Here is a 72,089-nt window from a genome sequence, read left to right as displayed (position 1 = left end):
GAGTGGGTTGTCATTTACTACGTTAATAAATGAAACAGAGATACAGCTAGTAAGGCAAGAAAGAAAATAAATAAATGTAATTATAAAACATTCAGTAATAAATAGAAAGCAGAAAAAGAAAAAACAGATTAAAAAAATAGGAAACAATAAGTATGACAGATGACAGATTTAAATGCAAGCATATTGATAATCACATTAAGTGTAATTGAAGAAAGAATACAAAAAAAATCCTCAACTTTCACTTTAAAGAACTAGGAAATAAGAACAAATTGAAACTCAATAATAACAGAAGAAAAGGAAATAACAAAATATCAAATTTCAGTAGAAGTGAAATCAATAAAATAGAAAACAAAAATTTTTTTTTAAACTATGAAACCAAAAGCATGTTCTCTGGGACTATCAATAAAATTAATAAACCTCTTACCCAGAATGATTGGGGGGAGGGAGACACAATTACCAATATGAAGTATGAAAGAAGTGATATCATTACAGACACTACAGATAATTTTAAAAAAATAATAAAGAATTACTAAAATTCATGCCAATAAATTCAACAATTTATGGAATGAGAAAGTTTCTTGAATTACACATACTATCTAAAGTTTGTTCAAGAAGATTCTGAATAGTCTTTAATCTGTTAAAGAAATCGAATTTGAAGTTAAAAAAAAGTCACAAAGAATTCCAGGAATTGATGGTTTCACTGGTGAATTCTACCATTTAGTTAAAAATACCAGTGCTACACAAACTCTTCTAGAAAACTGAAGCAGATTTAATACTTCTGAATTCATCCTTTAAGGTCAGCACTACTCTGACAACAGAAACAGAACGGTATAAGAAAACAAAAAAGACCAATATTCCTCATGAACATAGATGCAAAAAACCTTAAAATTTTAGTAAATTAAATCCCACAACGCACAAAAAGAACTACATATCTTGACCAATGGGGGTTTATTACAGGAGTGAAAGATGGATTTACAGTTTAAAATCAACATAATTCACCATACTAACTGCCTAAAAAGAGAATAAACTATATGGTCAACTCAAAAGAAGCAGAAAAATTCAACATTCATTTATAATTAAAACTTGCAGTAAACTAAGAATAAAAGACACAATCACAAACTGAAAAACAGTTTCCAAAACATTAAACTCCAGCTCTACTTTTCTCTATCAGGAAAAAGGCAAAACGCTAACTCTGGCCACTACAATTCCATACTGTCCTGGGGGTTCTGGTCAGTGCAATAAGGGAAAAAAAGAAAGCACTTATTATAGAGAAGTAAAACTGTCCTTATCCAGAGATAAGAAGACCCATGTTCATGTATAGGATATGTGTTGGAATCTACCCTCAAAAAGTTATTAAAACTAATTGGTGGATTTAGTAAGGTTGGAAGTTAAATAATAGAGAAATTATATCTCTACATAACAGCATTAAATCCTCAAATTGAAATAAAAATACAATCTGCAATAGTATAAAAAATATGAACTATAGAGGGATTAAATTTTAAGATGAACTTAGGCCAGGACTCCATTCATCAGCTGGCTCATGTGTGGCTCCATTCCAACAGAGGGTCCATGATGATATTTTGTGTCTGCTGATATCAGTGTTATCCTGGCCCCTTCTACCCAATAATCCTTGAAAAATCTGAAAGTTTCCGTTTCCCCAGTACACAGTTATTCTGGTAAATAACTAGAGTGCCATTTGGAAAGGAACTGGGGGAATCGTTACTGAAGATCAATACAAAGCCTCAATTTATGAGTGTCGTGACATTGGCTGTCCTTCTTCAGTGGGCAGTTCTCTTTTTAGTTCCGTGATCTCTTCTGATTCTCCGTACCAGCACATATCTGGAAACTGGACAAAGAATTTTGATTTTAAAAAGTGGAGGCAAATTGCTACTTATCCCTGTGTGTTAGGGCCCCTTCGAAAAATGGCTGAATCCAGAAATGCGACTGGAAAGTTTAATAAGATTAACCTCGATATTTTGTGCTAAAAAGTAAGGAAATGTTCAAAGAATGACAGGGACATATCAAAAGGACAGAGAAATGTGGTTGTATAAAATGCTCATATGATGGGAAGCTGGGTAAAGGGTTCACAGTAACTCTCTTCACTATGACTCTTCTGTAGGTATGGGCTTCCCAGATGGCTTAGTGGTAAAGAATCCACCTGCCAATGCAGAAGGCCCAGGTTCGATCCCTGGGTTGGGAAGATTCCCGGGAGGAGGGCAAGGCAACCCACTCCACTATTCTTGCCTGGAGAATCCCATGAACAGAGGAAACTGGTGGACTCTAGTTCATGGGGTTGCAAAGGAGTCGGACATGAATTCGAGACTAAACAACAGCGACACAAATAGTATTACAACTCTTCTGTAAGTTTGAAATCATGACAAAACCAAAACGTTTTGAAACAACTTCTGGGGATTTCCCTGGTGGTCCAATGGTTAAGAATCCACCTTGCTGTGCAGGGCACATGGGTTTGATCCCTGGTTGGGGAACTACGATCCCTCATGCCTCGGGGCAATTGCAATCAGCTAAAAAATACTTTAAAAAATAACAAAAAGCAAAAAAGTCTGGCATCTAAAAGAACACTAACTGCTTTTAGAAAGGTCTCAGGCCTGACTAAGTTTTCTCAGCCTTAAAGATGATTTCAAGGAGATAGACTTCTTATTCAATATAAAAACAAGTGCCCCCCCCTTCCCTCCACTCTGATACTCAAAGACTAAAGGAAGTACAGATATCAATTACCTTACATATGTCCCACTGGTTTTCCTTTCTGGGCAGAAGAGCAAAGTTGTCTAATTGCTTCACTGGAATATGTATTCCCATAGGCTTCAGTGAAGATAGTAAAATATTTTTGGATCTCCAATCTGAGAAGTTCAGGAACATTTTAAAGTATAAACGGTCTTTATTACTTTAGAATAGTCCTTTAAGAGTCTGAAGGTCTGATTTCAGACTCCTGGTGTGCAATAGGCTGAAGCCTACCATGGGCTTCACAAATGGAAAATGTACCAGCTTAACAAGAATCCTGGAACCCACCACAAGTCGAGGGTCAAAGTGACTCAGGCCCAGGTTGTAAGTTTAAACCATATACTTGTTTAGTGAGTGTTTGCTCTCTCACACTGGCCTCCTTGTAGAAATTATCTGTGCAAGTTCAGAAGCAAGTTTCAAGGTAAAGTGACAGAAGGGCAAATATCCTCAAGAACAGAGACCACAAATCAGCTTCCAAGGATTAAAACCAATTTTCAGAAGAAAGGAAAAATTAGTGAGAGAAGAAGAATTACAACAGAAGTAAATCCTGATGATATTTCCTCATGGATATTTTAAGAGAAGGCAAGTTCTATTTTAATAATTTAATTATTTTTTGACAATAACTTTTTTCTTATGCTAGTCTACTTGTTTCCTAACCATAAAAACATAACTGGCAGTCATATTCAATGGTATTAATGGAATATAATGACTATAGTTTTCTTCGACGTATCTAGGAAAAAAGAGGGCAGTAGGGACAATTGCATAAGAAAGCAACTACTAGACTGGAACATAGCTTTTAACGTAACTGATAATATATAATCATAGATGTAGAATTCATGTAAACAAATGAAGTACTAAAAAAAAAATCCAGGCTAATGAAATTCCAGATAAATTTCAGATTCCTGGATTCCAACACAGAATTTTTACCCAACTTAAAGAATTCTATACATTCATAAATAGTAATTACTGACTGTTGCTAATTATGATGTCAGAAATGTATAGTTATACTAAAAATCATCAGGTTTTTGATTGTTTAGATAATGTTAATATTCTATTTGCCAAAGATCCATGTGTGCTGATACAGCATATAGGTAAAATATATTTCAAAATGTTTTTAGGTTAGAATATTTTAAGGAAACTTGATATAAACAGACAAAATCTTTCAGACTTTTGAAAAACCATCAGTTATAACTGATTTATCCCACTGGATAAAATTTCTTTCAGTTTAAGATTTCACTAATTCAAGCTAAAGTGGAATGAGGTTCTTATTTTGATACTGGTAGTCTATTAATTTTATTGTATATTACTATTCTTATCTCTAAGCATGGACTGGTGACTTGTTTTTTCACATCAGATTCAGTTTTGAGAACAAATCAACAATCTTAAACTTCTTAAACAGATTGATAATTCATGTACCTTGTGTGATCAGCAACTCTAATCATAAGCAAATGCAAAATAAAAATAAACCATGTAGTAAAACAATTTCCCAAATCTTTAAAACATTCTATGGATCGTGTTGCCTTAATTTGTGTCTGAATGGATGTCTCTTTAATTTTTTAAAAAAATTGAAAAGTCTCTAAAAATTCTTTTTGTTTTCCAGATAAACAAATATATTATGTACATATACATAATATATATGAACAAAAGTGATTTTGTAAGTTGGAAAGGATGCAGCTGTCCATCTGCCTTTGGGCCTTTTCACTACAAGTTTCTGTAGAAACTTTACAGTTACTTGGCCCCCAAATTAAATTGGTTATTTCCATGAATTCAAAGGTATTCCTTTCCTTCTGTGTTCCTAATTTATTAAGCATCTGTGCAGCTCACCAGACAAACTTGAAGATCTTGCTTCACCACTATGTCATCTCCCATCTGATAAATCTCCCAGTGCTGTGGATTTTCTCTCCATCACTTGTCCAGCTGTATACTTCTTTTTTCGGAGTTGGGTGCCGTAGAGTTGATTTACAATGTTGTATTAGTCTCAGGTGATTAGCAAAGTGAATCAGTTATACATATACACATATCCTCTTGTTTTTAGGTTATTTTCCCATATAGGTCATTACAGAGTATTGAGTAAAGTTCCCTGTGCTATACTTAGGTCCTTATTAGTTATCTATTTTGTATATAGTGGCGTGTACACTTCTTTTTCTTGTAACTTTCACAGAATAACAGGTCTCTAGTATTTTTTCACCTAGATAACTGTAGCCATCCCATGATTGTCTCCTACTTTCCAATATTGCTCTTTTCTAATTCATTGCAGCCAGAATAAGTTCTAAAATCCAAATTCAGTCATGTAACTATGAAGAGGAAAAGTTAAAACTTTACATAACATCCTGCTCCTTCTGCCTCTGTAACTCAGCTTGCTCCTTGCAAAGTCTGGCTCACGTAGGTCACGTAGTCTCAGAAAGTGGGGACTTACAATACTAGGAACTGGAGTTGATCTCACTCACCCTTGTTCTGCTCTTTGCAGAATAAGAAACAATGCATTAATTACCTTTTTTATCTTTACTCCAGAGTGAGGGATATTGTTACTATGGTTTTCATCTCAATGGACAGTTAAGGACACTCATGTGAATATAACTTGCCTAAGGTTACACAGCTACAAACCAGGGCTGAGCCTTACTTTAAATCAAGGTTGATCTGACCAAAGTGGCCTTACTCATTATTCTTTGCTGCTTTTGCAAAAAGTGAGAACATGGAGACATACCAAGAGTAGGAAAGCATCAAGTCAGCGTCATTCATCAGCACATTACATACCATGTTCCCAAATTTCAGAACCTATTTCACATCCAGATTTTCATAGTAGTTCTTTAAAATTTGTCTGCTCTTCTGAGCCTAACAATTTCCCATAGCCTCAACAATCTCTGTGAACACTGAAGCCTGGTTGTCCCTCTGTTTGGGATGTATCTGGGCTTGTCTAGACTCAGTTTGCCTAATAAACTCAAGTCCTGGTAAATAATTCAACAAACAAATTAAAAGTATGTGTGTGTGTGTGTGTGTGTGTGTGTGTGTTTCAACAAACAAATTAAAAGTATGTGTGTGTGTGTGTGTGTGTGTGTGTATGGGCTTCCCTGGTGGCTCAGAGGTTAAAGCGTCTGCCTGTAATGCGGAAGACCTGGGTTCGATCCCTGGGTTGGGCAGATCCCCTGGAGAAGGAAATGGCAACCCATATATATATAGGCTTCCCTGATAGCTCAGAATCTGCCTAAAAGGCAGGAGACCCCGGTTCGATTCCTGGGTTGGGAAAGAGAAGGGATAAGCTATCCACTACAGTATTCTTGGGCTTCCCTTGTGGCTCAGCTGGTAAAGAATCCACCTGCAATGTGGGAGACCCCGATTTGATCCCTGGATTGGGAAGATCCCCTGGAGAAGGGAAAGGCTACCAACTCTAGTCTTCTGGCCTGGAGAATTCCAGGACTGTATAGTCCATGGGGTCACAAAGACTTGGACATGACTGAGCTACTCACTTTCAAGCATGTCAAATATTAACTTATTTAACTCTTTAAACAACTCTCTGAAGAACTATTATTATGCCCATTTTACAGATTATAAAGTTGGGTACAGAGTGTTTAAGTAACTTGTCCAAATTCTCCTAGCTATTCAGTGGCTCCTCCATCCATGCGATTTTCCAGGCAAGAATACTGGAGTGGGTTGTCATTTCCTTCTCCAGGGGATCTTCCTGACCCAGGGATTGAACTTAGGTCTCCCGACCTGTGGGCAGATCTTTACCGTCTGAGCCACCAGGGAATCCCTTAGCTATTCAATAGCATTGCTGGAATCTGAAACCATGCTCCAGTGTCTGGGCTCATTATCAGAATGCTATCTATTTCTCAACTGTTAGTGACTCAAGTAAAAATATTCAGAAAAAAGTAGAATATGCAGGTCTATATTTTGGAATAAAAATCTAAGATTTGGTAACCATCAGCATATGAATGGTATTTGAGTCAAGTATAAAGAATATATCACTCATAATAATATATGAAGTCAATCGGATCCAAAATACGAGAAGTGTCAATACTAGCACTCAAGATTTGTGCTTGGCAATATGAGCTGTTCTTGATTTTGTTATTTTCTTTGTGCGACATACTGACAGCATTTGATATTTTTGTCCATACCAATTTTGAAAAGTTCTCTTGGGTTCCATTTCACAATGGAATAGAAAAGACTTAACAATGGAATAAAAAAGAAAGATAATAAGTTAATGAAAACAATAATTAGACTAAAACAATAAGTAGTCTTTGTTACATTGCTATGACACAGTTCAAAATGCTATCCAATATAACTACATATATAATTTCACATCCTAAAGTTCCATAAGATATGTACTTTACCTTTCCTATCTCACAGAAAAGGAAACTGAAAACAGAGCAGTTATGTATCTTGATCAAGGTCATAAGACTGGTAAGGGGTAGAGCCATGGTTTGAATGATTGTTCTAATATACTATTTTGAGCTATATATTTTACATTTATATTTTTCTAAAGAACTAGATTATAAGTTTTGCTTTAAAACATGTATTTTAATCAAAATAACATACACAAAATTAATGCAATAAGAAGTAGGAAAAAAGTCAATAACAGGAAAAAAAAAGTATACAGTATCTTCCAACACCAAATTGCACATTCCAAAGATGGAATTTTTAACTCTTTCTTGTTTGGCTCAATTTATTAATTGTAAACCTGTACTTATACCTTGATTCCTTGATCTACCAATTTTAATATCTATTGATGGTGCTTTAACCAATACTGTCAGCTAGTTTCATTATTATTGTCATTCTTCCATTGATTGTGTAACTTTTATGATATACTTGTTTCTATACTTTGATCCACCACATTTAAAACTACTTTCTGTCTTGCTTTCCTTCCACTTCTCCTCCCATCCTACACCTCCTACCTCTTGTCAGCAATTAACTCATGCCTTGTCAACATTGACCTTAGATTTCGAACATCTAAATCCATCACAAATGAAGGCAAATCAGATTAGCAAGATTGTTTAAGAGAAAAACCAGAGTTCTCCCCATATGTCTGAACACATTTCCACCCACCTGATGTCTAATGAAAATTAATGTTCAATAAGTAAGAAATAAATTAGATTTAAAAAAATTTAAAAACAGGAGCAACCAATAGTATCCATGTGTGTGTGTGTGTGCCACATAATATATATTCTGGTTATAATTATTGACTTAAAATATTAAAATGAATCTAGATTTTTTGCATATTTTATCTATTTTTACTGGAAAACAAGTTATGTCATATCATTTTTGTAATAATTGAGATTATTTTATTTTGTTATTGTTTAAATTATTAATTAATTTATTATTTAAATTATTTTAGTAATAATTGAAATCTTTTCAATAATTGTTCTCGGTTGTACTTGCAATATCTAGTTTTCCAAAAAAGTATTTCTAGCAATTTATCTTGGTCTATATATAACACTGGACTTCCCTGATGGCTCAGCAGTGAAGAATCCACTTGCAATGTGGGAGACTCAAGTTCAATCCCTGGGTCAGGAAGATCCCCGGGAGGAGGAAATAGCAACCCTCTACAGTATTCTTGCCTGGAAAATTCCATGGACAGAGGAGCCTGGTGGTCTACAGTCCGTGGGGTCTCAAGAGTCCCGCATGACTTAGCAACTAAACCGCCACCACCTTATATGACATTATGTTTGAATTTATTACTTTTCTACTTAAAATCCAGCAAACTTTGAGCTAATGAATAACTATGCTTTTAAAATTTGTTTGAGAAGACTGAGTTTTCTTCTCAGAAAGAAAGATGGCATTTCCTTAACTTGGTTTATCTTGAATAGACTTTGACATTCTTCTTTGATTAGGACTAAATCATGATTAACGGACTCAGAGCACTCAATTCATCTTAAGTGAATCCAATGGGTGATATTTGGGAACTGAGTAAATACATTATCTTTCTGTTTTAGCCCCATGGTGTTTAGAAACTTGGCTTGAGAGTCAGTCAAACCTGGATCTGAATTCCACATCCACAACTTCCTGGCTGTGTACCCTTGGTAAGTTACTTAATGCCTAAATCCTTCAAATTCAGGTATGAGTATTAAATAAAGCAGCCCAAGAAAATAGCACAGTGCTAGTGTAAGGGCTTAGAATCACTGATAATCATTATACATTTAATTGTGTGAGTTTTTGATGAATGTCTGTTTTCCCACTAGACTATAAATCAGTGAAGTAAATTGCTATCTATTTTAGTAATCTTTTATCTCTAACATACAGTACAGTGTCTGGCAGACAACAAGGGTTCAGTAAATATTTGCTGAATATGTATTTATTTATCAATATAATTATTTTCAGTAATTCTTATTTCAAAGATCATAATCTGAACTTCCTGATGGGAGGCTATATCAATCTATGTATTAGTAGAAGTCTTTTAAAATCACTTGGACTATAACTTTCAGTCAAAAGTTTTCTTCTCAGGAGACTTCCCTGGTGGTCCAGTGGTTGAGAATCTGCCTTGCAATCCAGGGGGCATAGGTTTGATCCCTGGTCCAGAAAGATTCCACATTCTGTGGGACAACTAAGCCCTTGTGCCTCAACTACTAAAGCCCTAATGCCTAGAGCTCAGGTTCCACAAGAAGAGAAGCTACTGCAATGACAAACCCAAGCACCCCAACTAGAGAGTAGCCCCCACTCACCACAACAAGAGAAAGCCCATACACAGCAACAAAGATGCAATGTAGCCAGAAATAAATAGGCAAATAAGTTTTTAAAATTTTTAAGTTTTCTTCTTAGGCCATCTCTACAGCTTTAATTAATATGAACTGACTAAAACTGTTTAGTAATAACACTGCTATTATTTATACCAAAAATAGCATGGGAAAGATTCTCTTTTTTGATCATGTGTAACACAGACCTGTCTTTTTCTGTTTGTAATCATAATAACAAACAACTAACATGGTTTATGATGTGCAATGCATTTCACAAACATGTGTAATGGTGTGTAAAACATCAACGTGTATGAGATAGTGGTGTAGAAGTGGAGATGGAGATGTGATTCCTTCGCTCTTTCTTATCCTTCCCGGATCTTGTTTTATACTTGTTTGGCCAGAGAACATAGCTAGTTATAGTAGGAACTAGTTACAGTAACAATTTGAAGTGGTATCTGGTAGAGTCACCTGAGGGAGAGGTGGCACTGAAAGCTGTAATTTCACATCAACCTTATGAGGTAATAAAATTATTTCATAGCCAATGCAGAGTATTGAGACAGTCTTTTGACTCAAACACCATATTCTGGACATAGAGTACAGGAAACATCATTATTAATTTACTAATTTATGGTGCTTAGAAATGTCTTGTTATATGTCAGATCATAAAATCACCTTTGAGCATTTTAAACTCTGATTTTGGAAGTGTTTCTGACACATTCAAATAAACATAAAACTTTTACTTCTTTAATTACTAATACAATCAAGGGGATTTTTAGCTCTAGGAAGAATTGAAAGAATTTTGAGATTTTTCTTGAAAAGTTTTTATAAAACACATGCTTATGACTTTTGAATTGATCCACAGGTTTTAAATATGAAAAAGTGATTTATCTGGCTTTTTAAAATCTGACAATTAGTCTTTTCTTGGGAATAAAAAAGCATATTTGTTAAAGCAACATGATAGAATTAAAATTTATATATAATGTTCTAAATTATATAAATGAAATCATATCATTCTATTTTATATCATTTGTAATTTTCATATCATTTTATATTTATATCTCTATTGATATAAAATGATAACTATCTTATAATTTATGTAATTTAAAGAACTATAAGTCTGCCTCACAGTTATGTCCAGCTAAAAATATATTTATGTACTTCATTCATAAAGGAAAGACATTTTTAAAATACAATATTCATTGAAAACTACATAATTTCATAAAACTGAACTTTTATGAAATACACAAGAATATATTTGTAAATAGAGAAAATAAGAATTCCAAAATAAAGTATTTGAAATAAGAATCCCATCACTTACAAGAGAATTTGTGTGTTGTTATGGATTAAATTTTTGAACAAAAATTGAAAGATTGTGTCTTGAATTCCAATGAGTTAAAAAAAAAACAAGAACAACTTTTACTCTTATTTTCAATGTTAAGTAAAACGTCACTTTCAAGTTTTAGTGATAGAATTTTCTATGATATGTGACACACTAGCTCAGTAACAAACATTTTCCCAAATTTAGAAGGCTAATAAGCATCAAAAATTAATCAACCTCATAGCTAATATCACCCAATTTAAACAATATGAGATTAGGGGTTGCGGGCAGGGACCAAACATAAAGAATCCACCTGCCAATGAAAGAGACGCACCTGGGTCAGGAAGATCCCCTGGAGAAGGAAATGGCACCCCATTCCAGTGTTCTTGCCTGGAAAATTCCATGGACAGAGGAGCCTGGCTGGCTACAGTCCATGGGGTCAGAAAGCGTCAGATGTGACTAAGCATGAACACATGCACACCAAACAACTGCCAAAGATTTAAGGAAAAATAAGCTGTTTTTAGAGTTCAGTAAAACAGGTACTTCTATAATCTCTCTATCAAGACCTTTAAAATATTGGAAATATTGTTAACAATTAACTATAGAGCAATAATTGGAGAAATGATGACACAGCTACAGGAAAATTATACAGACATTAATGATTATTTTTGTAGAACTTTAAAACCAAAGCAAATTTTCACAGTGTAAAATTATGAAAGAAGGTAGAATATAAAATTTATAAACACTATTATTTAGATTTTGTTAAATTATATATACTCATAAGAAAAGAATGAAAAGAAATAAATCAATATTTCAGTGTGGTTGTTTCTGGGATGTGGGTAATCTTTTCCTATGTTTCATGTATGTCTGTGTTTTCCTAATATTCCACAGTAATTGTAATTGGGGGGATCCAAAAGAAAGAGAATAAAAAAAGATAGTATTCCTAAAATGCATAATCTATATCTACATGGAATATTAAAATTTTAAGTAATTATTTTTCATAATTACTTGATATGACCCACCTCTCTCTGTGAATCCCTCAGCCTGCTTCATGAAGAATATAATGTGTTGCCATTTGCTTCCCTGCAGGTGTGTACTAATTATCCTCTGCCATGACCAACCAGAGTTGCCAGGAAGGCTTCATCTTGTTGGGTTTCTCAGACAGACCCAAGCTAGAGCAGATCCTCTTCGTGTTTGTCCTCCTCTTCTACCTTGTGACTTTGCTGGGCAATGTTGTCATTATCCTGGTTGCCCGCTTAGACCCCAGCCTTCACACGCCCATGTACTTCTTCCTCACTAACTTGTCCTTCCTAGATCTCTGCTTTACCACCAGTTCTATCCCCCAGCTGCTTTTCAACTTAGGTGGCCCAGACAAGACCATCAGTTATGTGGGCTGTGCCATCCAGCTCTTCATGTTCCTGGGACTGGGTGGCACAGAATGTGTTCTCTTGGCTGTCATGGCTTATGACCGCTTCACGGCAATCTGCAAGCCCCTCCACTATTCTGTCCTCATGCACCCTCAGCTCTGCTGGAAGTTGGTGTCTGTGGCCTGGGGAGTCGGGCTTCTCAACTCCATGGTTATGTCTCCAGTGACTATGAAACTGCCACGATGTGGGAGATGCAGGGTGAAACATTTTCTATGTGAGATGCCGGCTCTGATAAAAATTGCCTGTGTGGACACAGTGGCTGTAGAGAGCACTGTTTTCATCTTATCAGTGATCATCGTTCTGGTGCCCCTGTCGCTCATCCTCATCTCTTATAACTACATTGCCCTTGCAGTGCTGAGGATGAAGTCAGCGGCAGGAAGAAGGAAGGCTTTCAACACATGTGGGTCCCATCTCACTGTAGTCTCTTTGTTTTATGGGAATATCGTCTACATGTATATGCAACCAGGAAATAATTCATCTCAGGACCAAGGGAAATTCCTTACCCTCTTCTACAACTTGGTGACTCCCATGTTGAACCCTGTCATCTATACACTAAGAAATAAGGATGTAAAGGGTGCACTCAGGAGACTTGTGTCCAGAAAGTAAGGTGACAGTGACTAGTTTTATGGTTGCTTCTTTTACTCAGTTAATAGAAATAAATAAGTCTTAAATTGAAAACTTTTTAATTTATTTAAACATTTCTACTAACCCAATAAAAACCTCCAGGGATGGAATTTGGAAATATGTACTATAAAGGCCAAATATGATCCCGATTAGATAATAGGTAAATTTAGGTAAAACTTAATTTTCAAAATATCTTATGTTTGACACTTCAAATCATCTTTTCTTTTTCTTTTCAGTGGTCCACATCTAACTGAAATCCAATAAAACAATCAGTTCATTCGCTCAGTCATGTCTGACTCTTTGCAACCCCATGAATCATTAAAACCATGAATCAATATATATATAAAGATTTGTATCCAGAATATATCAAGAATGTGTACAAATAATAAAAAGGCAAACAACTGAGTGAAAAGTGGGCAAAAAGCTAAAACCAGACTTTTCACAAAGTAAGATGTATGCATGACAAAAAACACATGAAAAGGTGCCTGTTATTTTCATCTTCATGAAAATGAAAATTAAAACCACAAGACACCACTTTATAATCATTAAAATAGCTAAATTAAAACATAAAATACCAAATATTAGTAAATGCAGAGCAACTGGTACCCTCATATGTTGCTCTTGAAATTTAATTTATTATTATTTTTTTAATTATTACTATTATTAATTAATTTAATTATTCTGGGAAAGTGTTTGGCTATCTTTTTCATAAAATTAAGCACATATCCTCTGTGATTGAGTATTTACACTCCTGTGTATTTCCCTCAGAGAAATAAAAACAAATGTCCATAAAAAAGATTTGTGTGAGAGAAGTCTCACAGAGGTTTTGTTCATTACAGCATAAAACCAAAAACAATGCAAAAATCTACAATGAAAAAATAGATAAAATGTGATAAGCCACCAAATGTAGTTCCATTCATCAATGAAAATGAACAATCTATTGATCCATGCAACAATATGGATGGACCTCAAAAACTTGCTGTTGCATGGGAGGTCAAAAACAAAAGCATGGATACCATATGATTCTAATTATATGAACTTCCAGGTAGTCAAAAGACTAAGATAAGATAATGGAAAGCCGAGCAATGATTTTCTTTGGGGATTTTGACAAGGTGGGAACATGAAGGTATTTTTTCAAGTGATAAAAACACTATACATCTTGATCTAAGTGACTGTTACACAGATGTATACTTTGTCCAAAAAAAACTATGGATTAATATCCCTTATAAACACTGATGCAAAAATTCAAAGTAAAGTTTTAACAAATAGATCCAAAAATTGATATATAAATGAAAATATAATCAGATGGGACTTATCCCAGGAACGCAGTTAAACAGTTGAAAATCAGTCAGAGTAGTCTATGTCTATACCAATCTGAATGTGCCTTATCTGACCTGAAAATCAATCAGTGTATTTCACCGTATTAACAAACTAAAAAAAGAAAAACCATGTGATCATCTGAATAGATGCAGTAAAAACATTTGATAATATTCAACATCTGATCCTGACAAAAATTCTCAGCAAACTAGTCATACAAATGACTTTCCTCAATGTTTTAAATGACACTGATGGAAACATACACATATATCAAAACATTAAATTGTATTCTTTAAATATGTGAGATTACTGTACATCAACTATACCTCAATAAAAGTGAAAAGAAAAAATGGAAGAAGGAAGAGAAGGAGGGGGGGAGGAAAGGAGGAAGGAAGAAAGGAAGTAGAAAAGAAGAATGTAAAGGAGACAGGAAAGGAAAAAAATCATGCCACTGCTGATACTGCCATCTTTCCAAGATATGTGGTAATACGTTAAATTTCTTCAATTTGTACATTTTTTCTGCTCATTATATTGCTCAATTCAGGACCTGAAAGAATGGCACTTCAAAATTTCAAAAAATTTATGTATATTTACTATGACAATAAGGGGTATAATTTGTTCCACTATGGATGGTGACTGAACCACAAAATTAAAATATGCTTGCTCCTTGGAAGAAAAGCTACGACAAACCCAGACAGCAGACTAAAGAGCATAGACATCACTTTGACAACAAAGTATACATATAGCCTTCGACTGTGTGGATCACAATAAACTGTGGAAAATTCTGAAAGAGATGGGAATACCAGACCACCTGACCTGCCTCTTGAGAAACCTATATGCAGGTCAGGAAGCAACAGTTAGACCTGGACATGGAACAACAGACTGGTTCCAAATAGGAAAAGGAGTATGTCAAGGCTGTATATTGTTACCCTGCTTATTTAACTTCTATGCAGAGTACATCATGAGAAATGCTGGGTTGGAGGAAGCAGAAGCTGGAATCAAGATTGCCGGGAGAAATATCAATAACCTCAGATATGCAGATGACACCACCCTAATGGCAGAAAGTGAAGAGGAACTAAAAAGCCTCTTGATGAAAGTGAAAGAGGAGAGTGAAAAAGTTGGCTTAAAGCTTAACATTCAGAAAACTAAGATCATGGCATCTGGTCCCATCACTTCATGGGAAATAGATGGGGAAACAGTGGAAACAGTGGCTGACTTTATTTTTCTGGGCTCCAAAATCACTGCAGATGGTGATTGCAGCCATGAAATTAAAAGATGCTTACTCCTTGGAAGGAAAGTTATGACCACCTAGACAGCATATTTAAAAGCAGAGACATTACGTTGCCAACAAAGGTCCAAAGGTCAAGTCTATGGTTTTTCCAGTGCTCATATATGGATGTGAGAGTTAGACTGTGAAGAAAGCTGAGTGCTGAAGAATTGATGCTTTTGAACTGTGGTGTTGTAGAAGACTCTTGAGAGTCCCTTGGACTGCAAGGAGATCCAACCAGTCCATCCTAAAGGAGATCAGTCCTGGGTGTTCATTGGAAGGACTGATGCTGAAACTGAAACTCCAGTACTTTGGCCACCTCATGCGAAGAGTTGACTCATTGGAAAAGACCCTGATGCTGGGAGGGATTGGGGGCAGGAAGAGACGGGGATGACAGAGGATGAGATGGTTGGATGGCATCACCGACTCGATGGGCATGAGTTTGAGTAAACTTCGGGAGCTAGTGATGGACAGGGAGGCCTGGCGTGCTGCAATTCATGGGGTCACAAAGAGTCAGACACGACTAAGCAACTGAACTGAACTGATGGTATTTCCAGTATTCATGTACAGATGTGAGAGTTAGACCACAAAGAAGATAGAAGAAGGCTGAGGAGCCGAAGAACTGATACTTTCGAATTGTGGTGCTGGAGAAGACTCTTGAGAGTTCCTTGGACAGCAAGGAGATCAAACCAGTCACTCCTAGAGGAAATCAACCCTGAATATTCATTGGAAGGACTGATACTGAAGCTCCAATACTTTGGCCACGTGATGTGAAGAGCTGACTCATTGGAAAAGACTCTGATGCTGGGAAAGATTGAAGGCAGGAGGAGAAGGGAGTGACAGAGGATGAGATGGTTGGACGACATCACTGACTCATTGGACGTGAGTTTCAGCAAACTCCAGCAGATAGTGAAGGACAGCGAAACCTGGCATGCTGCAGTCCATGGGGTCACAAAGAGTCAGACATGACTTAAGAGACCGAATAACAACTTGCTCCATGGAGAACTTTAGTGTTGTAAGATTCTAACAAAAGCATACACCTATCACCTCCACGTTAACTGTTTTTTCTTTTCAGTGTGACTTGCAGGAATAAACTGTGACCCAATATTCACTTGTGTGTATTTTGTACTTATTTCAGAAATCATAGAAATTGCATTAAATGTAAAGGTATAACTTCTAAGTAATATAGAGATAAAGGAAACATATTCTTCTACTAATCATCTTCAGAAAGAGTTAAGAGATTGACCTACAAGAGACTGCATGTGGAATGCATGCTTTGCAAATGTGTATATATTTATTTATGTATGTGCAATAACATTAACATATAATATATTATTTATGTTATTAAATCCAAGTACAAGTCAAAATGTAGCATATTGTAGTGTACACTACAAACAGATCTTGATCAGGGATCTAAGGGCTAGAATGTCAAATTAAATTTTTCTAAGATATTTATATTTATTATTCAGATTTCAGAACTGTAAGAATTTATTTCATAGGGAGATGGTTGTTTGTGAAGCTTAGGTGAATACAATCTTCACAACCCTATGGACTGTAACCCTCTAGGCTTCTCTGCCTGAGGAATTCTCCGTAATACTGGAGTGGGTAGCCATTCCCTTCTCCAAGGGATCTTCTCAACCCAGGGATCAAACCTGGATCTCCTGCGTTACAGATTCTTTACCATCTGAGCCACCAGGGAAGTCCATAATATATTTTTTATGTTATCAAATCCAAGTATAAGTCAAAATATAGCATGTTGTAGTACACACTATAAACTGAGCTTGATCAGGGATCTATGGGTTAGAATGTCAGATTGAAATTTTCTAAGATGTTTATATTTATTATTCATAATTCAGAATTGTAAGAGTTTATTTTGTAAGGAGATGGCTGCTTGTAAAGCTTAGTTGAATAGAATCTTTCAAAATTAATATGTATGTTATTTATTTAAATTTTTTCCAGGTAAATTTATTTGAGTAAGCATCTGTAGAACATGGGGTTTCATGGAAATAAGGGACTATTTTTCACATTTTTAGAATACATATGGGGCCTTTGCTAGATGTGAGATACAAAGGCCCTGACCAATTGATGCTTGAATCAAAGAATTTGTAAAATGGTATAAGGACAGTAATCTAAATACATTTTACCCTTTGAAATTTTGCTGAATTACTGTCAGTGAAATGTGTAGAATATGAAATAGAACTTAGGTCACGTGCTACTCAGACATGATAATGTTCTTAAAGGTCATTTTTAGAAGAGAAGAAGGTTAAAATGACAAATTCCCATGCCTCACATCAGCATTTTTCAGGCTATACGCAAAACTATAGGTAAGTACTACCTGGTGTTATTACAGCTAGTGGCTGCCGCTGTCACTGGCAGCAGTGAATCACACCCTTCACTCAGTGTTCCTGTCTAGAGCCTTCGCCAAAATAGATGCTACATAATATGACTGCCACACTAGTGAAATCACAACTGGGCCTAATTTCTAAATGGCTTTATCAGGATTGGTATCAGAAAGTTTTTCTTTGAGCCTAAACATTTTTTCACAGCTGCTCCCACCTATTTCTCTGAAAAAGCTAATGCATTCAACCCATGGGCTTTATAATAAAGCCACAATCAAAATGCAAAAAAAAAAAAAAAGTGATATCTCTTTAGCAATTGTCAGAAAATTCTAAAATATTAATATACCTTACAGTGTCAATGGTTTCATGCTTTTATTTTTGCTTTTATTTTATTTTGCAGCTGGCGTTTCAGCTTCAGCATCAGTCCTTTCAGTGTATGTTCAGGACTGATTTCCTTTAGAATAGATTGGTTGGATCTCCTTGCAGTGCAAATCTTCTCCAACACCACAGTTCAAAAGCATCAATTCTTTGGCGCTCACCTTTCTTTATAGTCCAATTCTCACATCTATACATGACTACTGGAATAACCATAGTTTTGACTAGACAGACATTTGTTGGCAAAGTAATGTCTCTACTTTTTAATATGCTGTCTAGGTTGGTCATAACTTTCCTTCCAAGGAGCAAGCGTCTTTTAATTTCATGGCTGCAGTCACCATCTGCAGTAATTTTGGAGCCCAAAAAATTTAAGTCTGTCACTGTTTCCACTCTTTCCCCATCTATTTGCTATGAAGTGATGGGACCAGATGCCGTGACGTTAGTTTTCTGAATGTTGAATTTTAACCCAACTTTTTCATTCTCCTCTTTCACTTTCATCAACAGGCTCTTCAGTTCTTCTTCACTTTCTGCCATAAGGGTGGTGTCATCTGCATATCTGAGGTTATCGATATTTCTCCTGGCAATCTTGATTCCAGCGTGTGCTTCATCCTGTCCAGCATTTCTCATTATGTACTCTGCATAGAAGTTAAATAAGCAGGGTGACAATATACAGTCTTGATATACTCTTTTCCCAATTAGGAACCAGTCTTTTGTTCCATGTCCAGTTCTAACCGTTGCTTCCTGACCTGCATACAGATTTCTCAAGAGGCAGGTCAGGTGGTCTGGTATTCCCATCTCTTTCAGAATTTTCCAGTTTGTTGTGATGGTTTGATAAGAGTCTATATGAAAAGGAGAATGTGTGCTGCATTAGGCAGAAAATGGTGAGCTTTTCCAGCATTTACTGCTTCTTAGTAGTTTACAGCTCAAAATATTTTCTATGTTCTTTAGGTGTATTTTGAGATGAGATATTCTGTATTAATTCAAACTGCTTAAAAATTTTTTTTTAAATGTAGATGCTCCAGGAACAGTGAATCATATATCTGGAGGTTGAAATGAATCCATTAATCAGGTTTGGAGCACTCATTTTTTTAAGAGAATGAAGTGAAGAAGGGCTTCCCTGGTGGTTCAGTGATAAAGAATCCACCTGTCAATGCAGGAGACACAGACTCAATCCCTGGGTCAGGAAGATACCCTGAAGAAGGATATGGTAACCTACCCCAGTATTCTTACCTGGGAAATTTCATGGACAGAGGAACCTGGTGGCCTACTGCTCATGGGGTCGAAGATTTGGACATGACTGAGCACCGATGCACCACACTGAAGTAAAGAAATTCCCTCAGAGTTATCCAAGGAAATTTTAGATGATTCATGGGGGACACACACATACATCTAAAGAGCTCTGATGGTCAATTCCTTCCATTAAACTGTCCTTCTCAGCCATCATCTGGAGTCAGAGCCCTTCCAAAACACCTTCTTCAACCTCCCTTTATATCCCTGTTTCTCAGTGTATATATGAGGGTGTTGGTCATGGGGATAATGACAGTGTAGAACAGAGACTTGAACTTGTCCTGATTCTGGGAGATGCTGCTGCTGGGATGAAGATAGACATAGATGGCTGTAACAAAGAGCAGGGTGACCACCGTGAGGTGGGATCCACATGTGTTAACCCTTTTCTCCGCCCTGCAGTGGACTTTATTCTTAAGACCGTCCTGACAAATTCGACCATAGGAGAACATGATTAAGGCAACAGGTGTGAGAAGTATGATGACACTGCCAAAGAAGGTCACATACACATTCATAGTGGTGTCAACACTGCCAAGTTTGGGAAAAGGAGGGATCTCACAAAGAAAGTGGTCTAATTTATTTCTCCCACAAAGTGGTAAAAGAAGATGTACACTGTCTGCAATAAGGAGTTGGCAAAATCAGTGATCCATGAAGCAGAAGTCATCAGGGCACACAGACCGGGGTGCATGATTACCGTGTAGTGAAGGGGCCGGCAAACAGTGGCATAGCGGTCAAATGCCATGAATACTAAGAGAAAGCATTCTGTGCATGCAGTCCCAGATAGATGAAGAACTGAGCTACATAGCCACGGAAAGAGATGGATTTGTCTGCTCCACTGAGATTAACCAGGAACTGAGGAACAATGCTGGTGGTATAGCACAGATCCAGAAAGCTCAGGTTAAAAAGGAAAAAGTTCATAGGGGTGTGAAGATGTGGGTCCAAGCAGGACAATGGAAAGATGGTTGTGTTTCCCAGCAAAGTGAAGATGTAGTCGATTGAAAGAACCACAAAGAGAACTTGTTCCAGTTGAGGTCTGTCAGAGAAGCCCAGTAGGATAAACCTAGTGAAAGAATTTCCATTTTTCTGTTCCATCCTTTCTTAGCACATGGCTCCTGTCAAGACAAAGCATTTAACATTTTTAAAAGTATCTTCCATGCTCAACATCACTCATTATCAGAGAAATGCAAATCAAAATCTCAATGAGGTACCATTACACACCAGTCAGGATGGCTGCTATCCAAAAGTCTACAAGCAATAAATGTTGGAGAGGGTGTGGAGAAAAGGGAACCCTCTTACACTGTTGGTGGGAATGCAAACTAGTACAGCCACTATGGAGAACAGTGTGAAGATTCCTTAAAAAACTGGAAATAGAACTGCCATATGACCCAGCAATCCCACTCCTGGGCATACACACCGAGGAAACCAGAACTGAAAGAGACACGTGCACCCCAATGTTCATCGCAGCACTGCTTATAATAGCCAGGACATGGAAGCAACCTAGATGCCCATCAGCAGGCGAATGGATAAGAAAGCTGTGGTTCATATACACCATGGAATATTACTCAGCCCTTAAAAAGAATACATTTGAATCAGTTCTAATGAGATGGATGAAACTGGAGGCCATTATACAGAGTGAAGTAAGCCAGAAAGATAAACACCAATACAGTATACTAACACATATATATGGAATTTAGAAAGATGGTAACGATAGCCCTATATGCAAGACAGAAAAAGAGACACAGATGTATAGAACAGACTTTTGGACTCTATGGGAGAAGGCGAGGGTGGGATGATCTGAGAGAAAAGCATCGAAACATGTATATTATCAAGTGTGGAACAGTCCAGGTTGGATGCATGAGACAAGTGCTCAGGGCTGGTGCACTGGGAAGACCCAGAGGGATGGGATGGGGAGGGAGGTGGGAGGGGGTTTCAGGATGGGGAACACATGTAGATCCATGGCTGATTCATGTCAATGTATGGCAAAAAACACTACAATACTGTAAAGTAATTAGCCTCCAACTAATAAAAATAAATGAGAAAAAAAAAAGTATCTTCCAAAAGGGGGAGGGCTTAGGGAGGCAGTAAACCTATCATGTTAAAAGACAGGGCCACGGGATTTTATATGCAACTATCTGGGTAAATGATGTATTCATTGAAATTGATATATATTATACCAATTTGGGGCTTCCCAGGTGGCATAGTGGTAAAGAACCCATCTGCCAATACAGTAGACATAAGAGATCAAGGTTTGCTCCCTGAGTTGGGAAGATCCCCTGGAGAAGGAAATGACTAAAATGACTTAGCATGGCATGGCATGGCATGGCATATCAACTTAGTTCTACATTACCAAAAGTAATGATATTGATGTTTAACATAAGAAAAATCAAATAGTAGACCCTGTGTTTCCATCCATCATAGACACAAAAGGTCTTTTTCAGATTGAGCTTAATATGATTTAAAGTACTATAAGAATATACAGTACAGAAGCAATGCTGCACATAAAGCTTTTGGTAGAATTGCTTCTCTACTCTTTTAACATATTTGTGAATGTTACCTTGGTCTTGGTATGGTAGGAAAACAAATAAATAGCAGAGTCTGAAAATATGACCATTCAATTACAATAATTACAATGCTTAACTCATCCCCTCACGATAACTAAAATTACTACACCAATTTAATAAGAACTCCAAAATTTCATTGACGTTACCAACACTTACCTCTTCTTTCTATTTCATTTTCACCAAGTACCAATAACCAGAGTGCATGGACTTCTTAAAGGAAGTAGGATTATTCGCTTCCAACATTCTAATCAAGATAAACATTTTTAAAGCTATCCAATTGTGTAATCTGTGCATAAATTATAATGCTCTACATTGCTCCCTATGATAAGTAATTAAATGCATAAGATAAAGACAGATACATTGTCAGTGCAATGAAAGGTCAAAGATAGAATATAAAACTAAAACTAATACAAAGAATGGTATAAAGAAAAGGATATTATGGTATTATAAAAATCTAAGCACTTCCATCTATGATAGGTTAATTTATGTTTGCAATCTTGAAGCATCAGTTACACTAAACCTAGCACATTGCCATTCCTAAGGTTAGCTGATTATCATTTTCATCCAACTATTTAGTATTTGCATAAGCATGAAGTGAAGTGAAAGTCACTTAGTTGTGTCCGACTCTTTGCGACCCCATGGACCATACAGTCCATGGAATTCTCCAGACCAGAATACTGGAGTGGGTAGCTTTTCCCTCCTCCAGGGGATCTTCCCACCCCAGGGGTTGAACCCAGGTCTCCTGCATTGCAGGCAGATTATTTACCAGCTGAGCCACAATGGAAGTCCTTGCATAAGCATGGTTATACACTACCCCAAGTGGCATTAGAAAATAAAGAATTCAATAAATAAATAAAAATTTTAAAAAAAGAAAGAATTCAGTTCTATCATCTTCAAATTGTTAGACTTAAAGTACATTTTTAATTCTTCCAAAATTTTAAAAATTTGAATCAGGTTTGAGTGTAGAACCTATTGATGTGTTAAATAAATTGGTACAAAATTAGCAGTAAATAAATGTTAAAATCCAAATAAGGGAAAAGTAAAGGGCAAACAAAAGAAAAGTCAGTGCTAGAAAGGCCACTGGGAAATATTCCTCCGTCACTACCATAAATATCTTCCTTGTCCCATAATTTAGTTGCAAGGAAAGCAAACAACCAAAATATAAGGCTTGAAATATAAAAGTACACAAAATAGAAATTTAACGCTTCATATATAAGAAGGATTGAACTAATTTAACTTCACATCCAATCACCTGACAACAGTATAGAAGAATACAGGCAGATCTTGCAAAAGCAGTCTTTAATTAGTAAAAAAATTTTCACATTTAAAGTTTGAAAAATAAAGCATCCCAAGATTGAATGCTGGACAGATATGCTACCTACATATCAGTTAACAATATTCATAATAGCTGGTATTACTAAGTGTTTTATGTTCTAAAACCTTTACAAGCATAATCCTGACTCCAAAAAATTGAAATTTACCACTTCCCTTTTACATATGAAGAAATAGGTTAAAGTAGTTAACTAACTTAACCAAGATCATAAAATTCCTATTTTAATAGAAACCCAAGTCCTTTTAATATCAAAGTTTGTGCTTTTAAATAGCTATTACTTTATCACCAAGCAAATGAATATATTAAAATTCAAAGGCAGTACATGTGGTATAGTTCAGTTCAGTTCAGTCTCTCAGTCATGTCCTACTCTTTGCGACCCCGTGGACGGCAGCACGCCAGGCCTCCCTGTCCATCACCAACTCCCGGAGTCCACCCAAACCCATGTCCATTGTGTCAGTGATGCCATCCAACCATCTTATCCTCTGTCGTCCCCTTCTCCTCCTGCCTTCAATCTTTCCCAGCATCAGGATCTTTTCAAATGAGTCAGCTCTTCGCATCAGGTGGCCAAAGTATTGGAGTTTCAACTACAGCATCAGTCCTTCCAGTGAACACCCAGGACTGATCTCCTTTAGGATGGACTGGTTGGATCTCCTTGCAGTCCAAGGGACTCTCAAGAGTCTTCTCCAACACCACAGTTTAAAAGTATCAATTCTTCTGCACTCAGCTTTCTTTATAGTCCAACTCTCACATCCATACATGACCATTGGAAAAATGATAGCCTTGAATAGAAGGACCTTTGTTAGCAAAGTAATGTCTCTGCTTTTTAATATGCTGTCTAGGTTGGTCATAACTTTCCTTCCAAGGAATAAGCATCTTTTAATTTCACTGCTGCAATCACCATCTGCAGTGATTTTGGAGCCCAGAAAAATAAAGTCAGCCACTGTTTCCACTGTTTCCCCATCTACGTGGGGTATAGAGGATGTAGTATTTTATACTTTCTTTGACTTTTATAATGATGTGATCAATGGTATCCACAAAAAAATCTGGGTCCAAAAATTTCATAATAAAATTAATCATAAAAGTATGAGGAAAAAGTACCACATGCAGTGTACATGTACAATGACATTCTACATCCCCCTGATTCACACCTGCTCAGAAGAGCAAATTTAAAAAATCATGGTTCAGTCTCATGAACACATATACAAATATAATATAGTCATCTGAAATGTACTGCTGGCAAATTATTTTTAATGTACCTAATGAAGAAGTATTTAGCAGACTAAAGGAGGGAAAAAATAAAATGCTAACTCATCCAGGGAAAACACTAATATAATAACACAGTATAATAAAATAATAATTTATTTGAACGTTATCAATAAGGATCAAGAAGGCAGCTGACAAAAGGTAAAACCTTCCAATTTTCATAGCAGCATTATTTTCAATTGCCAAGATATAGAAGCAACCTATGGAAGTAAGCATCAATAGATGAATGGATAAAGAAAATGTGGTGTATATTTACACAGATAGATAGGTACAATGGGATATTACTCAGCCATGAAAAAGATGAAATTTTGCCATTTACAACATGGACAAACCTGGAGAATATTATGCTTAGGAAAGTCAGACAAAGAAAGACAAATACTGTATGTTTTTACTTATATGTGAAATCTAAAAGCTAAAACAAACAAACGAATATAACAAAACAAAACAGACTCAAAGATACAAAGAACAAACTCGTGATTACCACTGGGGAAAGGGAGAGGGGAAAGGGCATGATAGGGGCAGTGGATTAAGAGGTTAAAAACTACTAGGTATGAAATAAACAAGATACAAGCATCTAATGTACAGCATAGGGAACACAGCCAATATTTTAAAATAACTTTATGTGGAGTATAATCTATGAAAATATAAAATCACTATGCAATATGCCTGAAGTGCATATACAAGTCAACTACTCTTCTGTTTGGAAAAAAAAAATCCTTGGGGAAATAAAGTTACACAACCATTTACTGCTTTATAGAATAAACAAAAAAGAATGCTGAACGGCTACCTACCTGACAGATAAAAATGAATGAGTTTAGATTGAAATATAAAGTGTCAGGCAAAGGAGACACCAACTAAAATAGAATAAAGAATATAATGGTCTCTTTATGTTAAAATTGAATCCACATAGCACACTGAGACATAATTAGGATACTAATGTATACTAAGATACTATATATCTTAATAATGTATACTAATGTATACTAATATACATACTATATATATACTATAATGTATACTGACGTATACTATACTAAGATACTAATTCTTTTTTTTTACATTCAGGAAAATTATTATCCTTTAGTAACACTGGATATGGGAAATCTCTTGTGCTAGAAGCATTAACCCATTAATTCTCTAATATATTCTGCTGTTCTGGGTCACTTTGTTCCTTTTGTACTTTTCTATTCAACATCCATTTGTCTTAAAGCTATTCACACCACCACAAAGGCAGTCTTCCAAGAGAATAAATATGTTTTGGTTGAAGTTAATTAGAAATTCTCATTTCTTTCCTACGTACTGAAAGAATTGTGTAATTTCACTGTGGATTGTCATCTATGTTAACACAAGCATCAATTGACTTAATGCAGTAAGAAATCTTGATCTCTATTAGACAAACTATGTAAATAATAATGACTGGAAATATTAGACACATTCACCCTAACTACAGGAACAAAAAAATGGTGTCTGTGGTAACCATCATTATGTGACATGATATAAGAAAGTCTTGTCATAAAAATTATACAAAAGTTATTACTTGGATACAAAAAAAGAAATAATTGAAAAACAGCAAATTTATGTAGAAAAATTTAAATCGGTAAAATTAAAATGAATAGATTCTATAAGACAAAGATGACATTCTGTGTAACAATTATTTTAAAAATGGAAAATGATTTCTCACAGGAACACAATTTTACTATTCTAATCAAGAGAATAGGCATCAAATGAAAGAAGTTAAATGCTTAGTATTGACACACATCAGGTGATAGAGATAATAGTTTGCAATTACAATAATTGTACAATACTGACAAATAATATAACTAAAATTTGAGTGGAAGAATAAGTATTTCAATAAAACTGGATACTCAGTAGGTAAATCACACATTTTAAAGACAGGAGATTTCAAGATAATAATTTTTAAGATATTTCAAATTATACGGCATTCATCGATATTTTTGACATTCAGACTGTCTTATCCAGTTTCTCAAAGAATCCTGAAGTCTCGGCAAAATTTCTGCAGCCTCAGTGCTATGACTGAGTTACTATGGCTTTGACACATTGACACAATATTCCTTGTCACTGTCAACCTAGCATTTGGGAGATTCCATGTATATTTCAGATATTTTTGTACCTCTTTGAAAAAAAAAATGAACATTTAAAAAACATAGATAGTGACAGTAGATTTTGCGAAATATTGTGTAATTTCACAGAAAATAAGGACCCAGAGGAAAAAATAGAAGCATACAGTCTAATAGTTTTACATTCAGACATGTACTATTATCCTGTTTTATGTATTATCCTAAATGCATGTTTTACTGGAGCTAAATATGCTGTATTTAAATTATTTTCATGTGTACATACTGTTATAATGAATGTACTAAAATAGAATGAAATATCTACGAAAAAAGTGTTGGCTTCTAAAATAAATAATTAAGTTTAGTTCTTATATTTGTTGAATTTCTGTAGGAATTTCTGCTCATTTTGCCAACTGACATACATGCTAACCAACTGAGCTTTTTGTTTCAAGAACAATCACAACTGAAAATAATCTAATTTGCTGATTCCTAAAGCAACAGAAAGTGAGTTCCACTGTACTTACTTTTATTAATCTTATCTGTGGAACCAAAGCTCTTTTCCTAGCTAATATCCAAGCTGCTACTCTAACACAGCACTGGGGATTGGAACTTGAATATATAAAATCAGAAAACAGATTTAGTGGAGTGAGTGCAATCAAGCACCAGATTATCCTGAAATTTTTCTTAAACCATAAAATGTTTTCTCATGATGACTTCACATATCTTCATGTGGCATTGGGGATATGTATTCTATCTGAAGCCCAAGCACCTGAACTAGAGAGTAGCCCCGGCTCACCACAACTAGAGAAAGCCTGTGCACAGCAACAAAGAACCAGCACAGACAAAATTAAATATTTTTTTTAAAAGACTAGCCAAAAAAAATTGTAATCAATAATACTAGATTTGAAATTTGAAAGTTAAGTGGAAACAGTAGGTTCACTTCTAATCAATTTGGAAGGAAAAGATGGACTATGTTGATGTCACCTCTCCAGAGACTCCCTCTTTCCTTGTACCCTAGAGACAGTCAAACTCTGGATACTTGAACTGAAGCTAATGAGTTACATGGGGCAGGGCTCTCTTGGGGCCACTAAAAATAAATACATCTTCAAGTATCTCAGCCTCTTAAAGCACATACTTTGACTCTAGTGCTTATAAAAGTATCCTTCAGATATAATATTAGCCTTTTTACGCAGAGGCAGTTTCCATAGATTTTACAGATTCCAACATCTGTTTAGTTACAGAATTAACTGTCTACTCTGATCTATACTCCCTCATATGCCCTGAAACATGCACTGCACTTATAGATTCTGCCTGGGAAAACTCTGGGGATGACAAAAGTTATGATAAATGTAATTTTTAAAAGAACCAGTTCTACCTTTAATGGAGCCTGAGTGAGTTACAATTTTCATTTTCCTTACCTTTGATAATGAATCACTTTCAAGTTTGGCATATTTTAAAACATATTTAAATGCATGGCTCTGTATTTATCCTAAGGACTCTGTCCTATCTACTTCACCTCAAATACCTTTCCTCAATTCCAAGACCACACTCACTTGATAACCACTGAATTACTAGCTTTCATGGGGGACAAGTAGTTATGTGATTCATCTGTCTGATATTAACAATTTCATCAACATGCCAAACTTCTAATTTTATACAACTATGGTGATTCTTCAAGACCATCTTGTTTCATCTTGAAGTAGTTTTAAATCTTTTGTCTTGTTATTTTCTCTTAAAGAAGACACCATATTCTTAGCCCAACACCCATTCAAACGTCTCTAAGGCCACAGGACATAGTTTCTTTGATCCAAAAATGTGGTGGTCATACCTGCAGAGATAGGGTCTATGCATCAGTTTGTTATTTACTTAAAGTAAGTTCTGTACTGGAAGAGGAATCTGAACTCCAGACTTGGAGACTAGTGGTATGGATGAAAGGAGAAATGAAAGGATGTAAGTATTTTCTCTACCAATTCAAACAAAATATTAGATCTTATTATCATGCAATCTGTAATGATATTTTAGATCTGTAAAGTGTAACAAAAGTGTGTATAGGAAAATAACCTTAATTGGACATTCATACCAAGTAAAGGGAGTCAGTTTTTCCCTATTATTGCAGAATTCTGCTATCTACACAGCACTTTCAGTTCAGTTCAGTTCAGTTACTCAGTTGTGTCCAACTCTTTGCAAACCCATGAACCACAGCACGCCAGGCTTGCCGGTCCATCACCAATTCCCGGAGTCCACTCAAACCCATGTCCATCGAGTTGGTGATGCCATCCAACCATCTCATCCGCTGTCGTCCCCTTCTCCTCCTGCCTTCAATCTTCCCTAGCATCAGGGTCTTTTCAAATGAGTCAGCTCTTCACATCAGGTAGGCAAACTATCGGACCTTCAGCTTCATCATCAGTCCTTCCAATGAACACCCAAGACTCATCTCCTTTAGGATGGACTGGTTGGATCTCCTTGCAGTCCAAGGGACTCTCAAGAGTCTTCTCCAACACCACAGTTCAAATGCATCAATTCTTCGGCGCCCAGCTTTGTTTATAGTCCAACTCTCACATCCATACACGACCACTGGAAAAACCATAGACTTGACCAGATGGACCTTTGTTGGCAAAGTAATGTCTCTGCATTTAAATGTGCTATCTAGGTTGGTCATAACTTTCCTTCCAAAGATTAAGTGTCTTTTAATTTCACTGCTGCAATCACCATCTGCAGTGATTTTGGAGCCCAGAAAAATAAAGTCAGCCACTGTTGCCACTGTTGCCACTGTTTCTCCATCTATTTGCCGCGAAGTGATGGGACCGGAAGCCATGATCTTAGTTTTCTGAACATTGAGCTTTAAGCCAACTTTTTCACTCTCCTCTTTCACTTTCATCAAGAGGCTCTTTAGTTCTTCTTCACTTTCTGCCATAAGGGTGGTGTTATCTGCATATCTGAGGTTATTGATATATCTTCATTCCAGCTTGTGCTTCCTCCAGCCCAGCATTTCTCATGATGTACTCTGCATATAAGTTAAATAAGCAGGGTGACAATATAGAGCCTTGACGTACTCCTTTTCCTATTTGGAACCAGTCTGTTGTTCCACATCCAGTTCTAACTGTTGCTTCCTGACCTGTATAAAGATTTCTCAAGAGGCAGGTCAGGTGGTCTGGTATTCCCATCTCTTTCAGAATTTTCCACAGTTTATTGTGATCCACACAGTCAAAGGCTTTGGCATACTCAATAAAGCAGAAATAGATGTTTTTCTGGAACTCTCTTGCTTTTTCAATGATCCAGCAGATATTGGCAATTTGTTCTCTGGTTCCTCTGCCTTTTCTAAGACCAGCTTAAACGTCTGGAAGTTCACAGTTCACATATTGCTGAAGCCTGGCTTGGAGAATTTTCAGCAGTACTTTACTAGCATGTGAGATGAGTACAATTGCGCGGTAGTTTGAGCATTCTTTGGCATTGTTTTTCTTTGGGATTGGAATGAAAACTGACCTTTTCCAGTCCTGTGGCCACTGCTGAGTTTTCCAAATTTGCTGACATATTGAGTGCACCACTTTAACAGCATCATCTTTCAGAATTTGAAATAGCTCAACTGGTATTCCATCACATCCACTAGCTTTGTTCGTAGTGATGCTTCCTAAGGCCCACTTGACTTCACATTCCAGGATATCTGGCTCTAGGTGAGTGATCACACCATTGTGATTATCTGGGTTGTGAAAATCTTTTCTGTACAGTTCTTCTGTATATTCTTGCCACCTCTTCTTAATATCTTCTGCTTCTGTTAGGTCCATAAAATTTCTGTCCTTTATTGTACCCATCTTTGCATGAAATGTTCCCTTTGATTCTCTCATTTTCTTGAAGAGATCTCTAGTCTTTCCCATTCTATTGTTTTCCTCTATTTCTTTGCATTGATTGCTCAGGAAAGCTTTCTTATCTCTCCTTGCTATTCTTTGGAACTCTGCATTCAAATGGGTATATCTTTCCTTTTCTCCTTTGCCTTTTGCTTCTCTTCTATACACAGTTATTTGTAAGGCCTCCTCAGACAGCCTTTTTGCCTTTTTGCATTTCTTTTTCTTGGGATGGTCTTGATCCCTGCCTCTTGTATAATGTCATAAACCTCTGTCCATAGTTCTTCAGGCACTCTGTCTATCAAATCTAATCCCTTGAATCTATTTGTCACTTCCACTGTATAATCATAAGGGATTTTATTTAGGTCATACCTGAATGGTCTAGTGGTTTTCCCTACTTTCTTCAATTGAAGTCTGAATTTGGCAATAAGGAGTTCATGATCTGAGCCACGGTCAACTCCCAGTCTTGTTTTTGCTGACTGTATAGAGCTTCTCCATCTTTGGCTGCAAAGAAAATAATCAATCTAATTTCGGTATTGACAATCTGGTGATGTCCATGTGTAGAGTCTTCTCTTGTGGTGTTGGAAGAGGGTATTTGCTATGACCAGTGCGTTTTCTTGGCAAAACTATTAGCTTTTGCCCTGCTTCATTCTATACTCCAAGGCCAAATTTGCCTGTTACTCCAGGTATCTCTTGACTCCCTACTTTTGCATTCCAGTCCCCTATAATGAAGAGGACATCTTTTGGGGATTTTACTTCTAGAAGGTCTTGTAGGTCTTCATAGAACCATCCAACTTCAGCTTCTTCAGCATTATTGGTTGGGGCATAAACTTGGATTGCTGTGATATTGAATGGTTTGCTTTGGAAACGAACAAAGATCTTTCTGTCATTTTTGAGACTGCATCCAAGTACTGCATTTCAGACTCTTTCGTTGACTATGATGGCTACTCCATTTCTTCTCAGGGATTCTTGCCCACAGTAGTAGATATAATGGTCATCTGAGTTAAATTCACCCATTCCATTTTACACCCATTCCAGTCCATTTTACAATTTCAAAAGACTTATAAAGTGAAAGAAAATTAAAACCTAGTGATGGTTTCCTGAGTTTTCACTGCAGATGGTTACAGTGATGGTTACTCAGACTGAGTGCCTCTGGAACTTGCAGTTTGGATACAATAAAATCTTAAATCACTTCCAATAAAACTTCTCCAATCAAAGACATGATTACAGACTCAACACCAAAGGCTCCATTATTCCACACATTAAAATGTATTGTTTCCAACTGAATAAAATTGTTAATAGTAAATTCTATTATCTGTGCATCTTCAGAAAAAAACTGTTTTTCTCTATACAAAACATAAGTAGGAAAGCCAGTCTTTGATTATATTCAACCCTCCAGGGGTAAAAAAAAAGCTAGTACTGAGGCAGTACATATTTGTGTCTTATTTAGAACATATAGATTTAATTTTTGAGAAACTTTTGAGTTATCTTTGTAGTTCATACAGTCATAAAGACAGACAGTATCTCCAGCAGTTAATAACTTATACTGTAGAGTCTGTTGGAATCCTGCTCAGTGGTTTATTAAGTACATCGCTCTGATAAAATCACTGCACCTCTTTAATCCTCAGTTCCTTCATATGTTTAGCAGAAATCATGATAATGCCAAGCTCATAGAGTTGTTGTGACATATTACCTAGAAAGTGTTCAGTCAGTGCCTGAAACATAGAAGATACTATATATAGTAACTCTCTAGCACTCCTGTTTTTGTCAACAAAAGGGTAACTGTGAAAATGCCTCAAGCTTCTAATCAAAGTCTACTTACCCGTTCTAGGAGAAAAGAAGCAGATTAAGCATAAAAGTATGGAGTCCTCTTAACTCCAACAAGCAGAGTACAATGGAAAGAGCTAACGACAGTGCCTTCTCTGGATTCATTCTCCTGGGCTTCTCCAACCAGCCCCAGCTGGAAACGGCTCTCTTTGTGGCCATCCTGATCATCTACTTCTTGAGCTGTTTAGGCAATGGCATCATTATACTTTTGTCAACGATGGATCCTCACCTCCACACCCCTATGTACTTCTTCCTCTCCAACCTCTCTTTTATGGATCTTTGTCTGACGACTTGCACTGTCCCTCAGACCCTGGCCAACTTTAAGGGGAAGGACAAGACCATCACCTATGGCGGCTGTGTGACCCAGCTCTTCATTGCCTTGGGACTTGGGGGAGTAGAGTGTGTCCTCCTGTCTGTCATGGCCTATGACCGCTATGTAGCTGTGTGCCGACCCCTCCACTACATGGTGATTGTGCATCCCCAGCTTTGCTTGCAGCTGGTTGTAACTGCTTGGCTTACAGGCTTTGGCAATTCTGTAATCCAGACAGCACTGACCATGACTCTTCCCCTCTGTGGTAAAAACCAAGTGGACCATTTCTTCTGTGAAGTTCCAGTGATGCTGAAACTGGCCTGCACCAACACCTCCATCAATGAGGCTGAACTCTTTGCTGTCAGTGTATTCTTCTTGGTCGTCCCCCTGTCACTCATCTTAGTATCCTACAGTCACATTACCCGTGCAGTCCTGAAGATGAAGTCGGCCCAAGGGAGACAGAAGGCTTTTGGAACCTGTGGTTCTCACCTAATGGTAGTGATTATTTTCTTTGGGACGCTCATCTCCATGTACCTTCAACCTCCTTCCAGCTATTCACAGGATGTGAACAAAAGCATTGCACTGTTCTATACTCTGGTGACTCCCCTGCTTAATCCCCTAATTTACACGTTGAGAAACAAGGAAGTCAAAGGGGCACTAAGAAGACAAATGAGGAGAATCCTAGACTTGAGACAGAGTTAATGCAGTGCTTGCAGGCCCAGGAAGGGCAGATAAAAGGGCAGATACTGAAGGGAATTTATAAAACAATGTAAAAACAGAAATAATGTTCTGGTAAGATCAATGTGCCTTTGTGCAAATATGTTCTTCTTAAATATTTCTTATTTAATAATTGTAAGTTGGATGGTTTTTCATGTATTATTCTGCTAATGAAATAATAGAACAAGGATTTTTTTTCTTTATTTAAGTGAAAATAGATTACTGAATTGTTGAGTTCTGTACTATTCTTACCTCTACTTGTACTGAATATGAGTGATTTCTGATTATATTTTTTGTAATACAGAAGATATGATTTTTTTATATCAACCCCTTGGAGTTTTCTTTCAAACCATGACAGCTAGTTTCACTGATAACCATATCATCTTTTGGCACAAAAGTTCCATACTCTACAATCATCTAGATGTTTACATTTTTCCATTTCAGCAAATAAATGCTGAAAATTTATCATTTCATTCAAAGTAGCCTTTTGTGAATTTCATTTCCCAATAAGGCACATTAGGTTACAGCTGAACACAGTTCCTACTGCAAGGACAGACACTCCTCCTTAGCCACAGACTCAGCCAAACATGGATCCATTTGATCTCTCATTCTCCACAAAGGATTTGAGCATCCAGCTTTTCTGGTATAGGAGTGGGTGGAAGGTAGTGCCTGAAACAACCCCTGGCCAATACTGAGGAACAATTGTACTTGGAAAAGTCAAACTAATTTTAGCAACCATATTTATGAAGCCACTAGATAGTTGTGGAAGTGATGAGGGTGATGTAGACATGAATAACAGAAGCACTGAACACTTCTGAGGTGAGCTGAAGGGAAACTGCGTGTTTTTTTTTTCTCATGGAGTATTTGATGAGCTTGAGTGTGAGATTAGAATTGAGCATGGCCCATAGAGAGGGACTTTGCTATGAAAACGTGAAAAACCAAACACTCATGTAAATCTAGAGTGACAAGCTGAAAACTTAAAGAGACTTAACTATGTGGCCAGATGTTTCCAGTGGACATTTCTATTTCCAGTGGACTCCCTGGGAAGCCAGAAAGCCAGACCAAAGTTTCAAAAATACAGAATGATCTATCCTGCAACTCCATTGTGCTTAGGAAACAAAAACTCTCTAGGGTAAGAGGTCCTTTCTCAGTAAGGCAGTTGCCAAATTTTAAAGCTTCACGAAACAGGGGCTAAAAAGCTAAGCTAGACATCTTTGAGGGGCAGAACTTAAGCTCCAAGAGTCTTTCAGGGCTGAGAAAATAAGACTCCTGAGACTTTCTGTCAAAACCCAAGAGAATATTGTATCTCTTATACTTCTAGAACAGAACAAGATAAAGGCTGAATAGAACAAGGACCAACTCTACAGCAGAGGAAACTACAGTCAACATTTTGTAACTATTTTTGTACCCGATAAAGGTTAAGAATCTGAAAAACGATATATACACACAAACATATTGTGGTCATCATTTCATGATGTATGTAACTCAGATCACTATTCTACATCTTCAGTTCAGTTCAGTTCAGTTCGATTGCTCAGTCATGTCCGACTCTTTGCGACCCCATGAACCGCAGCACATCAGGCCTCCTTGTCCATCACCAGCTCCCGGAGTCCACCCAAACCCATGTCCATTGAGTCGGTGATGCCATTCAACCAACTCATCCTCTGTCGTCCCCTTCTCCTCCTGCCCTCAACCTTTGGAAGGAAAGTTATGACCAACCTAGAAAACATATTAAAAAGCAGAGACATTACTTTGCTAACAAAGGTCCTTCTATTCAAGGCTATCATTTTTCCAGTGGTCATGTATGGATGTGAGAGTTGGACTATTAAGACAGCTGAACGCAGAAGAATTGATACTTTTGAACTGTGGTGTTGGAGAAGACTCTTAAGAGTCCCTTGGACTGCAAGGAGATCTAACCAGTCCATCCTAAAGGAGATCAGTCCTGGGTGTTCATTGGAAGGACCAATGTTGAAGCTGAAACTCCAATACTTGGCCACCTGTTGCGAAGAGCTGACTCATTTGAAAAGACCCTGATGCTGGGAAAGATTGAAGGCAGGAGGAGAAGGGGATGACAGTGGATGAGATGGTTGGATGGCATCACAAACTTATGCAACACTGTATATAAGACATGAAGTCATAAAACCTCTAGAAGAAAATTTATTCCTGAATGAGGCTATCTTTAAAAAGATCTTTAGCTTTTTAAGCTATCTTTAAAAAGATAAAGGATAACAACTGTTGGTGAAGTTGGAAAAGGAACACCCATGTACTGTTGATGGGAATGTAAGTTGGTAAGCCACTATGAAAAATAATATGAAGATATCAAAAAAACTAAAGATAGAACTTCTGTATTATCCAGCAATCCAAATTCTAGGTACACCAAATAAAATGAAATCACTATCTTCACTCTCATGTTCAATGCCCCATTTTTCACAATAGATAAGATACGGAAAAAACATAGGTGACCAAAGAGGTGAATGACTAAAGAAAAAGTTCTGTGCATATCCAAAGGGATATTATTCATCAACGAGAAAGAATGAAATACTGCCCTTTGCAATAAAATGGATGGACCTTGACAGCATTATGCTCAGTGAAATAAGAGAAAGACAAATACTATATAATCTCACATACATGTGGCATCAGAAAAACTGAACTTGTTACAAACAGAGGGATGAATGGTGGTTACCAGGGCCAAAGAGGTAGAAGAAATGGGGCGATATTGGCAAATAGGTCCAAACTTCCAGTTAAAAATTAATAATTTCTGAGGAGTCAAAAAAATAAACTTTTTTAAATATTTTAAGGGGAATAAATATTTGACAAGATAAAGATCTTAGCTAACACTATATAGTAATCACTTTACAATATATAGGTATATAAAATCACACTTTGTACTCTTTAAACTTGCTCAATTTATATCTCATTAGATATAGAGGAAAATAAATGAAAATAAGAGTTATTATTCATTTCTTTCATCCTACTTATTTTTCCTCTCCAAAGTCAGATTTTCACTATTGTTTAAGACAACGATTTCTACATGAAGGAAAATACTCTAGCTTTATCCTATGTACAAAGACTGCCTTCTCTTTGTGATCCAAATTTCAATCCAGAGCCTGAAAGAATGGCACTTCTAAAAGTTTAACAGTTTGTGTATTCATCATAATAGCAAAAGGAGCATGATCTCTTCTCTGAAGCTCCTTACTGCAGCAAATGCTGTCAAGTTTTCTTTTCAACATGACTTGCAGAAAAAAAAAAAATTACCACATTGACTTGCATATATTTGTACTTATTTCAGAGAACACTGAAATTACACCATGTATAAAACTGTATCTTCTAAGTGATATAAGCTCTAGAAAACATTCCTTTTATTGTTCATCCTCAGGAAAGAGTTAAGAGATCGATCAAAAAGTGGTTGCATACAGAGTGCGTGTTTGTGGATGTGTATATCTGGCTATGTGTAATAACATAGTACTATGTGTTATTTAAAGCCAAATATAAACCAAAATAGAACATGCTATGGAGGAATACGATGAGAAATATTCATTGGGAAGTACTGGAGGCTTTTTCCAAGATGGGGAGTAAATTCAGAGAGAGGTTGATCTCATAATGAAGACACATTAATGGCTATGGTGCTCACTTTATCTATATTAAACCAAACAGAATTCTCATTGAGTGAATGCATAAAAAAGAGGCTTCTCAAAGAGAATCTTGGGAGACTATTTAACAATCCTCAAATGCATGATATAAGGACTTAAAAATATTTATTCAGCAAGACTTATGACCGGTTAACACAAAATCAGGACTGGGCTCTTGAGGAAGGTTTTGACAACTAACAGTGACATTCCATTGATCCTGAGGATCCCCAATAACCTAATCACTGGAAATTCCTAGGATGCTTCAGTGAAACTAAAGCCACAGGTACAGCAACAGCTTCTCTGGAGGCTCAGATAGTAAAATATCTGCTTGCAATGCAAGATACCCAGGTTCAGCCCCCAAGGGAGGTCCCTGGGTCAGGAAGATCTCCTGGAGAAGGAAATGGCAACCCACTCCAGTATTCTTGCCTGAGGAATGCCATAGACAGAGGAGCCTCGTGGGCTACAGTCCATCAGGTCACAAAGAGTTGGACACAATGGGGCAACTTTCACGTCTCACAACTGAAGAGTTTCACTCTGAAAAGAGGTTAAAATTATCCTCAGAAATGGTCACCTAATTAGAAGACTTGCAGCTTCTAAAGACATCATGGATTTAATTCACTACAAAATGGTTAAAAGAATCCACCAAACAATGTAAATCAGTAGAATAGATTGTTTAAAAGGAGCATGAATACCCAATCCCTACAGCTGCCTCAGGGACACCGTCCCCTGAACCCTCTGATTCAGTACAACTTCCCATTTCTGCTTTTACACAGAGCATCCCTTCCCAGGAAACCATGTTCACAAGACATTTCCATACACCGTGGTTCCCTGAGTCTGCCAAATCAAGTTTGAACTCTGCTACAATGCTGAAAGGATGGAAGAAACTCTCAATCATAATACAAACAGGCAACAGAAAAGATCGCACCTACAGAGGAAAGTGTTGACAGGAAACTATCATCTGTCCTTCCATCCTCAGTGACCCTGATTAGAGCAGAACCCTGGGCAAACAGTTAACACTGAAATCTACTGACTAGGAGATAAATGAGGATATTTCAGCAGTAGCTATATGCTGGTTACCATTCTAGTAATGATTTTAGCAGAGTGGATAGGGTCTGTTTCAAGTGTGATAAAGCTACAATATACAGACTACAATTGTTCTAATGAATAAAAGTCCTAAAAGCCAGAACACGACTGGTTCTGGTGAGGATACATATCAAGTGAGAAACTCTCAAGACTTCCTTTTGCTGACTTAAAAGATACAAGTTAAACAAGTGAGAGTCCCTAATTTATTTTATATATTCCATTTGAAAAACCTAAATTCAGGAAGCAGTGGTTTGGGACCTCATAGACATTGCACATGTTGTTGCTCTTGTTTTGTATTTTTTCTAATTGTTAGTCAATCTAGTGCTGCTTAGGAGTTGTGTCTCATAGGAGTCTGACTGACACTTCAGGTTTCCAAGGTGACACATAGAAGGCAAAAATGATGAAAGATTATGACTTGCTCTTGGGCATATTGACAGTTCTGAACTCCTTTTGGGATCAAATAATTTAGCCAAGGCCTGGGTACACCCACTGCAGGCATTTCACAGATATTAAGAACTCAAAAGGAGGGAATTCCCTGGTGTTCCAGGGTATAGGCTCCATGCGTCTACTGCAGGGGCCATGGGTTCAATCCCTGTTCTGGGAACTAAAGAGGGAAAGCTTGGAAAGGTAGATGTTGTTTGAAAAATTTATAAAACAGAACTGAACTTTGGCTATGTGATATATTTTAAGTGATTTTTTTTTATTATTGTAGCCTGGGATCTAGATACCTTTAATATCTGTAATTTATTCTGAAGTAATATACACATCCACATGATGCTCAAGCATTTGCTTAAAACAAATAAATCTGTTTTGTGGCAGTCCTTAGGACCAGACAAATACATGTTCACTCACGAAAATAGGCTTTATGAGTTCATGTGACCTTGAGGGTTTCTGCACCATAGAAAGTATTATTGAGGGATTTTTAACTGACTATTTGGGCATAACTACCAAGACCTGATTGAGTAATAAGGAGGGGGGGAAATTTCTCACCATTCAGAGTACACAACACTCCACACTGCTTTTAATCAGGTACATGTTCATCATTACTGTGGGGCCAAAATACTTGGTTTCACAAGTGTTTAATTCAAGGGTAAAGAGTGTGGTGCTGTTAGGAATATAAATAGAATCTTGACCCTCTGTATAATTTACCCACACTGCCATTTCCAGCTTGCAAGACCACTTGTCAGGAAAACTGGCCAAGAGGGTTGAGACCCAGGAGGATGACTAGCATCTAGGACAGGGAACTGTGTGATAGTTGCCATGCTTTTGTCTCCACTAGGAGACATAAATGTACTTACTTGCCTAGTGGTACATGCTGGGGATATCTACCAAAAATCTTAAATATTTCTGTGATGGCAGCACAGTCAAAGCTCTAACCTCCATAGAAAAAATACACTGTGCATGACACATAGCTTACACACACAAAAAAACAGAATCTATACCTGAAAATAAATTTATGATATAAAGTGAGCTGGCATGGGAATCTACAAGCTAGAATGTCAGATTAATTTTTTCTGGAATGTTTATTTTGTTACTCATAATTCAGAACTCTGTGACAGTTATTTCACAATTAGACACATACTACAAGAGCTTAGGATTGTATTTTTAATAGACACAATATTTAATTTTTCATTATCCTTCTGATGAGTCGAGGACATCTCCACCAAACATGGGATTGCCTGGGAATCAGGGGTCATTTCCAATATTTTTATACTTCACTAAATCTGAATTTCACAGTACGTTTGGCAGAGGAGAGATTCTAAGGTCTTAACCAATTGATGCCTAAATCAAAGAGTTTATAAAATGGCATGATGAGAATAATCTAAACATATTTTACTCTTTGAAACTTTTGCTGCATCACAGTAGCTAAAATGTGTAGTATTATGTAGTAGAACTAGGGTCATATGCTACTCAGATATAATGCCCTCAAAATTTCCTCATTTAAAAATCTCATTTTAGAGAGGAATGAGGTGATTCACAAAATTAAAATAACCAACTTTGTACCTCACATCAGTGTTTTTGTCCTGCTGTGTACAAAAAGGCATGTAAGAACTCCGTGGTGTTCTTACCAAAGAAGGGCTACCACTGTCACTGCCAGCAGCGCATCATCCCCTTCCCTCAGTGAGTCCTATGCGCCGTCTTCTCTGAGATGCTCCTCCACAATAGGGTGGCTGCACTGCTGAGGGTACAGTTGCACCTGATGTCTGAATGGCTTTACCAGGATTAATGTAGCAAGATTTTCTTTGAGATTCAACTTTATTTTCCCCACAAGTGCTCCACCTACAGCAGTGAAAAACGTCTGATCAAACCATCAAACCATGGAATTTTAGAAGAGTCAAGATCAAAATAAAAGAATGAAAGGTATCTTCCAGTTACCCCTAGAAAATATTATTAATAATATTCCTTACAGTGTTTCAGTGGTTTTGTCTTATTTGGGCTTCATGTAATATAGATGCATGTCTTTTTGCAAATAGATGTGGAACAATGTACCCAAATAGGAGTGCAAATAAAAATCCTTGGAGCTGTTAAAACAAAGCAGATGCTGTCAGAACACTGAATCAGCATCTCTGGAAAGTGAAATGAATACATGAACTTAGAATCTGAACACTCACTTTTCAACAGGAATGAAGTAAACCAATTCCCTTCAGAGCTGTCAGAGCGAATTTTAGATGACTCTTCTGGGACACACGGATACATCTAAAAAGCACTGGTGTTCAAGACCCTTCCATTAAACTGTCCTCCTCAGCCATCATCTGGAGTCGGAGTCCTTCCAAAGCACCTTCTTCATCGCTCCCTTCACATCCCTGTTCCTCAGCGTATAAATGAGGGGGTTGGTCATGGGAATAATGACAGTGTAGAAGAGAGACATGAACTTGTCCTGATCCTGGGAGTTGTTGCTGCTGGGCTGATAATACACATAGATGGCTGTGCCAAAGAACAGGGAGACCACTGTGAGGTGGGATCCACATGTGCCAAACGCTTTTCTCTGCCCTGCAGTGGACTTGATTCTTAAGACCGCCCTCACAATCCGACCATAGGAGAACATGATTAACGCAACAGGTGTGAGAAGAATGATGACCCCAGCAAAGAAGGTCACATACACATTCACAGTGATGTCAACACAGGCAAGTTTGAGAAATGGAGGGATCTCACAAAAGAAGTGGTCTAATTTATTTCTTCCACAACGAGGTAAAAGGAAGACAAGCACTGTCTGCAATAAGGAGTTGGCAAAGCCAGTGATCCATGAAGCAGAAGCCATCAGAGCACACAGACGGGGGTGCATGATTACCGTGTAGTGAAGGGGCCTGCAAACAGCTGCATAGCGGTCAAATGCCATAACTCCTAGGATAATACATTCTGTACCTCCCAACGCCAGAGAGATGTACAGTTGAACTATACATCCACCAAAGGAAATGGATTTGTCTGCTCCGCTGAGATTAAATAGGAACTGGGGGACAATGCTTGTGGTGTAACACATGTCCAGAAAGCTCAGGTTAGAGAGGAAAAAGTACATAGGGGTGTGAAGACGTGGGTCCAAGTAGGACAATGCAATGATGGTTGTGTTTCCCAGCAAAGTGAAGATGTAGAAGATCAAAAGGACCACAAAGAGGACTAGCTCAGGTTGAAGCCTGTCAGAGAAGCCCAGTAAGATAAATCCAGTGACAGAACTTTCATTTTTCTGTTCCATCCTTTGTTAGCACTTGGCTCCTGCCAAATCAAGCATTTAGCAATTTATTAAAGGTATCTTCAAAAAAAAGTGCGGTATAAAGAGGAAAATCTGTCATGTTCAAAGGCATGATCATGTGATTTTATATGCAGCTATTTGAATAAATGATGCACTCATTGAAATTGAGCTCTAATCTATCACAAAAAGTTATATATTGATAATTAATATAAAAAATAATACATAATAATAATAAAATCAAATAATGAACCTTGGTTTGCATCAATCTTATATATCAAGTGCCTTTTTCAGATTGAATTTAATAGGATTAAAGTATGATCATTGTATATGTACATTTTAGAGAAAGTGGGAATGAGGGATATCAAGGGAGAGTGTGTAGAAAGAGTAAGAAAGATGTAGACAAAGGGAAAATGTTTATTTTAAATATGTATCTCATAATTCTACATAACTGGATATGCAGATACATCACATGTAATAGTGGCTTCCCTTGTGGCTCAGTTGGTAAGAATCTGCCTGCAGTTCAGGAGACTCGGTTCACTTCCTGAGTCGGGAAGATCAGGAATCTTCCAAAAAAGCACAGAGATGAAGAGGAAAACCTATCATGTTCAAAGATATGGTCATGTGATTTTTTATGCAAATATTTGAATAAGTGATGTATTCATTGAAATTGATATATCTTAAATCAATTAGCTCTTTACTATTCACAAAGATTCTATATTGAAACTAATATAAGAAAATAATAATAATAAAATCAAGTGATGAAGCTTGGTTTGCATCAATCATAGATATAAAATGCCTGTTTTAGATTGAGCCTAATAATATGAAAAGTATGATGATTATCTGTACCTTTTAGTGAAAGTGGGAATGAGGGAAAATCAACAGAGAGTGAACAGAAAGAGTAAGAAAACATAGACAAAGGGAGAAAGTTTATTTTAAATATATATCTCATAATTCTACATAACTTGACTTGCACATACTTCACATGTAATAGAATAATACAAAATGATCTCTAAAATGCATTCAAAAATAGATATTTATAAGCTATTATGTAGTTATACAAAGGATTATATTACATTCAATATATCACTAAGATTCTTTCTCATAGATATGTTCTGGAAAAATAGTTGTCTCTACTCCTATTGCATTATATTTATGAATGCTATATCCTGGTCTTTTTATATACTAGTAAGAAATTAATTGCTCAGAACCTGAAAATATCACCTTCGATTATAGTGCTTGATTGTTGTCCTTGAGATACCTAAAATTTCTATACCAATTTAACAAGAACTCCAAAAGTTTATTCACTGTGCATAATCAGTTCACGAGCTTCCCTGTTGGCTCATTGGTAAAGGAACCAATGCCAATGCAGGAGATGCGGGAAAGGCAGGTTCAGTCCCTGGATCCGGAAGATACCTTGAAGAAGAAAATTGCAACCCACTTCAGTACAGAGAAACCTGGAGGGCTGCAGTCCATGAGGTCAACAAGAGTTGGACTTTACTTAGTGACTAAACACCAAAGCAGTTACTTCACAACAGAATCTCAAACTCCAGTGACCAGCACTTACCTCTTCTTTCTGCTGATTTCAGTTTCCTATATTACCAACAAGTAAAATGCCTGGAATTCCTATAGGAGATAGGATTATTCACTATCAACATTCTAATGGCAATGAAGAACACATAAATGAGGAGACAATGAATCTATCAGTCTCAGAAATAACACTTCTAATCACTATGGACAGAGTTTGGCCAGGTTGGGGAAAAGAGGCTGAAATGGGATTTCTTTTGCATGCTGTTTATTGAATGAATGTCCTCAAGACAAAGAGAATCAGGGAATCAAAACAGAGTAGACAAATGTGTTAAGCAAGGATGTGATCTCAAGTGAAGTAGCATGAACGTGATCCCAGAGAACGCTAGAAAAGGACTCTCCTAATAGAGCTATCTACTGTTAAAAATACTGTGTCTTCACTTACACAATCACTGTTACCCACATGCTGAGACCTGAGCATTTCAAGTGGAGCAGATAAATAACTGAATTTTAAATTTAATTTTAACTCAGATCAACTTAAATACCTATTTATTTAGATGTGACTAGTTACTACTATACAGAATAACAAGCTGTGGAGCATGCATTGTGTCAGATTTAGCTCCACCTAGACAAAAAGGCAGCCTTGTATAAATCCCACCAGTCTGTCATTGACTACAAGCTGCCCCAACCACATTTGGAACTTCTGGCAATGTGGCTCCATTCAACTGATGGCAATTTTCTAAAGAAGTGCATGGCTGTGAAGTTGACAGTCAATACTCATGACAAATATGGTGTCGATCAGTGAAGCAATCAGTAGAAAATATCTGAGTTGGACACTTAAAGCATTCATAAAAAATGAGAGTCCATTCATACAAAATGTACAGTCCATTCATAAGTGTGTGCAAGGACGGGAGGATAATCACCAATGTACATTACACATCACCTTGTCATTAGCCTAACTTACCAATAAATGAAACATTCAGATCACATTTTCTGACCCACGTTTCTCCTCTCAAATTGGTGCTTCTCCTCAATTGAAGAATGATGATTTTTAATTAACAATAAATTCAAAAATGCATTGACACAATAACCACAAAATGGACCTTCATTGTTATAATTATCAAACTAGCATTTGAAAGATTATGTACGTTCATTTCTTTGAGAAAATGAACATTCTAAAACTACAGATATTGACAATATACTTTAAGAAACATTCTGTAATTCACAGATATGAGAGCTGAGGAGAAAATGAAAGTGTATAGTCTAATATGTTCACATACACATATATGCTATTATTCAAATACTGAAGGACATGTTTTATGACAGCCAAATATCCTGAATTTAAATTGCTCCATATATCCATACTGAGACATAATGAATACACTACAGTAGGATGAAATGTCTAGGAACACAAAGTTGGCTTCCATAAGGAACACTTAGTTTGGTTTTTAAATTTAGTGAATTTCTATAGGAACTTCTGTTTCTTTTGCCAACTGACAAGTATGTTACCCAATATAACCTTTAAGGAACACTTACAACTGAAAACAAACTAACTTACCAATTCCTAAAGTACCATAGAGATCGAGTTCCTGTCCTCTCAGTTTTATTCACCTTATGTGAGGGTCCTAAGCTCGTTCCCTATCTCATTTCCAGTTCCTGCCTTTAATATAGTAGTGGGCATTGGAACCTGGGTATGTAGACTAAGGATGCAGGTTGCATGGAGTGAGTACATAAGTTGACTCTATCAGCACTGGAATATCCTTGTTTTCCTTAAGCAAGAAGATGCTTTCTCTTGATAACTTCAAAGATACTGAAGATTGGCATTGTGTCTATCTGGTAGGATGACATAGGAAGACAATTACAAATTCTCAGGATTCCTTCTGAATATAATGTTTTGGCTCTATGATGAAGAACTCTAAAGCATGAGAATGGTATGATATTGCAGTAAAACTGGTCTGGTGAAAACTGTTTACCTGGCTGAAGTATCTAGGGAATGTTTGTCCTATACCGTTAATTAGCTGATGTTGCCTAGCTGATGTTGCCCAGAGATGACAATGCTCAGGGAAAATGAATATCAAGGAGAAAGTAGGAGGAAACTTATTCTGCCTCTTTTATAATTTCTCATAAATGACAGAGCTCAGATAACTCCCTAAACTTCCCAGTTAACATAGCTCTCCTCTCTTAATGGCTTAGATATTTTACTAAACACTTGAACTTTTTTATACAATTGCAAAAAAAAAAAAATATTCTCCATATATACATAAGAACTCATTCTATTATTTAGCTTTAAATGTAAATTAATTTTTATCTAATATTCATAACCAACTTTTAATGCATCACAGATTTACCAATTCAGTTCAGTTCAGTCGCTCAGTCATGTCCAACTCCTTGTGACCCCATGAACTGCAGCACAGCAGGCCTCCCTGTCCATCACCAACTTCCGGAGCTTACCCAAACTCATGTCCATTGAGTTGGCAATGCCATACAACCATCTCATCCTCTGTCGTCCCCTTCTCCTCCTGCCTTCAATCTTTCCCAACATCAGGGTCTCTTCAAATGAGTCAGCTCTTTGCATCAGGTGGCCAAAATATTGGAGTTTCAACTTCAACATCAGTCCTTCCAATGAACACCCAGGACTGATCTCCTTTAGGATAGTCTGGTTGGAACACCTTGCAGTACAAGGGACTCTCAAGAGTTCTCCAACACCACAGTTCACAAGCATCAATTCTTTGGCACTCAGCTTTCTTTATAGTCCAACGCTCACATCCATACCTGACTACTGGAAAAATAATAGCCTTGACTAGACGGACCTATGTTGACAAAGTAATGTCTCTGCTTTTAAATATGCTGTCTAGGTGGTCATAACTTTTCTTCCAAGGAGTAAGCATCTTTTAATTCCATGGCTGCAATCACCATCTGCAGTGATTTTGGAGCCCAGAAAAATAAAGTCAGCCACTGTTTCCACTGTTTCACCATCTATTTGCCACGAAGTGATGGGACCAGATGCCATGGTCTTACTTTTCTCAAAGTTGAGCTTTAAGCCAACTTTTTCACTCTCCTCTTTCACTTTCATCAAGAGGCTTTTAGTTCCTCTTCACTTTCTGCCATAAGGGTGGTGTAATCTGCCTATCTGATGTTATTGATATTTCTCCTGGCAATCTTGATTGCAGCTTATGCTTCTTCCAGCCCAGCGTTTCTCATGATATATTCTGCATATAAGTTAAATACGTAAGGTGACAACATACAGCCTTGACATACTCCTTTTCCTATTTAGAACCAATGTGTTGTTCAATGTCCAATCTAACTATTGCTTCCTGACCTGCATACAGATTTCTCAAGAGGCAGGTCAGCTGGTCTGGTATTCCCATCTCTTGAAGAATTTTCCACAGTTTATTGTGATCCAAACAGTCAAAGGCTTTGGCATAGTCAATAAAGCAGAAATAGATGTTTTTCAGGAACTTTCTTGCTTTTTCGACGAGCGTGAGTATCTCCGATAACCTAATCACTGGAAATCCTAGGAAGCTTCAGTGAGACTAAAGTCACAGGTATGGCAACAACTTCCCTGATGGCTAAGATGGTAAAATACCTGCTTGCAATGCAAGATACCCAGGTTCAACCCCCAAGGAAGATCCCTGGAGAAGGAAATGGCAACCCACTCCAGTATTCTTGCCTGAGGAATGCCATGGACAGAGGAGCCTCATGGGCTACAGTCCATCAGGTCACAAAGAGTTGGACACAACGGAGCGACTTTCATTTTTCACAACTGAAGAATTTCACTCACAAAAGAGTTTAAAATTATCTTCAGAAACGGTCAGCTAATTAGAACTTGCTGCTTCTAAGACAATGTGGATTTAATTCACTACAGAATGGTTAAAAGAATCCACCAAACAATGTAAATCAGTAGAATAGATTGTTTAAAAGGAGCATGAATACCCAATCCCTACAGCTGCCTCAGGGACACCGTCCCCTGAACCCTCTGATTCAGGAGACGTACAACTTCTCATTTCTGCATTTACACGGAGCACCCCTTCCCAGGAAACCATGTCCATAAGACATTTTCATACACCCTGGTTCCCTGAGTCTGCCAAATCAAGTTTGAACTATGCTACAATACTGAAAGAATGGAAGAAGCTCTCAATCATAATACAAACAGGCAGCACAAAAGATCGCACCTACAGAGGAAAGAGTTGACAGGAAACTATCATCTGTCCTTCCATCCTCAGTGACCCTGGTTAGAGCAGAACCCTGGGCAAACAGTTAACACTGAAATCTACTGACTAGGAGATAAATGAGGATATTACAATGGTCAATATATGCTGGTTACCATTCTAGTAATGTTTTTAGCAGGGTGGATAGGGTCTGTTTAGAGTGTGATAAACCTACAGAATACAGACTACAGTTGTTCTAATGAATAAAAGTCCTAAAGGCAGAACACAACTGGTTCTGGTGAGGACACATATCAACTGAGAAACTCTCGAGACTCCCTTGGGCTGACTTGTACCATACAAGTTAAACAAGTGAGAGTCCTTAATTTATTTTATATATTCCATTTGAAAAATCTAAGTTCAGGAAGCAGTATCTGACTGGTTTGGGGCCTCATAGACATTGCACATGTTGTTGCTCTTGTTTTGTATTGTTTTCTAAGTGTTAGTCAGTCTGGTCCTGCTTAAGAATTGTGTTTCATAGGAGTCTGACTGACACTTCAGGCTTCCAAGGTGACACATTAACTGACCACACTTTGTTCACCTTGTGCTTCTCAGGAGGCAAAAATGATGAAACGCTATGACTTGCTCTTGGGCATATTGACAGTTCTGAACTAAAAATGGGATCAAATAATTTAGCCAAGGCCTGGGTACACCCACTGCAGCCATTTCAAAGATATTAAGAATTCAAAAGGAGGGAATTCCCTGGTGTTCCAGGGTATAGGCTCCATGCTTCTACTGCAGGGACCATGGGTTCAATCCCTGTTCTGGGAACTAAAGAGGGAAAGCTTGAAAAGGTAGATATCATTTGAAAAACTTACAAAACAGAACTGAACTTTGGGTATGCAGTATCTTTTAGGTGATCTTTTTTTTTTTAGCCTGGGATCTTTATGATCTGTAATTTATGATGATCTGTAATTTATTCTGAAGTAATATACACATCCACATGATGCTCAAGCATTTCCTTAAAACAAATAAATCTGTTTTGTGGCAGTCCTTAGGACCAGACAAGCAGCTGCTCACTCAGGAAAACAGGCTTTGTGACTTCATGTGACTTTCAGGGTTTCTGCAGCAAAGAAAGTATCATTGAGGGATTTTTTAAGTGACTATTTGGGCATAACGATCAAGACCTGATTGAGTAATAAGGAAAGGGGGAAATTTCTCATTATTCAGAGTACACAGCACTCCAAACTGCTTTTAATCAGGTATATGTTCAGCATTACTGGGGGCCAAAATACTTGGTTTCACAAGTGTTTAATTCAAGGGTGAAGAGTGTGGTACTGTTATGAATATAGATAGGATCTTGACCCTGTATATAATTTGCCTACACTGCCATTTCCAGCTTGCAATCCACTCTCAGGCAAATTGGCCAAGAGGGTTTGAGACCCAGGAGGAGGACTAGCAACTAGGACAGGGAACTGTGTGATAGTTGTCATGCTTTTGTGTCAATGAAGAGACACAAATGTACTTACTTACCTAGTGGTACATGCTGGGGAAATCTACCAAGAATCTTAAATATTTCTGTGATGGTGGCACAGTCAAAGCTCTAACCTCCATAGAAAAAATACACTGTGCATGACACATAACTTACACACACAAAAAAACCAGAATCTATACCTGAAAATAAATTTATGCTGTAAAGTGAGCTTGAGTGGGGATCTACAAGCTAGAATGTCAGATTGATTTTTTTAGGAATGTTTATTTTCTTAATCATAATTCAGAACTCTTTGACAGTTTTTCACAATTAGATACTGCTAAAGCTTAGGCATGTATTTTTTATAGACACAATATTTAGTTTTTCATTTTCCTTCTGATGAGTCTCAGGACAGCTCCACAAAACATGGGATTTCCTAGGAATCAGAGGTCATTTCCAATTTTTTTTCCATTTATTTTTATTAATTGGGGGCTAATTACTTTGCAATATTGTAGTGGTTTTTGCCATACATTGACATGAATCAGTCATAGATTGACATGTATTCCAATATCTTATACTTCACTAAATCTGAATTTCACAGTACGTTTGGCAGAGGAGAGATTCTAAGGTCTTAACCAATTGATGCCTAAATCAAAGAGTTTATAAAATGGCATGATGAGAATAATATAAACATATTTTACTCTTTGAAACTTCTGCTGCATCACAGTAGCTAAAATGTGTAGAAGATGTAGTAGAACTTGGGTCATATGCTACTCAGATATAATGCCCTCAAAAATTCCTCATTTAAAAATCTCAATTCAGAGAGGAACTAAGTGGTTCACAAAAATAAAATAACCAACTTTGTACCTCACATCAGTGTTTTTGTCCTGCTGTGTGCAAAAAGGCACGTAAGAACTACGTGGTGTTCTTACAATGAAGGGCTACCACTGTCCCTGCCAGCAGCGCGTCATCCCCTTCCCTCAGCGAGTCCTCTGCGCCGCCTCCTCTGAGATGATCCTCCACAATATGGCGGCTGCACTGCTGAGGTGACAGTTGCACCTGATGCCTGAATGGCTTTACCGGGGTTAATGCAGCAAGATTTTCTTTGAGATTCAACTTTATTTTCCCCACAAGTGCTCCACCTACAGCAGTGAAAAACGTTTGATCAAACCATCAAACCATGAAATTTTAGTAGAGCCGTGATCCAAATAAAACAATGAATGGTATCTTCTAGTAACTCCTAGAAAATATTATTAATAATATTCCTTACAGTGTTTCAATGGTTTTGTCTTATTTGGGCTTCATGTAATATAGATGCATGTCTCTTTGCAAATAGATGTGGAACAATGTACCCAAATGGGAATGCAAATAAAAATCCTTGGAGCTGTTAAAACAGTAACTACAAAGCAGATGCTGTCAGATCACTGAATCAGCATCTCTGGAACTTGAAATGAATACATGAACTTAGAATCTGAACACTCACTTTTCAATGGGAATGAAGGAAACCAATTCCCTTCAGAGTTGTCAGAGGGAATTTTAGATGACTCGTGCACGACATACAGATACAGCTAGAAAACTCATGTTCAAGACCCATCCATCAAACTGTCCTCCTCACCCATCATCTGGAGTCAGAGTCCTTGCAAAGCGCCTTCTTCATGGCTCCCTTCACATCCCTGTTCCTCAGCGTATAAATGAGGGGGTTGGTCATGGGGATAATGACAGTGTAGAAGAGAGACATGAACTTGTCCTGATCCTGGGAGTTGTTGCTGCTGGGCTGATAATACACAGAGATGGCTGTGCCAAAGAACAGGGAGACCACCGTGAGGTGGGATCCACACGTGCCAAACGCTTTTCTCTGCCCTGCAGTGGACTTGATTCTTAAGACCGCCCTCACAATCCAACCGTAGGAGAACACAATCAATGCAACAGGTGTGAGAAGCATGATGACACTGGCAAAGAAGCTTGCATACACATTTATAGTGGTGTCAACACAGGCAAGTTTGAGAAATGGAGGGATCTCACAAAAGAAGTGGTCTAATTTATTTCTTCCACAACGAGGTAAAAGGAAGACAAGCACTGTCTGCAATAAGGAGTTGGCAAAGCCAGTGATCCATGAAGCAGAAGCCATCAGGGCACACAGACGGGGGTGCATGATTACCGTGTAGTGAAGGGGCCTGCAAACAGCTGCATAGCGGTCAAATGCCATAACTCCTAGGAGAATACATTCTACACCTCCCAATGCCAGAGAGATGTACATTTGAACCATACATCCACCAGAGGAGATGGATTTGTCTACTCTGCTGAGATTAAATAAAAACTGGGGAACAATGCTGGTGGTATAACACATGTCCAGAAAGCTCAGGTTAGAGAGGAAAAAGTACATAGGGGTGTGAAGACGTGGGTCCAAGTAGGACAATGCAATGATGGTTGTGTTTCCCAGCAAAGTGAAGATGTAGAAGATCAAAAGGACCACAAAGAGGACTAGCTCAAGTTGAAGCCTGTCAGAGAAGCCCAGTAAGATAAATCCAGTGAAAGAACTTTCATTTCTCTCTTCCATCCTTTGTTAGCACATGGCTCCTGTCAAATCAAGCATTTAGCAATTTATTAAAGGTATCTTCCCCAAAAAGTGCAGGGATAAAGAGGAAAATCTGTCATGTTCAATGACATGGTCATTTGATTTACATGTAACTATTTGAATAAATGATGTACCTATTGAAATTGAGCTCTAATCTATCACAAAAAGTTATATATTGATAATTAATATAAAAAATAATACATAATAATAATAAAATGAAATAATGAACTCTGGTTTACATCAATCATACATATAAAGTGCCTTTTTCAGATTGAGTTTAATAGGATTAAAGCATGACCATTATACATGTACATTTTAGAGAAAGTGGCAATGAAGGAAATCAAGGGAGAGTGATTAGAAAGAATAAGAAAGATGTAGACAAAGGGAGAATGTTTATTTTAAATATGTCTCTCATAATTCTACATAACTGGATATGCAGATACATCACATGTAATAGTGGCTTCTCTTGTGGCTCAGCTGGTATAGAATCTGCCGTCAATGCAGGAGACCTGGGTTCTATCCCTGGGTTGGGAAGATCCCCAGGAGAATGGAAAGGCTACCCAATCCAGTATTCTGGCCGATTTAATCTCCAGATCAGGAAGACACCTTAAAGAAGAAAATGGCAATCCACTTCAGTACAGAAAATCCTGGTGGGATAGAGGCCATGGAGTCCAAAAGAGTGGGACATGACTTAATAACTAAACAACAGAAGTAGTCAGTTCACAGTAGAAGTTCAAAATCCAATGACCCGCACTTATATTTTCTTTCTGTTCATTTCATTTTCAATATTACCAACAACTCAAATGCCTGGAATTCCTATAGGAGACAGGATTATTCACTATCAACATTTTAATGGCAATGAAGAACATATAAATGAGGAAGAAATGAATCAGTCACAATCTCAGAAATAACACTTCTAATCAGCATGGACAGAGTTTGGCCAGCTTGGGGAGAAGAGGCTGAAATGGGAATTCCTTTGCTGTTTATTGAGGGAATGTCCTCAAGACAGAGAGAATCAGGGAAGAAAATCAGAGCAGACAAATGTGCTGAGCAAGGATGTGATCTCAAATGCAATAGCATGAACTGGATCCCATAGAAAGCTGGAAAATGACTCTCCAAATAGAACTATCTGCTGGTAAAAATATTCTGTCTTCACTTACACAATCAATGCTACGTGAGCATTTCAAGTGGGGCAGATAAAGAACTGAATTTTAAATTCAACTTTAACTCAGGTAAATTTAAATACCTAGTCATTTAAATGAGTCTAGTTACTACTACAGAGAATAACAAGCTGTGGAGCATGCATTATGTCAGATGCAGTCCCACCTTAACAAAAAGGCAGCCTTTTACATATCCCACGAGTCTGTCATTGACTGCAAGCTGCCCCAAACACATTCAGGAGAATTCCTGGCAATGTGGCTCCATTCAACTGATGGTAATTCTCTGAAGAAGGAAAGAGTTGTGAAACTATCAGTCAACACTCATGACAAATACGGTGTGGATTGGTGCACCAGCCAGTAGAAAAGATCTGAGCTGGACCCTGAAAGCATTCATACAAAACATAGAGTCCATTCATAAGTATGTGCAAGGATGGAAGGACAGTCACCAGTGTACATTATACATCACCTTGTCATTTGCCTAATTTACTGATAAATTAAACATTCAGATCACCTCTTCTGACCCACATTTCTCCTCTCAAATTGGTATTTCTCCTCAATTGAAGAATGATCATTTTTCATTAACAATAAATTCAAAACTGCATTGACACAATAACCATGAAATGGACCTTCATTGTTGTAACTACAAAACGAGCATGTGGAAAAGTACACATTCTCATTTTTTTAAGAAAATGAACATTTTAAAACCACAGATATTGACAATACACTATAGAAACATTCTGTAATTTAGAGAAAATAAGGAGCTGAGGAAAAAATGAAAGTGCATATTCTAATATTTTCACATTCACATATATGCTATTATCAATTACTGAAGGATATGTTTTATTACAGTCAAAAACCTTGTACTTAAATTTTTCCATATATACATACTGAGACAATGAATATACTACAATAGGATGAAATGTCTAGGAGCAAAATGTTGGCTTCCAAGAGAAACATTTAAGTTCTTAAAGTTGGTGAATTTCTATAGGAATTTCTGTTTCTTTTGCCAACTGACATGTATGTTACCCAATGTAACCTTTAAGGAACACATGCAACTGAAAACAGACTAACTTACCAATTCCTAAAGTACCACAGAGAGCCAGTTCCAGTCCTCTCAGTTGTATTCACCTTATGTGAGTGTACTAAGCTCGTTCTCTACCTCATTTCCAAGTTCCTGCCTTTAATACAGTACTGGCCATTGGAACCTGGGTATGTAGACTAAGGATGCAGGTTGCCTGCAGTGGGTAGATAAGTTGACTCTACCAGCACTGGAACATCCTTAAGTTTTCCTTAAGCAAGAGGATACTTTCTCATGATAACTTCAAATATCTTCACAGGGTACTGAAGATCAGCATTGTGTCTAGCTGGTAGGATGACATAGGAAGGCAATTTCAAACTCTCAGGATTCTTTCTGAATATAATGCCTTGACTCTGTGACAGAGAGCTCATTATGAAAGCATGAGATTGGTATGAAACGTCAGTAAACTGGTCTGGTGAAAACTGTTTACCTGGCTGAAATCTCTGAGGAATGATATCCTGTGCTTTTAATCAGCTGATGTCACCTAGTTGCCCAGAGATAACAATCCTCAGGGAAAATGAATATCAAAGAGAATGCAAGAGGATACCTAATCTGCCTTTTTTCTAACTTCTCATAAATGACAGAGGTCAGATAACTCCCTAGACTTCACAGTTATCTTAGCTCTCCTCTTTTAATGCCTTAGGTATTTTACTAAAGACTTGAGGTTTTTTCACACAATTGCAAAAAAAAAAAAAAAAGACTGTATATATAAATAAGAACTCGTTCAATCACTTAACTTTAAATATGTTAATTTTCACCTAATATTCATAACCAAATTCTTTTTTCTTTGTTTTATAATTAAATTTATTTATTTTTAATTGAAGGAGAATTGCTTTACACCATTGTGTTGGCTTCTGACAAACATCAATATGAATCAGCCATAGGTATACCTATGTCCCTTCCCTCTTGAGCCTCCCTCCACATCCTACTCCTCGAGGTTTTACAGAGCCCCTGTTTGAGTCCCTGAGTCATAGAGCAAATTATCACCAACTTCTAAGAGATCACAGAGTTAAAGTTTAGGTGGATTCTAAACTTTAGCATAATATATTAAATGGCAACACCCACATTTTACTCCCAAACTTCTAATGTGGCTAAGGAAAAATATCAAGTCCTCTATGACATTGTTCATTTGCTATCAGAGAGTTGCAATAATTTACTTAAACAAACAGAAAAACTATTGACTTTTTAAATGGAACTTCCAGGGTTTCCTACAGCTCAACTTGTCTTTCCATTTACGATGCACATGACTGAGTTAATCAAGATAGTCATAATTGCTAAAGTAAATTGAAAGAAACTTGAAGGGTATTGTGTGTATTGAAGTTTGAAGATCAATCAGTTTCAAAACAACTTACACACTTGACTATACAAGGAAAAGGCAGGAATGCTTAATATCTGTCTATGGAAGGCTTTGGCCTAACCATCAAATGCAGCTTCAAAAAATATAAAATCTCTTTTCCCCACTAGAACACATTTTCTTTCAGTGTAATAGACCACTGCTAGTAGTATAAGCTATCTCAGAGAAAGCTGTTTAAGTTTGAAGCATTTTGATTTTTATAAGTTATTAGTCAGAAAAGCACAGAGAACTTCGATAATTAACTTACATTTTATAGCCAGCCATTGCCCATATAAGCATAAGTTCTTTTCTTTTGATAACATTCTATCCGAAGAGAGAAACTATCTCTTTCTTAAAATAGTCTTAATTAGAATTTCTCAGTAATCTCTCCACTAGTTAAATCCCAACATAATATTTATAAGGAGGCCGAGGAAAGACCAACAGGTCACAGGGTGTCCAGAGATGGAGAGAATCAGAGGCCTGTTATTAACACTTCTTCCCAGTTCAATCTTGTTGCTGCAAATATTAATTTGTAAAATAATATTGGCTAATAATTTCACATTATCTAGGAATGCTTACTTGAAATTACATGCTTTTTTTCCTATGCTATTTTCAAAATTCTTGGTTTATATTGAAATATAATACAACAAGACATGGTCTATTTTTTTAAAAATCTACAAAAGACAATTCATCAAAATAAAATCATTAAAATCCTGTTAAGAGGATAATAAGATAAGCTACAAACTGGAAGAAAATATTTTCAAACTTCTTCTCATAGAAAACACTCATATCTAGAGTATACAAAGAACTCTCAAAACTCTACAATAAAAAAATAACTCAATTAAAAAACATTTGAGCAGATAACTCACCAGCGTAAATATACAGATGGTAAAGATGTCTTTATGAAACATGAAAACATGTTTATCATCACTAATTATCAGCAAAATGCACACTAAAACTAGAACAACAAAAATGAAAAATATAGGAACAATACCTAATGTTTGTGAGATTGTGGAAAAGTTGAGTCACTCATACATTACTAATGAGAATACAAAATGATGAAGCTAGTGATAAAAGAGCTTGACTGTTTAAAAACCAAATATCCACTTGCCATACAGCCCAGTAACCATGTTCTTGGGCATTTATGGCACAGAAACAAACATTTATTCCACATGAAAACCTATTCACAATTATTCATAGCAGCTTTATCTGTAACAGCAAAAATTGAAAACAACTAAAATATTCTAAACAAATACGGGTACATCCATACTGTGGAATACTACTTGGCAATAAAAAAGAATACACATAACATCTTGGATGAGTCTCAAGGGTATTATGTTGAATGAAAATAAGTCTGTGTTAATAGGTTAAATATGATCCCACCTACATAACACCCATGAAATAACAAAATAATAGAGACAGAGACCAAATTAGTACCGCCCAGGAGTTAGGGATGGTTTTACAGAGGCTTCAGAGGAGGGGCTGCTTCCCTGATAGCTCAGTTGGTAAAGAATCCACCTGCAATGCAGAGGACCCTGGTTTGATTCCTGGGTTGGCTGTGAGCGGGGGCAAACCCAGTGTGGCAGGAAACACTGCGAGTGCTCCCCATACGCCAGTGACATTTGACTGCAGCGCCCCTCCCTCCCGGCAGCACGACTGAACAAGCGAACCTGAACAAGAGACCACCTCCGCCTGCCTGTGTCAGGGCGGAAATGAGACACTGAAGAGACCAGCAAACACAAGTCAAATGAACAAAGGGAACCGCTTCAGAAGTGACCGGTGCAACAGATTAAAATCCCTGTAGGTAACACTGACCACACCAGAAGGGGCCTATAGATATCGAGACGTGTAAGCTGGAACGAGGAGCTATCTGAAACTGAACCGAACACACACTGACTGCAACAGCTCCAGAGAAATTCCTACATATATTTTTACTTTTTTTTTTAATTAAAGAGAAACAATTTTTTCTTTTCTTTTTTTAATATTTTCTCTTTTATTTCTTTTTAAATTCCCTATTACTCCTCCATTACTGCTTAACTTTCATTTTCATTTTCATATACTTTTACTATTTTTTTTAAATTAGAAAAAAAAAATTTTTTCTTTTTTCTTTTTTTTCTCTTATTTTCTTTTAAGTCCTCTATTACTCCTCTATTACTCCTCTATTTCTCCTTAATTTTCATTTTCATTTCACTATAACCTTGCAAAAAAAAAAAGAGGCCCTATTTTTAAACCGAACTTCATATATATTTTTAAAATTTTCTGTGTTTTTGTTTTTGTTTTTAATATTGTATTTTTAAGAGTCTAACCTCTACTCTAGATTTTTAATCTTTATTTTTCAGTGTTTGATATCAATTTTGGACATTTAAGAATCCAATATTCAGTACCCATTTGTACTCAGGAGTGTGTTGATTACTCTCTCCCACTTTTGACTCTCCATTTTCTTCCTCAGATCACCTCTATTTCCTCCCTCCCACTTCTCTTCCCAATCCAATTCTGTGAATCTCTGTGGGTGTCTGGGCTACAGAGAACACTTTGGGAACAAAGAACTTCATAGATCTGTCTCTCTCTTCTTGAGTCCCCCTTTTTCTCCTCCTGCTCATCTCTATCTCCCTCCTCCCTCTCCTCTTCTTCATGTAACTCTGTGAACCTCTCTGGGTGTCCCTCACGGGGGAGAATCTTTTCACCATTAACCTAGAAGTTTTATTATCAGTGCTGTATAGTTGGAGAAGTCTTGAGACTACTGGAAGAATAAAACTGAAATCCAGAGGCAGGAGACTTAAGCCCAAAACCTGAGAACACCAGAAAACTCCTGACTACATGGAACATTAAGTAATAAGAGACCATCCAAAAGCCTCCATACCTACACTGAAACCAATCACCAACCAAGAGCCAATAAGTTCCAGAGCAAGACATACCACGCAAATTCTCCAGCAATGCAGGAACATAGCCCTGAGCATCAACATACAGGCTGCCCAAAGTCACACCTAACACATAGACCCATCTCAAAACTCACTACTGGACACTCCACTGCACTCCAGAGAGAAGAAATCCAGTTCCATGCACCAGAACACCGACGCAAGCTTCCCTAACCAGGAAACCTTGACAAGCAATCATCCAACCCCACCCACTGGGTGAAACCTCCACAATAAAAAGAAACCACAGACCACCAGAATACAGAAAAGCCACTCCAGACACAGCAATCTAAACAAGATGAAAAGGCAGAGAAATACCCAACAGGTAAAGGAACATGAAAAGATGCCCACCAAGTCAAACAAAAGAGGAAATAGGGAATCTACCTGAAAAAGAATTTAGAATAACGATAATAAAAATGATCCAAAATCTTGAAAACAAAATGGAGTTACAGATAAATAGCCTGGAGACAAAGATTGAGAAGATGCAAGAAATGTTTAATAAAGACCTAGAAGAAATAAAAAAGAGTCAATTAAAAATGAATAATGCAATAAATGAGATCAAAAACACTCTGGACGGAACCAACAGAATAACAGAGACAGAAGATAGGATAAGTGAGGTAGAAGATAAAATGGTGGAAATAAATAAAGCAGAGAGGAAAAGAGAAAAAAGAATCAAAAGAAATGAGGACAACCTCAGGGACCTCTGGGACAATGTGAAATGCCCCAACATTTGAATCATAGAAGTCCCAGAAGAAGAAGACAAAAAGAAAGGCCATGAGAAAATACTCGAAGAGATAACAGATGAAAACTTCCCTAAAATGGGGAAGGAAATAGTTAGACAGATCCAAGAAATCCAGCGAGTCCCAAACAGGATAAACCCAAGGCGAAACACCCCAAGACACATATTAATCAAATTAACAAAGATCAAACACAAAGAACAAATATTAAAAGCAGCAAGGGAGAAATAACAAATAACACACAAAGGGATTCCCGTAAGGATGAAAGCTGATCTATCACTAGAAACCTGTCAGGCCAGAAGGGAATGGCATGACATACTTCAAGTAATGAAAGAGAATAACCTACAACCCAGATTACTCTACCCAGCAAGGATCTCATTCAGATATGAAGGAGAATTCAAAAACTTTACAGACAAGCAAAAGCTGAGAGAATTCAGCACTACCAAACCAGCTCTTCAACAAATGCTAAAGGATCTTCTCTAGACAGGAAACACAGAAAGGTTCTATAAATGTCAACCCAAAACCACAAAGTAAATGGCAACAAGACCATGCCTATCAATAATTACCTTAAATGTAAATGGGTTGATTCCTCAACCAAAAGACAAAGACTGGCTGAATGGATACAAAAACAAGACCCCTATATATGCTGTCTACAAGAGCCCCACCTCAAAACAAGGGACACATACAGACTAAAAGTGAAGGGCTGGAAAAAAAAAATATTTCATGCAAATGATTCCTGGGTTGGGAAGATCCCTTGGAGAAGGGAAAGGCTACCCACTCCAGTATTCCAGCCTAGAGAATTCCATGGACTGTATAGTGCAGAGGGTCTAAAGAATCAGATGCAACTGAATGACTTTCACTTTCAGGGGAAGGGAGGGACAAGCTTGTCCATAAAGGGATATCACAAAGGAGATGTGTGTGGTGATGGGATAAATCCATATCTTGATTGTGATGGTAGCCTCAGGAATCTACACGGGGAAAAATTTACATAGACCTAAACACACACAATGTACATATGTCAGTTTCCCAGTTTTTATATTGTATTAGAGTTGTATAATGGGCTTCGCTGGGAGCTCAGCTGGTAAAGAATCCTCCTGCAAACCGGAGACTCAGGTCGATTCCTGAGTCAGGAAGATCCCCTGGAGAAGGGATACCCACTCCAGTAATTTTGGGCTTCCCTGGTGGCACAGATGGTACACCATCTGCCTGAAGTGCACGAGACCTCAGTTTGGTCACTGGGTTGGGAGGATTCCCTGGAGGAGGGCATGGCAACCACACCAGTATTCTTGCCTGGAGAATCCCCATGGACAGAGGTGCCTGCCAGGCTACAGTCCATGGGGTTGCAAAGAGTCAGACATGACTGAGCAACGAAGCACAGCACGGAATAGTTACATTAAAAAAATCACTGAGAGAAAATAGATCAACTGTACCAAGACTTCTCTCTACTAACTTTGGACTTTCCCACCAATCTGTAATTGTTTCAAAACAGAAAGTCTAAAAAGAAAAAAAACTTGAATAGAACAAGAACAGACAGAGACACAAAGCAACAAGAATGGCAAAGAGAGAGAAAAGGAGAGAGGAAGCTGTTCAGAAGGGTAGAAGGTTCCTGTTCACTCATGACATACTGGCTCCAGATCTCCTCTCCTCCATGGACACAATGAATCTACAGTTTTACACAGAACAACTTCTTCGAAAAGAAATGTGGAAACCAGCTGGGTGAATCCTATACACAAGGTGAATAAGAAAAGCCCAAACTACAATCACTAGAAGATAAAAAAAATAAATAAATCATTAGAAGAGGCAGAGACAAAATCTCTATATGAAACCCACCCTTGGAGCCACAATATAGAAGCAGGTGGGAAGTCACCACTGTCAGTTTCTCCCAGAGGAACAAAGTGTCCCACATCTGGGACCCTAAATTTGAAGACTTAACACCAGAGACATGGGCCTCCAAAACATAGAGCAGCTCTGAAAGCCAATGAAGTTTGTGTCCATGAAATCCATGAGGCTGTAAAGAACTGAGAAACAGTTCTTAACAGGCTCACCTAGACTCACTGTGGCTATCTCTCTAGGGAACAGCACAGAGACACAGACTGAAACCTCCAGTTTGTCCCTGAAAGAAGCCTATTTCCTTATCTTAAAAGCTAAGACTTCTAACTTCTCTCTAGGGGTCAACTGCAATCCTCATCAATCACCTGAGAAGCCATCAGGTGCCATCATCGTGTTTTCCCTCTGACTCACCCCAGGTCACCAGTATCTCTGTGACAGGAGCTTGTTCACATGTGTGGCCACCCAGGTTTTGTGGCTGCTTCCAGAGGACACACTTCTTATCCTGCAGCTCAGGCCCCCACCGGGATAAAACTTCACTTTGCTTCTACTTTTTAAAAATATTTATTTATTTTTATGTACTTATTTGACTGTTTCAGGTCTTAGTTGTGGTAAGCAGGACTTAGTTGCCCAAGCAAGGATCAAATCCAGGTCCCCTGCACTGGGAGTGCAGAGTCTTAGCCATTGGGCCACCAGGGAAGTCCTTACTTTGCTTCTGAGTCAAACTCTGTCTTGTTCGATTGGCATGAACAACACCCAGCAGAAGGACCATTTTTAGGGCTCAACTTCAAAGGGATGGTAACAGTTGCAAATGTCTTTGACAGTCAAAAACTCTGAAATTCTTATTTATGTTTCAGATCATTTTTATAGGACCCCAGACTCTAGGTCATAGCCTAGGCTTTCCCAGGAAAGAGAATTTGAAACAAAGGTTTATGCACAAGCACTTAATGCAGGATGAGATACAGCATCAGGAGTGAAAGAAAGGGAACAGAAGAGGGAGAAAAGCAGGCTGGTCAAAGATACATTATCTAATCTGCCACTAGTATGAAGTAAATGGGTGCTGAATCACATTTGTCCCCCTGAAGTACGTCTTAGGAAACATCCAACAGATCCCTAGCCCAGGAGAAGAAAGGAAAAATAACCTGCTCTTCAGCTCCCGTTTCCCATTAGTCAAATCTTCAGTCTGAATCTGAGCAGTTCCATGTAGGGCCCTTGCTGGTGACAGACCCCTCTGTGTCCCCACTTACTGATTTGTTCTCTTTGTTTGTTAGCGTTTGGCCATGCTGCGTGGAATCTGGATCTTAGTTTCCTGACCTGGGATGGAACCCTCGACCTCTGCAGTGGAAGCAGGGCTCTTAACCACCAGGCTGGCAGGAAAGACCTCCCACTGACTAGATTTTTTCTTTTGTTTTGGCTGCGCTCAGTCTTTGTTGCAACTCTTCATTGCTCCATGCAGCCTTTCTCTAGCTGCGGTGCAAGGGTTTCCCATTCCTGTGGCTTCCAATGTTGGGGACGACGGGCTCTAGGGCAGGCCGGCTTCAGCAGCTGTGACTCAAGGGATCTAGAGAGCTGGCTGGGAGCTGGGGCACATGGCCTTAGTTGCTCTGCATCATGGAGGAACTTCCTGGACCAGGAATGTAACTTGTGTTCACTGCGTTGGCAGCAGGATTTTACCACTAGACCAACAGGGAAGCCCCCTACTTATTGTTGACTGAGGAAAGAGGCTATGGAAAAACACTGTGACCTCCTAGATCTTCCATGTGGAACAAAGAACAGACCCTAACAGTTACTATTTGTAGAGGTAAAAAATGCACAAAGAAAGATAGAACAGGCAAGCAGGAGAATAGTCATATCTTAAACAATGAATCAGTCACATGGACTTGGAAATCAGCCTTCACCATATGAACATTCCAGGCCATCCTACTGGAAGATAAGAGGCCACATGAAGGAGATGGAAAGCATGCCAACTGTGGCAATCTAGATCAGGAAGCCCTAAGGAGACCCAGAAGCCTACTGCAGGCATTTGAGTGAGTCCAGCCCAGACCAGAAGAACTGTCCAGCTAAACTTAGCCCAAATGCTGATGCACAGAATTGTGAGATAAATTAATGGTTGGTGTTTTAAGCAACTAAGTTTTGAAGTGATTTGTTATATAGGAGCAGCTAACTGATATTTACCCTTTGGCATCAGAATACATGAGTTGTAGCAGTAGCAATTCTTAGGAAATGATAAAATGTTAATATTCCATATAGCGTTTCAGTGGTTTCCTGTTCTTATTTTGGCTGTGATTTCATGTAATATATTCATATGTCATTTTGCAAATAGATGTGGAATAATGTACCTAAAAGGGAGTGCAAACAAGAAAAACCCTGGAACTATAAAAAACAATCACTACAAAACAGATGCTGTCGGAACACTAAATCCGTGTCTCTGGAAGTTGAAAGGAATATATGAACCTAGAATTTGAACGCTCACTTTTTAAAGGGAATGAAGTAAACAAACTCCCTTCACAGTTGCCAAAGGGAATTTTAGACGGCTCGTGGGGCACACATATATATATATATGAATAGTTCTGCCATTCAAAGTCCTTCCATTAAACTGTCCTCCTCACCCATCATCTGGAGTCAGAGTCCTTCCAAAGCACCTTCTTCATGGCTCCCTTCACATCCCTGTTCCTCAGCGTATATATGAGCGGGTTGGTCATGGGGATAATGATAGTGTAGAAGAGAGACATGAACTTGTCCTGATCCTGGGAGTTGTTGCTGCTGGGCTGAAAATACACATAAATGGCTGTGCCAAAGAACAGGGAGACCACCGTGAGGTGGGATCCACACGTGCCAAACGCTTTTCTCTGCCCTGCAGTGGACTTGATTCTTAAGACCGCCCTCACAATCCGACCGTAGGAGAACATGATTAATGAAACAGGTATGAGAAGAATGATGACACTGCCAAAGAAGGTCACATACAGATTCATAGTAGTGTCAACACAGGCAAGTTTAAGAAAAGGAGGGATCTCACAAAAGAAGTGGTCTAATTTATTTCTCCCACAACGAGGTATAAGGAAGACAAGCACTGTCTGCAATAAGGAGTTGACAAAACCAATGATCCATGAAGCAGAAGCCATCAGGGCACACAGACGGGGGTGCATAATTACCGTGTAGTGAAGGGGCCTGCAAACAGCTGCATCGCGGTCAAATGCCATAACTCCTAGGAGAATACATTCTGTACATCCCAATGCCAGAGACATGTACATTTGAACTACACAACCACCAAAGGAGATGGATTTGTCTGATCCACTGAGATTAACTAGGAGCTGTGGAACAATGCTTGTGGTGTAGCACATGTCCAGAAAGCTCAGGTTAGAGAGGAAAAAGTACATAGGGGTGTGAAGACGTGGGTCCAAGTAGGACAATGCAATGATGGTTGTGTTTCCCAGCAAAGTGAAGATGTAGAAGATCAAAAGGACCACAAAGAGGACTAGCTCAAGTTGAAGCCTGTCAGAGAAGCCCAGTAAGATAAATCCAGTGAAAGAACTTTCATTTCTCTCTTCCATCCTTTGTTAGCATATGGATCCTATCAAATCAAGCATTTAGCAATTTATTAAAGGTATCTTCCAAAAACAGCACAGAGATGAAGAGGAAAACATATCATGTTCAAAGACATGGTCATGTGATTTTATATACAACTATTTGATAATGAGGTATTCACTGAAATTGATATATCTTAAATCAATTAGCTCTTTACTATTCACAAAAATTCTATATTGAAATTAATATAAGAAAATAATAATAATAAAATCAAGTAATGAACCTTGGTTTGCATCAATCATAGATATAAAATGCCTGTTTTAGGTTGAGCTTAATAGGATAAAGTATGATGATTATCTGTACATCTTAGAGAAAGTGAGAATGAGGGAAAATCAAGGGAGAGTGATTAGAAAGAGTAAGAAAATGTAGACAAAGAGAGAAAGTTTATTTTAAATATGTATCTCATAATTCTACATAACTTAGCTTGCACATACCTCACAGGTAATACAGTAATAGAAAATGATCTCTAAAATATGTTCAGATATAGATATTTATGAGCTATTATGTAATACAAAGGATTATATTACATTCAATGTATCACTAAGATTCTTCCTCATAGATAAGTTCTGGCAAAATAGTTATCTCTACTCCTAATGCATTATATTTGTGAATGCTATATCCTGGTCTTTTTGTATACTAGTAAAAAATAAATTGCTCAGAGCCTGAAAATATCACCTTCAATTATGTGCTTAACTTTTGTCCTTGAGATACCTAAAATTTCTATACCAATTTAACAAGAACTCCAAAAGTTTATTCACTGTGCGTAATCAGTTCACGGGCTTCCCTGTTGGCTCAGTGGTAAAGGAACCAATGCCAATGCAGGAGATGCAGGAAAGGCAGGTTCAGTCCCTGGATCTGGAAGATACCTTGAAGAAGAAAATGAAAACCCGCTTTAGTACAGAGAACCCTGGTGTGCTATAGTCCATGAGGTCAACAAGAGTTGGACTTGACTTATGACTAACCACCAAAGCAGTCACTTCACAATAGAATTTCAAACTCCAGTGACCAGCACTTACCTCTTCTTTCTGCTGATTTCAGTTTCATATATTACCAACAAGTAAAATGCCTGGAATTCCTATAGGAGATAGGATTATTCACTATCAACATTCTAATGGCAATGAAGAACACATAAATGAAGAGACAGTGGATCTATCACAGTCTCAGGATTAACACTTGAAACCACTATGGACAGAGTTTGGCCAGGTTGGGGAAAAGAGGCTGAAATGGGATTTCTTTTGCATGCTGTTTATTGAATGAATGTCTTCAAGACAAAGAGAATCAGGGAATCAAAACAGAGCAGACAAATGTGTTAAGCAAGAATGTGATCTCAAATGAAATAGCATGAACGTGATCCCAGAGAAAGCTGGAAAAGAAGTCACCAAATAGAGCTATCTGCTGAAAAAAATATTGTGTCTTCGCTTACACAATCACTGCTACCCACATGCTGCTACATGAGCATTTCAAGTGGGGCAGATAAAGAACTGAATTTTAAATTTAATTTTAACTCAGTTAAATTTAAATACTCTATTTATTTAGATGTGACTAGTTACCACTATACAGAATAACAAGCTGTGGAGCATGCATTGTGTCAGATTTAGTTCCACCTAGACAAAAAGCCAGCCTTTTATAAATCCCACCAGTCTGTCATTGACTACAATGACAAACACATTTGGAAGTTCTGGCAATGTGGCTCCATTCAACTGATGGCAATTTTCTAAAGAAGGGAAGGACTGTGAAGCTGCCAGTCAATACTCATGATAAATATGGTGTGGATCAGTGCAGCAGCCAGGAGGAAATATCTGAGCTGGACACTGAAAGCATTCATAAAAAACGAAAGTCCATTCATACAAAATGTACAGTCCATTCATAAGTGTGTGCAAGGTTGGAAAGATAGTCACCAGTGTACATTAAACATCACCTTGTCATTTGCCTAATTCACCAATAAATTAAACTTACAGATCACCTTTTCTGACCCATGTTTCTCTTCTCAAATTGTTGTTTCTCCTCAATTGAAAAATGATCATTTTTAATTAACAATAATTTCAAAAATGCATTGACACAATAACCACAAAATGGACCTTCATTGTTGTAATTATCAAACTAGCAATTGGAAGATTATGTACGTTCATTTCTTTGAGAAAATGAACATTTTAAAACTACAGATATTGACAATACACTTTAAGCAAAATTCTGTAATTTCAGAGCAAATAGGAGCTGAGGAAAAAATGAAAGTGTATAGTCTAATATTTCACATTCACATATATGCTATTATTCAATTACTGAAGGACATGTTTTATGACAGTCAATTATCCTGAATTTAAATTGCTCCATATATCCGTACTGAGACATAATGAATACACTACAATAGGATGAAATGCCTAGGAACACAAAGTTGGCTTCCATAAGGAACACTTAGTTTGGTTTTTATTTGGTGAATTTCTATAGGAATTTCTGTTTCTTTTGCCAACTGACATGTATGTTACTCAGTTTAGCCTTTAAAGAACACTTGCAACTGAAAACAAACTAACTTACCAATTTCTAAAGTACCACAGAGATCGAGTTCCAGTCCTCTCAGTTTTATTCACCTTATGTGAGGGTCCTAAACTTGTTCCCTACCTGATTTCCAGTTCCTGCCTTTAATACAGTACTGGGCATTGGAACCCGGGTATATAGATTAAGGATGCAGGTTACATGGAGTGAGTACATTAACTTGACTCTATCAGCATTGGAATATCCTTAAGTTTTCCTTAAGCAAGAAGATGCTTTCTCTTGATAACTTCAAATACCTTCACAGGTACTGAAGATCGGCATTGTGTCTAGCTGGTAGGATGACATAGGAAGACAATTTCAAACTCTCAGGATTCCTTCTGAATATAATGTTTTGGCCTTATGACAGAGAGCTCATTATGAAATCATGGGATTGGTATGAAACTGCAGTAAAACTGGTCTGGTGAAAATGGTTTACCTGGCTGAAGGCTCTGGGGAATGTTCATCCTGTACCATTAATTAACTGATGTTGCCTGGCTGCCCAGAGATGACAATCCTCAGGGAATATAAATATCAAGGAGAATGTAAGAGGAAACTTAATCTGCCTCTTTTCTAACTCCTCATAAATGACAGAGCTCAGGTAATTCCCTAAACTTCCCAGTTATCTTAGCTCTCCTCTTTTAATGGCTTAGATATTTCACTAAACACTTGAGTTTTTTTATACAATTGCAAAAAAAATTCTCCTATATAAATAAGAACTCATCCAGTTATTTAATTTTACATGTAAATTAATTTTTATCTAGTATTCATAACCAACTTTTAATGGATCACAGAGTTACCAATTCAGTTCAGTTCAGTTTAGTCGCTCAGTCCTGTCCAACTCCTTGCAACCTCATGAACCACAGAACACCAGGCATCGCTGTCCATCACCAACTTCCGGAGTTTACCCAAACTCATGTCCATTGAGTTGGTGATGCCATCCAACCATCTCATCCTCTGTCGTCCCCTTCTCCTCCTGCCTTCAATCTTTCCCAATATCAGGGTCTTTTCAAACGAGTCAGTTCTTCACCTCAGGTGGCCGAAATATTGGAGCTTCAAATTCAACATCAATCCTTCCAATGAATACCCAGGACTGATTTCCTTTAGGATGAACTGGTTGGATCTCCTTGCAGTCCAAGGGACTCTCAAGAGACTCTTAATTTAATAGCTGCAATCACCATCTGCAGTGATTTGGGAGCCCAGAAAAATAAAGTCAGCCACTGTTTCCCCATCTATTTCCCATGAAGTGATGGAACCAAATGCCATGATCTTAGTCTTCTGAATGTTGAGATTTAAGCCAAATTTTTCACTCTCCTCTTTCATTTCATCAAGAGGCTCTTTAGTTCTTCTTCACTCTCTATCATAAGGATGGTGTCATCTGCATATTTGAGGTTATTGATATTTCTCCCAGCAATCTTGATTCCAGCTTGTGCTTCCTCCAGCCCAGCATTTCTCAAGACGTACTCTGCATATAAGTTAAATAAGTAGGGTGACAATATACAGCCCTGAAGTACTCTTTTTTCAATTTAGAACCAGAGTGTTGTTCCATGTCCAGTGTAACTGCTGCTTCATCACATGCATACAGATTTCTCAAGAGGCAAGTCAGGTGGTCTGGTATTCCCATCTCTTTCAGAATTTTCCACAGTTTATTGAAATCCACACTGTCAGAGGCTTTGGCATAGGCAATAAAGCAGAAATAGATGTCTTTCTGGAACTCTCTTATTTTTTCCATGATCGTGAGTATCCACAATAACTTAATCACTGGAAATGCCTACGAGGCTTCACTGGGACTAAAGTCACAGGTACGGCAACAGCTTCCCTGGTGACTCAGATGGTAAAATATCTGCTTGCAATGCAAGATACCCAGGTTCAGCCCCCAAGGAAGATCCCTGGGTCAGGAAGATCCCCTGGAGAAGGAAATGGCAACCCACTCCAGTATTCTTGCCTAAGGAATGCCATGGACAGAGGAGCCTCGTGGGCTACAGCCCATCAGGTCACAAAGAGTTGGACACGACGGAGCGACTTTCACGTCTCACAACTAATGAGTTTCACTCTCAGAAGAGGCTAAAATTATCCTCAGAAATGGTCACTTAATTAGAACTTGCCCTTCTAAAGACATTGTGGATTTAATTCACTAGAAAATTGTTCAAAGAATCCACCAAAGAATGTAAACCAGCAGAATAGATTGTTTAAAAGGAGCATGAATACCCAATCCCTACAGCTGCCTCAAGGTCACCTTCCCCTGAAACCTCTGATTCAGGAGACATACAACTTCTCATTTCTGCATTTACACAGAGCACCCATTCCCAGTAAACCACGTCCACAAGACATTTCATACACCATGGTTCCCTGAGTCTGCCATATCAAGTTTGAACTATGCTACAATATTGAAAGGACGGAAGAAGTTCTCAATCATAATACAAACAGGCATCACAAAAGATTGCACCTACAGAGGAAAGTGTTGACAGAGAACTATAATCTGTTCTTCCATCCTCAGTGACTCTGGTTAGAGCTGAACCCTGGGCAAACAGTTAACACTGAAATCTACTGACTAGGGGATAAATGAGGATATTACAGCGGTCAATATATGCTGGTTACCATTCTAGTAATGTTTTTCGCAGGGGGGATAGGGTCTGTTTAGAGTGTGATAAACCTACAGTATACAGACTACAGTTGTCCTAATGAATAAAAGTCCTAAATCCAGAACATGACTACAAAGGTGAGGACACATATCAGGTGAGAAACTCTCAAGACTTCTTTGTGCTGACTTGTACGATATAAGTTAAACAAGAGAGAGTCCCTAATTTATTTTATATATTCCATTTGAAAAACCTAAGTTCAGGAAGCAGTGTCTGACTGGTTTGGAGATCTCACAGACATTGCACATGTTGTTGCTCTTGTTTTGTATTATTTTCTAATTGTTAGTCAATCTGGTCCTACTTAAGAATTGTGCTTCATAGGAGTCTGACTGACACTTCAGGCTTCCAAGGTGACACATTACCTGACCACACTGTGTTCATCTTGTGCTTCTCGGGAGGCAAAAATGATGAAAGATTATGACTTTCTCTTGGGCATATTGACAGTTCTGAACTAAAAATGGGATCAAATAATTTAGCCAAGGCCTGGGTACACCCACTGCAGCCATTTCACAGATATTAAGAATTCACAAGGAGGGAATGCCCTAGTGTTCCAGGGTATAGGCTCCCTGCTTCTTCTGCAGGGGGCATGGGTTCAATCCCTGTTCTGGGAACTAAAGAGGGAAAGCTTGGAAAGGTAGAAATCATTTGAAAATTTACAAAACAGAACTGAACTTTGGGTATGTGTTATCTTTTAGGTGATCTTTTTTTTTTTTATCCTGGGATCTAGATACCTTTATTATCTGTAATTTATTCTGAAATAATATACACATCCACATGATGCTCAAGCATTTCCTTAAAACAAATAAATCTGTTTTGTGGCAGTCCTTAGGAGCAGACAAGCAGCTGCTCACTCAGGAAAACAGGCTTTGTGACTTCATGTGAACTTGAGGGTTTCTGCAGCAAAGAAAGTATCATTGAGGGATTTTTGAAGTGACTATTTGGGCATAACGATCAAGACCTGATTGAGTAATAAGGAGAGGGGGAAATTTCTCACCATTCAGAGTACACAGCACTCCAAATTGCTTTTAATCAGGTGTATGTTCATCATTACTGTGGGGTCAAAATACTTGGTTTCACAAGTGTTTAATTCAAGGGCGAAGAGTGTGGTGCTGTTAGGAATATAGATAGAATCTTGACCCTGTATGTAATTTACCCACACTGCCATTTCCAGCTTGCAAGACCACTTCTCAGGCAAATTGGCCAAGAGGGTTCTAGACCCAGGAGGATGGTTAGCTGCTAGGACAGGGAACTGTGTGATAGTTGTCAAGCTTTTGTCTCCACTAAGAGACACAAATGTACTTACTTGCCTAGTGGAACATGCTGGGGAAATCTACCAAAAATCATAAATATTTCTTTGATGATGGCACAGTCAAAGCTCTAACCTCCATAGAAAAATACACTGTTCATGACATTTAACTCACACACACAAAAAACCAGAATCTATACCTGAAAATAAATTTATGCTGTAAACAGCTTGAATGGGGATCTAAGACCTAGAATGGTAGATTAAATTTTTCTGGAATGTTTATTTTGTTACTCATAATTCAGAACTCTATGACAGTTATTTCACAATTAGACAGCTACTACTAAAGCTTAGGCATGTTTTTTAAGTTAATAGACACAATATTTGTTTTTTCAATTTCCTTCTGATGAGTCTGAGGACATCTCCACCAAACACGGGATTTCCTGGGAATCAGGAGCCATTTTCAATATTTTTATACTTCACTAAATCTGAATTTCACAGGAAGTTTGGGAGAGGAAAGATTCTAAGGTTTTAACCAACTAATGCCTAATCAAAGAGTTTATAAAATGGCATGACAAGAATAATCTAAACATATTTTAACCTTCGAAACTTCTGCTGCATCACAGTAGCTAAAATATGTAGAATATGTAGTAGAACTCGGGTCATATGCTACTCAGATATAAAGACCTCAAAATTTCCTCATTTAAAAATCTCATTTTAGAAAGGAACTAAGTGGTTCACAAAATTAAAATAACCAACTTTGTGCCTCACATCAGTGTTTTTGTCCTGCTGTGTGCAAAAATGCATGTAAGAACTACGTGGTGTTCTTACAATGAAGGGCTACCACTGTCCCTGCCAGCAGCGCGTCATCCCCTTCCCTCAGTGAGTCCTCTGCGCCGCCTTCTCTGAGATGATCCTCCACAATATGGCGGCCGCACTGCTGAGGGTACAGTTGCACCTGATGCCTGAATGGCTTTACCGGGATTAATGCAGCAAGATTTTCTTTGAGATTCAACTTTATTTTCCCCACAAGTGCTCCACCTACAGCAGTGAAAAACGTCTGATCAAATCATCAACCCATGGAATTTTAGTAGAGCCGTGATCCAAATAAAACAATGAATGGTATCTTCTAGTAACTCCTAGAAAATATTATTAATAATATACCTTACAGTTTTATGTTATTTGGACTTCATGTAATATAGATGCATGTCTTTTTGCAATTAGATGTGTGCTGGGGTCCAGCCCTAGCAGGATCCAGGGGAACCCTCAGGATGAACGGCGTCGGCGAATGAGAGAGACAGTGATACGAAGCCCGGGACTGAGTCTGAAGTTTATTTGTGCACGGCCCCTTTATACCCTTAACAACGTCTTTTGGGGAAAGTGCACATTGCTTACACACAGGTCATCTCAAAACATTACAGCAGGGGAACATAGGCAAAACACTCTCTGACATAAATCACAGCAAGATCTTCTATGACCCACCTCCCAGAATATTGGAAATAAAAGCAAAAATAAACAAATGGGGGCTAATGAAACTTAAAAGTTTTTGCACAACAAAGGAAACTATAAGTAAGGTGAAAAGACAGCCCTCAGATTGGGAGAAAATAATAGCAAATGAAGAAACAGACAAAGGATTAATCTCAAAAATATACAAGCA

At 37.7% G+C, this 72,089-nt stretch overlaps 4 protein-coding genes and 1 pseudogene across 4 annotated transcripts; 2 read left to right on the top strand and 3 right to left on the bottom strand.

Moving 5' to 3' along the window:
- Positions 1 to 11,819: 11,819 nt before the first annotated feature.
- Positions 11,820 to 12,755, top strand: LOC136151140 (olfactory receptor 2W3-like). Its single transcript, XM_065912070.1, has one exon. The coding sequence runs from the start codon at positions 11,835 to 11,837 to the stop codon at positions 12,753 to 12,755; it is 921 nt and encodes a 306-aa protein (XP_065768142.1). The 5' UTR covers positions 11,820 to 11,834.
- A 19,565-nt stretch (positions 12,756 to 32,320) lies between these two features.
- On the top strand, positions 32,321 to 35,352 carry LOC136151231 (putative olfactory receptor 2B8). Its single transcript, XM_065912177.1, has 2 exons — positions 32,321 to 33,225; positions 35,307 to 35,352. Exons 1-2 carry the CDS (start codon positions 32,321 to 32,323, stop codon positions 35,350 to 35,352), a joined length of 951 nt encoding a protein of 316 aa, XP_065768249.1.
- Positions 35,353 to 40,741: 5,389 nt separating this feature from the next.
- LOC136151110 (putative olfactory receptor 2B8) lies at positions 40,742 to 41,680 on the bottom strand. The gene has a single exon (XM_065912045.1). The coding sequence runs from the start codon at positions 41,678 to 41,680 to the stop codon at positions 40,742 to 40,744; it is 939 nt and encodes a 312-aa protein (XP_065768117.1).
- Positions 41,681 to 50,435: 8,755 nt separating this feature from the next.
- Positions 50,436 to 51,389, bottom strand: LOC136151104 (putative olfactory receptor 2B8; annotated as a pseudogene).
- An 11,662-nt stretch (positions 51,390 to 63,051) lies between these two features.
- LOC136151108 (putative olfactory receptor 2B8) lies at positions 63,052 to 63,990 on the bottom strand. Its single transcript, XM_065912043.1, has one exon. The coding sequence runs from the start codon at positions 63,988 to 63,990 to the stop codon at positions 63,052 to 63,054; it is 939 nt and encodes a 312-aa protein (XP_065768115.1).
- Between the last annotated feature and the right edge of the window lie 8,099 nt (positions 63,991 to 72,089).

This window comes from Muntiacus reevesi, chromosome 20 (assembly GCF_963930625.1).
Source record: "Muntiacus reevesi chromosome 20, mMunRee1.1, whole genome shotgun sequence".
Classification (NCBI taxonomy): Eukaryota; Metazoa; Chordata; class Mammalia; order Artiodactyla; family Cervidae; genus Muntiacus; species Muntiacus reevesi.
The sequence above is the reverse complement of the archived record's forward strand: the minus strand, read 5'-3'. Positions and strand labels throughout refer to the sequence as shown.

What these genes read in the sequence shown, in the direction of transcription:
- LOC136151140 (XM_065912070.1), top strand. Translation starts at nt 11,835, where the DNA reads ATGACCAACCAGAGTTGCCAGGAAGGCTTCATCTTGTTGGGTTTCTCA.
- LOC136151231 (XM_065912177.1), top strand. Translation starts at nt 32,321, where the DNA reads ATGGAAAGAGCTAACGACAGTGCCTTCTCTGGATTCATTCTCCTGGGC. An exon ending in GAAGTCAAAGGGGCACTAAG is followed by an intron (nt 33,226 to 35,306) that starts AAGACAAATGAG and finishes CTCATTTGAAAA; the next exon opens with GACCCTGATGCTGGGAAAGA.
- LOC136151110 (XM_065912045.1), bottom strand. Translation starts at nt 41,680, where the DNA reads ATGGAACAGAAAAATGAAAGTTCTGTCACTGGATTTATCTTACTGGGC.
- LOC136151108 (XM_065912043.1), bottom strand. Translation starts at nt 63,990, where the DNA reads ATGGAAGAGAGAAATGAAAGTTCTTTCACTGGATTTATCTTACTGGGC.